This window comes from Sphaeramia orbicularis, chromosome 7, assembly GCF_902148855.1.
Source record: "Sphaeramia orbicularis chromosome 7, fSphaOr1.1, whole genome shotgun sequence".
NCBI classification, from domain to species: domain Eukaryota; kingdom Metazoa; phylum Chordata; class Actinopteri; order Kurtiformes; family Apogonidae; genus Sphaeramia; species Sphaeramia orbicularis.
In genome coordinates this window covers 15232894-15304982 of record NC_043963.1, presented here as the reverse complement: position 1 = coordinate 15304982, position 72089 = coordinate 15232894, and the positions used below count along the sequence as shown (strand labels likewise).

General features: G+C 36.3%; 2 protein-coding genes across 3 annotated transcripts in view; both read left to right on the top strand.

The window, feature by feature from the left end:
• tmem201 (transmembrane protein 201) overlaps positions 1-7281 on the top strand; it is a 15727-nt gene extending 8446 nt beyond the window's left edge. For both annotated transcript variants that reach the window (XM_030139382.1, XM_030139383.1), the window contains 5 exons: positions 846-1054; positions 3188-3250; positions 3443-3742; positions 4060-4188; positions 5757-7281. In XM_030139382.1, coding sequence (XP_029995242.1) covers positions 846-1054; positions 3188-3250; positions 3443-3742; positions 4060-4188; positions 5757-5893 — 838 coding nt within the window. In that variant the 3' untranslated portion in view covers positions 5894-7281. The remainder of the gene's footprint in view (positions 1-845; positions 1055-3187; positions 3251-3442; positions 3743-4059; positions 4189-5756) is intronic.
• A 15842-nt stretch (positions 7282-23123) lies between these two features.
• Positions 23124-63830, top strand: pik3cd (phosphatidylinositol-4,5-bisphosphate 3-kinase, catalytic subunit delta). The gene is made up of 23 exons (XM_030138917.1): positions 23124-23502; positions 24289-24463; positions 26246-26474; positions 28226-28458; positions 28781-28957; positions 34029-34184; positions 35629-35718; positions 36744-36965; positions 44077-44173; positions 46208-46338; positions 46425-46475; positions 47265-47432; positions 50491-50612; positions 50704-50847; positions 51439-51534; positions 51627-51800; positions 53225-53334; positions 53548-53626; positions 53706-53872; positions 55399-55523; positions 57607-57752; positions 58844-58976; positions 61135-63830. The coding sequence occupies exons 2-23, from the start codon at positions 24323-24325 to the stop codon at positions 61270-61272; spliced, it is 3129 nt and encodes a 1042-aa protein (XP_029994777.1). The 5' UTR covers positions 23124-23502; positions 24289-24322; the 3' UTR covers positions 61273-63830.
• Positions 63831-72089: the final 8259 nt, after the last annotated feature.

The window sequence follows — 72089 nt, the reverse complement described above, 5'->3', positions numbered from 1 at the left end:
CAAAAGTGAAAAATCCCTTGATCCGGCCGATGGGTTCTAATGGGTTCTTCTTTCTGTGTGTGCTACCCTTGGAAGTTCCTTCCAAGAAAATGAACCTAGTTTTTATTTCATTCTGCTGGCATTAATAGTGGCAGAGTTTTGCTAAAATCAGGTGTGATGCTTTGGATGTTTTAATACTTTTGTAGGAATGTTTGCTGTAAAATGAAATGTAATAAACAACTAGTGAAAGGATTTGCCTTCTCTGGTTATTTTATTTTTCCCATTCATGCACCATCACTTGTGTGTTTTTCCTACAGTATTTGTAAAACAGGGGGTTAAGTAGCCTGTTTTCTGCTGAACAGAAACTAGTGTAACCTCCTAACGTGTTTCAGTCAATGACTGCATGTTTTGGAAATGTCAGGGAGTTGAATGGTGTTTGCACTTGGGCAACATTTCTCTTGGATCTTTTTTTTTTTTTTTTGTCTGTTGGCAGTTACAGCTGCTGTGTGATGCCTGACAGCTGCAGCAGCATGTCAGCGGAAGATTTGTCCTGATATACACGGCAGCCGTCATTTATAAAGCTGACATTTAAAGGATGACAGAACTGCACTGCATGTTGCAAGACTGTCGGTGTTGATTTTGATTGGAGAGACTGTATTAGTTTTACTGGTTTTAGAAGTCAAAGTAAACACTTCTATTTCTTAACTGATGTTTTTTTTTAATGATGTTAGACTACTACAGATAAAATTGCTCTTTGTAAATATTACCTAATGCACAAATGTAATCCTCTGCACAAAAGTAGAACAAACATATGCTCATAATGGTATTTTCATGTCGTAGACCGTTACATTGCTCTTGTTTTGCAGATACCTTGCAGACAGCTTCAGCCCCCAGCCTCCTTTGCTCTCCCCTGACCAGACAGACTCCTTTGTCCTCACCCCACCCCCCAACATCTCCAAGCTCATTAACCACCACCAACAGAGCCCCCGCGAGAGCAAGGCCTCCCTGTCAACTCTGCCGGGTCGCCTCAACAGAGCCCTGAGCCTCGGTACCATCCCATCCCTGACTCGGACAGGTAACGCTCAGATCATCTGTCAGACGTTTAATAAAAAAAAAAACACTCCTTGCACAACAAAGTCTTCATTTCCCTTGTGGCGTTCTCCACCTAAAGGTCTAATTAGTTCTCTTGCTGTAGGTGACATCGTGTCACAGACATGCACATTCTTTTCCAAGTGTCTTGTCACCACTTTGATACTGAATGGTTTCAGGTGTGGATATTTGGCTGCCTTCTGCTCACGGATCTTGTTGCTCTGCTTCCCTGGAGCTGCTCAGACACGTTTGCATCTTGGCTAAGCACCATTTACACAGAGAAGATGGGTTACTGAGAAGCTTCTATTTAGTTCATTATCTGCTACTTTACATTTATTGGGGTCATAGCAGCAGCTCATATACAATTTATCCCTAGATCTGCACCCAGTGTAGGTGAGGACCCATCATAACTAACAAAATTGGATTTTTTTCTTTTTCTTTTTTTGAGTAGAATTCAGGAGTAATATTTTTGACTTGAGGCAATACTGGAGTTCACTGGAAACAGATTTTTACAGATATGTGATCAACATGACAACCAATAAGTGTTTTTGTGGTACCTTACCTATACTAGTTTTAGTTAGTGTTTCTATTGTATTGGAATCAGATGTCAAACATCTGATTTAGGAGTACCTTGATTTCATTCAGTACATTTAAAATCACTTTTTCACAAATATATAATAGTCTTTTTTTTAAACGGGCTGTAAATTGTGATGGTTGGAAAACAACAAAGACTTCGTGGAGAATGGATTTGCTTCAATCAGGCAATCTGTTTATTTGTGCACAAATGAGAAAACTGACAGACGAAGCTTCGCCCTCTCTGAAGAGTCAGTTCTACCTAATACAGAAAATTAGTCTGACTTATAGAGGCTGTGCTAAGCTTACATGGGATTGGTTAATATGACATATAATACTGTTGCTAAGTAAAGAAAGAATGTCAGATGGACACAGGACAGAATGTAAGACCTTGGAGTCATTCTGGGAAGTTTGGAAAGTAACTCTTTGTTGAATTCCAGAACTGAAAGAGCTCATGCTCTGCTATGGGCTAAAAGGTCAAACTGTACATTGTGCTATCTTTAGAGATAAAGTAGCTTACAATATGCAGAATTGAGAAGCTGACTGAGAGAAACATTCATGTTTTGAAGGACACAGGTGTCTTGCAAACTAACAGTTGTGAGGAGCCAAGAAAAGAAAACTTATGGTCAGCATTAAGCATTAAAATCAGTATTAACATTATATTTTAGGCTTCCAGTTCACAGTTCATTGGGTCAAAGTAGTAAATGTTGAGTTAGTGGTGCACATCGTTACAGTCAAAACTATGGAGCCTCTATGTAATATCTCTGAAAAGCTGAGGAACTTTACTTTTTTTAAAGCACGTGTGGATTAGTGGTTTAAAAAATTATTGAACATTTTTTGACAAATAGCCATTTAGGCCATAATTCATGGTCTTGGAGCGTATTAATCTGATGACAGAATGTACATTCCTTAAATGATTACTGTAGTAAAATGCAGCAAACAATGTAATTGTAGAGATGATGTGACTACACAATGACTGCTTTAACTCTTCATAATTTAAGTGCATTTTACTTAAGGATGCCGGCACTGTTAATTATGTGATTATATCCCCAAAATTGAGTTTAGGGGATATAATGGTTTTACTCTGAACGCCACTGAATCCACTGCTGGATATCCTTCATGTGAATGCGATAACTAGTACAGATTTGGTTGGATTTCTTATCCCTTGAACCCTATCGCTTTCAGCTTCTCTAAGTATGATAAATCAGTTTTTTGGACATAAATCAAGCAATAGTAGGCTGATTGGGATAAAACTTGGTTCATATTGATCGTCTTACAAATGTCCACTTTCTTGCTACCATCCAGAGTTCATAAGGTGTCATTTTCATTCACTAGGTGGAGTTTTGTGGGGAAAATTGGTTCTCTCACCATTATTCTGCCACTATCAGGTCCATGTAGCTCAAACTGAGTTCATATCAATTGTCTAACAATTTTCATGGATAGATTTATACATGACAGAGGATTGAGGGGGGGGTTTCAGGGATATACCCTTGCTGTCAGCCTGAGCATAAGCCTCGTTGTTAAACAGTGTTGATGTTGTTTGTAGATGCTGGTTCCCTGTTCAGTGGAAGCAGAGCACCGTCCCTCTACAAAGACTCTCCACCTTCAGGTATGGTGGTTATTAACTGTACCAAACTGTTTATCACTTGAAAAGCTTCTGGTGTTGTGGCTAAAATAATGAAGAAACCACGACTTCGGGCTGCTCTCAGGGAATCTCTCCCATTCTTTATTCGACAGGGGTTTTATACAGGGGGGATCGGACATCATTGTTACTGATATTTCTTGCCTCCTTTGTGCACAGACTACTTTTCCCTCATATCTGGAAGCCGCCCGTCCTCTCCAGGCCCCTCCCCGACCCCATCAGTGGCCGGATCCGTCACATCCAGCTCCGGTTCTGCCAGACACCGGCGTCCTCTCATCAGCCCTGCCCGCCTCAACATCAGTGGGCAAAAACTCCTGAAAACCAGGCTTTTCTCCACTGAGCCCGAGTCAACAGTCAGGACTCCGCCCATGTCCCCGTCACATTTCCACGTGGAGCTGACGTCTTCTGTGAGCAGGGGCTTCTTCGCTCCTGACTCATCACTCTTCCACAGCCAAAACGGTGAGTTTTATTTTAGGGTGAAGGTTAGTCAGTGAAAACCGCAATGGAGAAAAAAAAAAAATGACTACAGTTGTGAATGTCATGTCTCAAATCTACCACTAGATGGCAGCAAAGATCAAATCCTACACACTGGCTTTAGAAGCACTGAAATATATTAAAATCAAGAGTATGTCCTCTATGTAAACAAGCTTTTGAGATGATAACTTTTAGAACTGAAATACTGAATTTTTTTTTTTTGTGTTGGTAGAGACGTTTAAAGACAGAATGTGTTTCTTATGAGTGTTGGCTTGACGATTGTATCTGTTTCATTGTTTCAGATTTGACTTCTTTATTCAGAGACGGCAGTGTGATTGAGGAAGAAGAGAAACGAAGCAACTCCTCAGATTCCTCTGCTTGTCTGGTTGGTACAACGACACCGGTACCAGAGAGCCCGCCTCCCCGAAAAGGTGAACGGCGCAAATACGGTCTTCATGATCCATCAGAGTTTCTATCAGTCTGCTTCTAAAAATTTTATTTGCTGATGTAATATTCAGCATCTTATTGACTGTTTACATATGCACTGCTTCTACTCTGGTTTTGATTCAGAATGCGGTGCTTATATGGAGCAAAAAAAGAGGTCTAGGTGTTGTGGCCAGCAGTGATGGTGCTACCAATAGGAAAAATAGGATTTCAGATTGTGAATCGGCCTAATTTAGTCAAGATCAGATGTTTTTCTAACAGCGAATGGCCTTTTTTGGGGTTGCCCAGTGTAATTAAAATTTTAATATCCATAACTTCATAGATCAACTTCACTGTGACATGATAATCTCATCGTTACAGTCCTAAGTAAAAAAAAAAATGTTCATAAGATGTTTCTTAGTGGAAATAACTCATTGGAAGTATATTAAATTCCTTCATTGTTGTTAATACTGTATTATTTGAATCTGGACAAACATGGATATAAACAACAACTTGACTGATTGACAAGACCTACAATTGTGAGGTGGTAATACTAGTTATAACATCCATTACACATGACACTTAAACACACATGCACCACATAGACAGGTAAACACACAACTACATGCATATCAAAGCATTTTCTTCTTATCTAAAATGTTATTGTTACATTAATGCAGATGGGTCCGATCAAGTGGTAAGACATGGACACATTTGGTGTTCAACAGTATCTGTCATGTAAGCAGAGTAACTTATATGCATGTATTATACATATTTGAGTAGGTATTTATAAGCACAGTAACATGTATAACAAAATTTGGGGAGATAAAATTTTTAGGTGAAAAATGTCAAATTGCTGCTCAGTAACACATGGACTTGAAACGGACATCAATTTTTTAAGCTTTTCGCAAACATCCAAAACATGCAGTTTTCGACAGAAATTGATATCAAGTAGGACAAAACCTTTTAGATATTATCTTCAATCATGCTGAAAATAAATTTTGGAGTAAAATATTGAAAAGTCTCTGTTTTATTGACACAAGAATGTGGTAACAGGTGGACAGGTTGCCATAGTAACACGTGGATGACTCTTTACCATTGTATGCATCACTGAAAATCTTGATTTATTTTTAAAACAACAAGCCAGATATAACAATGCTTTATTTAATGTATTTAATGCTAACACAGTGTCATTTACAACTTGTGCTGGTCCATACTGATATAGGTAAATTACAAATAGAGTAATTTCTCTGTAACAGTTCACAGATAGTCTTTTTAAATGTGACAGAGTGAATAAATTTTCCAATTTTTTAACATCAAATTCAAGCTATGTTTTTTATGTCTGAGGCATGGCTATGGTGTAAAAAGTACAATTGATAAAATTGGTTGTAATTTTTTTCTACAAGTGGTATTATAAAAAGAATAACAGTTCCATAAAATAGATCTTTAGCTAAAAAATGAGCCCACTTGATAAATGATGTGTGCAAATTTACTTTTTCATGTTGATGTTCACTTTCGCTTGATCAGACCCACTTATGAGTTTTAATATTAATTTTCCTCTTTTCTCCTGGTCTAGGTTTTGGGAAGCGTCTCTTCTGGCCGGGCCTTTTATTACTGAGTATCACTGCCAACATCATCTTTGCCTCCCTTTATCTGTACCATAACTGCAGAAGACCTGCTGATGGGTCTGCCTTTCTGTTGTGCTCCGAGTAAGTCGACCTCTGACCCCTGTCGAACCAGTCTTATCCCTAGGCTCGGGTGTCATTTAGCAGCTGCTGGAAACATCAGCGCTCCAGGAGTTCCTTATGTTTTACTGAGGATCATTAAATACTGATGTCGGATTACAGATGTTTTTCCACTTGTTGTTTGGAGAGAACTGGACGGTGGAAATGTCTGGTATGACATTAGGATCGGTAGATGTTAACGGCTTAAAAACACATTGGTTTTGTGTTGTGGTCTGGTCGGTTTGTCACTGTTTCTCTTACATGAACAGTTGCACATGTATTTGATGTCAGAAGCTCACATTAAGGCTTGGAGCTACTTAAAAAAAAACATGCTGTGAAATAGGGATGGGTGATAGGGCCGTGGTAGGATGACAATAGAGTAAACGATCTGGTAAACGATGAGGGAATGCATTAAAACAACACCACTTTACTGTATATGTATGGAACTTCTATACCAATAAATACATGAGGCAACACCAGACCTGTAAACTGACATTATGGGTGCTTTAAAGGTAAAATATGTAACATTTTTACACCAAAAACACTCTGTAGAGATGTACAATATTCCCACTCAGTCATGACTCATGACCTTCACAGACTCTCCTCTTTTCTTCCCACCTCCGTCCCACCCACTGTTTTTTAGATGCAATTCGAGAACCAGACACGAGGAGTTTGGAGTCGAGGCAACAGACATTTATCAAAATGAGACGTCCTTGCCTCATTCTAAATAAGTGTCAGTAGAATATGGCTTGTGGAACAGATGTGAAATGTAATTTAGCAACAGTGTGCTTTCTGTATTTTCTCTGAAGTGAGTTTTCAGGTGAACATTTAAAGTTCACAACGTGGTAACAGTCCAGTGGGCTGTGTAGGGAGGTAATACTGGCTGATTAAACCTGTGGAAACCCAAGTTTAATCAACCATTAGAACACTTGAAGTGACTCACCCCATTTCTGAATAAGGAGAACATTACTTTAAAAGACCTGCTCTTGTTGTGGCTCTGGATCCTCACTGTCATCCTTGATCTTGTCTCCTTAATGTGCATTTTACGCAGTCGAGTTTTCAAGTTGCAAACAAAAGGCACAGCACAGGGAAATGCAGACAGATGGCTTCTCCTCTTCTTTGCTTATTGGTTGTCTTTGAGTCTCAGTGTATGAATGAGCGAATGGAAAATCTAAAATCATAGTGACTTCTAGAGATGGCAAAAATATGCCCCCCCCCCCCCCTCCATTGACGAAATAATTTGTTTACTAAAAGTGTATCCTCCTGAGACTCAGTAAAGTCAGAGTTTTGGTCTTCTAGCTTTAAAAAATTGTCTTCATTGGAAAAAGCATAATGCAGTTTTTTCAGATACATTTTATTAATCTTTTTTTTTTTTTAATGGAATATCCTTGGCAGTGGACAGCTTTTTTTTTTTTTTTTTTTTTTTTTTTTTAATAAATACAGCTGTAAAACTCTTGTCCCCTAAAGAGGACAAAATACATTGCTTGTTCTCTATAGGATATACTGTATATGATATTAAAAACAATCAAAATTAATATATATAATATGACAATTAGCAAAAAGGTTCTTGAGTGTAAAAAAATTGATTATTATTTCGCAGTAGACTTCTCTTAATTTGCTTTCCATGATTTTCAGAAGGAAAATGATCATCTGAATTACTCGTACATATAATTCCCAGCTCTAGTGTCTTCAGTCACTCCTCTCCTCTGTTCTCCTGGTTTTGTTGCTGCAGGTATGTGTGTCTGCAAGGCAACACTCTGGGATTAATTAACACGTATACAGAGGAAGTGAGTACTCTACGTTTCCCCTAAACCTTCCCTTGAAGGTGTTGGTCTGTTTATTTGTGCTTAAGGAAGTAAGCACTGTGAAACGGAAAATAACGTCTTCTCTGTTCCACGGCTTTGTTCTCATTGACACCGCTCCCTCACCTCATTCATTCTCTACCTCGCTCAACCACTGTCTAGAACAGAGTGAAGAAGTGACAATAGAGAAGTGTTCGCAAATAAGCTTGAAATGTTACATATTTTACTATTCATGTTGACAGTGAACAATAGCAATGTCAGAGTACAATGTGCTGATGTCTGGTGACCATGTGACTCCATTTTCAATACAAATGAGACGGTTATTGTTGAATTTTCCTGGTTTTTAATGCGCTTTAGTGCATGATGACAAAATCTTGATCATGCAACCTCTTACTGTAGTAACACAATTGCCAAATTTCTACCATGACACAGTATTTACGGTGTCGTATCATCCAACCCTACTGTAAATGTGCAATAAACTCGTACTGTTCAGTCGACACTGCTTCGACACAAGGATCACGTCTTACACACCGACTCTTGATTGTGTGCGTTACTTTCCCCATTTGACACATTTCGATAAAATTGGGGGGAAAAAATTACACAGTATGTTATGTCTGTGGGCTTTTTTTGTTTGTGCATATTTGTAATAGTTCAGGTTTTTACTTTGCAGTGTAAATATTCAGTGTTTGTCAGATTTTCACACCCAAAAAATAAAGTGTAGTTTTGAATATCTGTTGTCTTGTCACAAACCAAAGTGAGGATCTTACACTACTGAGATGGTTCAACTGTTTCACTTTCTGTTATGAGCTCAAAATGTATTATTCTGTTAGTCAAAGGCAACCACACTGCATAAGGTTATACATCCAGTACGTGTTCAGTTGAGTCATGTGTTATTTTGTCTGAACAGGGTTTTGGATGTTTGGATGTTTCAGTCTTAGCCGATGTTTGTTAGAGCTTGTATTCACCCGCATTGATTATATGAGTGATTTTGCACTTGTTACATGGTTGTATTTACTAAGGGTGGGAAAAATACTGATACAGACAGGTCCATAATTATTTAGACGGTGACATGAATGTTATAATTATGCCTCTGGACTTGGAGCTTTAATTAACAAATATAGGAATTAAAACCATTTAATCGTCATCTCCTCAGCTTCAGAATCTCAAATATAATTAGACAAGCAGCTTCACGTCCAGATATGTCTTGTTCTGTGGTTAATCTGTGAAAAATGAAGCAGATCAAAGGTCTGGAGTTGATTCCATATGTTGAGTTTTTGGTCGCTGTTCACTGAAAATGTCAGAAGGTCTAAACTGAGGTCAGTGCAAGTGAAGGAGGCGTCGTTCAACTGAAAAAAACTAAATATGAACAGACTATGATTAAAATGGTTGGAATTCCTAAATGGTTAACGCAGTATTTTTGTTAAACCCCACTTCGATCTCATCTTAACTGTTTCATTTCAAATCTACTGGTGGTGTTCAGAGGCAAAAGTTACAGTCCAAATATATGGACCTGACTTCATATTGTATCATAATATATTGTACAATATACTTTATTGTATGTATCGTACTGGTATTTATTACAGTGCTGGTGCTCAAAACGGTTTCCTCTGGGTTTAACTGGAGTCACTACTACTTGGAACAATGATATATATATAATATGGAAGTTGTTATTAATGTCTGCGTTAAAGGGTCACAAAGTTAAGACTGTTCACTTTTTTTTTTTTTTTTTTTTTTTAAACATCTGTCATCAAATTCTCAGAAACTAGCAACATGGTTCTGTGAATAAATCTATAATTCCTTTAAGGGTACATTTTCTTCCTCAGTTAATGTCGTTATACACCGCCCAACCAAAAAAAAAGTTGCACATGCAATATTTTACTGCACCACCTTTGGTTTGGATTACAGGAGAAGTTCACTTTGACATCTTTTTTGTCCCATAATGCTTACATAGTCATAAGGTTCATAATATTTTTTCCATCCATAGTCGCATTAATTTTTACCTCACCCCCAAAAGGGAGGCAAGGGGTATTGTTTTGGTTTGGTTTAACACTTTAGCAGCAAAACTATTTGATCAATTCATACTAAACTGGGTTTATACAGTCGCGGAAAAAAAATATTAGACCACCCTAGTTTTCTTCAGTTTCTTGTTCTTTTTAATGCCTGGTACAACTAAAGGTACATTTGTTTGGACAAATCTAATGATAACAACAAAAATAGCTCATAAGAGTTTAATTTCAGAGCTGATAAATATCCATTTTCCATGGTTTTCTTGATAATAACCAAAATCACTTCAGTTCTTACATCAATAGCTATGGCATTGTACTGACAAAAACAGTGCTTTTAGACATTCCATGTTTTCTTTTCTGTCTGTTTTAGTCACATGATACACACAGGAGTTGGTTCTTGATTGCATAATCGTTGTTTTTGAGGGTCTAATAATGTTTTCCACGACTGTAGATTGCCAGTGATCCAAAATAGATGTCATTATATTTTGGGAAAGGTAGGTCAAAGTTAAATTTTTTAATGACTTTTTTTTTATCCTCCCATTTACTTATAACCGGCAAAATACGTGCAAGGGCCGGGGTTTGTTGTATCCGACACCACTTGTTGATTGTTAATGTAGTATTGGACCACTGCATCAGGTCTTCATCACATCCCATATTAGAGTCTGGACTTTATGGAGTCTAATCCATGTGTGAAAATTCTCATTCTCCCTGAACCACTCTGTCAGTTGTGGCATTGTCCATATTTTTTGACATTAAAGGCATCAGTTAAATAACCTGTTCCAGCTGAAACATTAACCACTGCAGTACTCACCCATGGAAGGATGTCAACTTAGTACGTAGTTAAATCCAGTGAATATCTCCTGTAATCAAAACCAAAGGTGGTGCAGTGAAATTTAGCATGTGCGACTTGTTTTTTGGTTGTTTTTTTTTTTGGCTGGACAGTGGATACGATTGTACTGAGTTTCACAGAATCACCATCGTAGCCAATGTCATGTCACGACTTACTTCGATTCCCACCCCTAGTACTTACACTGTTCTGTTTTTCTACATTGAATGTGTATGTTGCGGATGTATTTTTAGAATTGAAGAGCACAGATGTGTGACGTGTTTGTATGTGTTGAATATCATTTCCTGAAAGCTGTTAAATGAACGTGTGCGTGTGTATAAACTGTACATAAAAAGCTACAGAAAACATGTATTGACGTGTAAACATTTTCATACTAAAACATGTATTTGTGCTTTGCGGTGAAGTTATTGTTGAAATGAAGTTGATTTGTGCTAATTTAACGTGCACTTGAAGTTTTGTTCTTTTGAGCCAAAAATAATGACTGATGTAAAGAGGTTAAAGGTTTTTGTCTGGACTCCACCTTTTTCAATAAAGTATTTTTATCCTAATCTTTAAGTGATGTTTGCAGAGCTGTTATTTTAAGCTTGGAAATTACAGGTATGTTGGTTTTTATCTGTAAGTCTGACCAAACCTGCCCCTTACTGGTCTTCAAAACTCTGATGTACGAGGGGGGGCTGAAAAGTTCATAGCCTGACTAAGGAGTTATTCCACAGCAATGAAACTTGGCATACATTAAATTCAACCTCTCCTGATACTAATTGCATGGTTTCCTTCCAGATAAACCCACACTGGATAAATAATTTAGGACTTTGAAAAGTAGTACCAGAGACATTTTGTGAACCATCCGTGGCACCGTGGTCTTATCAAATGTCTGCAGAAAAAGGGCTTTGCCCCCAAGGACATTCATGCTGACATGGTTGTTATAGGGCACAGGTGTCAAACATGTGGCCCGGGGGCCAAATCCGGCCTGCCAAAGGGTCCAGTCTGGCCCTTGGGATGAATTTGTGAAGTACAAAAATTACACAAAGATATTAACAATCCTTTTAGTTCAGGTTCCACATTCAGACCAATTCAATCTGAAGTGGGTAGGACCAGTAAAATACGATCATAATACCATAAATAATGAAAACTCCAAATGTTTCTCTTTGTAAATGTAAATATTTTCATGTATTTACAATACAAGTATAGTTTTGTAAAAAATGTGAATAACCTGAAATGTCTTAAGAGAAGTACAATTTTAACAATATTCTGCCTGGTATTAAATGTATTTATAGATCCACTGTTGATCTGTACATTATAATGTACATGTATAAATGATAAACTGAGGCATAATATTGTTATAATTACACTTATTTTTTCAGTTTGTTCATGATATTCACATCTTTTGAAAGGATAGTCTGTAGATGTAAACCTTGTCATGTAAATTCACTTTTTTCGCTCTAAAACATAGAGAAAAGTTTGGAGTTGACCTTACTTATATATTATTATGTTATTATTTTACTGGTTCGGCCCATTTCAGATCCAGTTTAGCTGAATGTGGCCCCTGAACTAAAATGAGTTTGACACCCCTGCTATAGGGGATGATGTTCCAGCTTTATCAACTGTGCAAAACTGGGAAGCTAAATTCAAGAGGGGTAGGGAGAACGAGGGAGGGGTGAAAAGCAAGCATTTTCATGAAATGTTTGTAGTACTACTTTTCAAAGTCCTAAATTATTTATCCAATGTGGGTTTATCTGGAAGGAAACCATGCATTTAGTATCAGGAAAGATTGAATTTAATGTACGAGGGCTGTTCAATAAGTTCATGGCCTCACCCAGAAATACTGGTTGTTATAATACAGGATGTTACATTCTTTCGTGATGGGATAGTGATGCTTGAACATCGATGGACCAAGTGCATTGCTGGAAATGGAGATTATGTTGAAAAATAAAATATAAATTATCAGTCTGTGTTGTTCTGTTCTGGGTGAGGCCATGAACTTACTGAACAGCCCTTGTATGCCAAGTTTCATTGCTGTGGAATAACTCCTTAGTCCTCCTGAGACCCTCATCATTACCCCGGATAGTGCAATCCCAGGGATCAAACATCACCTTGGAGACCTGAGTTCCTCAGTAAAGACCAAACTGAGGAATCTGGGCGTCATCTTTGACCAGGACATGTCTTTAGAATTCTACTCCAAACACCTAGTCAAAAACTGTTTCTTCCACCTACGCAACATCTCCAAACTCAGATCTATGGTGTCCATAAATGAGCTCGAGATGATCGTTCACGCTTTTGTGTCTTCTCGCTTAGACTACTGCAACAGCCTGTTCACATGCTTAAACAAGAAGGAGCTGGCCCGTCTACAGTTTGTCCAGAATTCTGCTGCCAGGCTTCTGACCCGCACAAACAGGAGAAGCCATATCACTCCCATCCTTAAATCCCTCCACTGGCTCCCTGTTCTATATCGTCTTCATTTCAAAATTCTTGTGCTAACTTTCCGGGCCCTACATGGCCAGGCCCCTGCATACATTGCTTCCCTGATCCAGCCCTACAGCTCGACTCGTAGCTTGAGGTCTTCAGGACAGCACCTGCTGATGGTTCCACACACCTGTTTTAGCACACGCGGTGACAGGTCTTTTAAAGCTGTGGCACCACGTCTATGGAATGACCTGCCTCTACACCTACGGTCCATGGACTCTGTAGAGAGCTTTAAGAAACACCTCAAAACCCTCCTGTTCAAAAAGGCTTTTTAGTCTCCCACCTGACCCAGGACCACCACAAACTGATTACACTCTATGTATTCATCATAACGTACTCCATGTGTCACCCCCCCCCCCCCCCCCCGTCTCTCTATATCTCTATCGCTCTCTCTTTTCTCCTCCTTTACTCTCTCTCTCTCTCTCTCTTTAACCCCAACTGGTCAAGGCAGACAGCCATCCTTCAGGAGTCTGGGTCTGCTCGAGGTTTCTGCCTGTTAAAGGGAAGTTTTTCCTCGCCATCGTCACCAATCACAAGTGTTTGCTCCTGAAGGATTCTGTTGGGTCTCTGTAAACTTAATTTGATTCTGATTTGAATTGATAAAGCACTTTGTGACTCTGTCTGTGAAAAGTGCTCTATAAATAAAATTTACTTACTTACTTAGTCAGGCTATGAACTTTTCAGCCCCCCCTCGTATTAACAAATAGAATGATATACGAAGCCTACACACATTTAGTCTTTAGATATTAAGAGTGAATACGTTTTCTGTCTTAATTTGGGGGGAAAATGCACATTTGTAACGTATAATTTATCTGCAGATTTAATAGAAAAAACATTGCTTCTCTCAGTATCATTCCTTGTTTGTTGATAGGTGTTAAAGAAATTCTGTTTAAAGTGTATTCGTCCATCCAGTGTTAGGTTTATGGCCTTTTCTGACTACTATTATTCAAGAGTTTTAGTTTTTTGCTTTACTGTACAGGGTCTGTACGACTAAGGATGTGTTCATACTGTAGGCAAAAGTAGCACAACTCTCCCTTTTTTTTTTTTTACCCATATCTGTTTATTTCACTAAATCAAATCAGAGTTTTTTTCTTTATCTCTAATTGGACCCAAGCTACTTTCACTTTCATCAAACATCATAGCTGATGTTTTGCAATGTGACTTAAATCTGAATGGCCATGTTGCATATCATGTGACTTTTTTGTCATTTAAATGCAACAGATGTCACATTTCTGTTCTGGAGGAGGAAGAAATCAAGACAAACTGTGTATTTTCTTTGTTAAATTTATCATTTATCTCAGTCCTAAATGTGTACAAAACCTGAAACGTGTTATTTTATTCAAAGTCACTGAGATCTGTGTTGACGACCAGTGACGAGCTGGATGAAGTAAAAGAGCCTGACCTGAATGTTGATCTAGAGCTGCCTTTCCCAAACCTACGGTCAGAACCCAGAATAGTTTTCAGGACACTTCTAATTGGGTCGCCAACTGGCAAGAACAAAATATAAGAAATTATGTGAAATTAATTTAACCATACAACATTTCTCAGCAGGAGGACCACCACTGAAGCCCAAATTTCACATATTTAAAACAACGGTATTTCCATTTGATGCTACTTTATACTTCAAGTCCATTACATCTCACAGAGTAATAGTTTTAATCCACTGTACTTATTCGCCACTAACTTTATGTAGAAAAAAAGCCATTTCCAGCATACACTTTGATGCATTGCCATATCTCTAATTCACCATCTAGTACAAAAAGTATCAAAAGTTAGCTCCATATACTACACTGTTAAAATAAAACATAGTTATTTTATGTTAATTTAACTTTTAAGAGTCATTCTGCATAAAACTGAATCTGAATACTTATATTTTCACTTGCAGTTCATGATATTTTGTACATTTGGGATTCTTTTTTTCATTTTGGGATTTCCAAACCCCTGATTTTGAGAGAAATGAAATTGCCATGAACACAGGTATGACTGCTCAGGCTGTGGTTAAAAGTACAAACAAATCAGACTTTTATCTGAGTTAGAATCACATATGGAAGTGGCTTGTGTCAAACCTGAGAAGATCATGTGATTTGTGTTTGGTTCACAAATGTCATTGCATGAAAAAAAAAAAAAAAAAATCGCATGAGTGAAAACATTAGATGTGTCCTTTCAGTGCTGCAGTTGCAACAGGACACTTGTGAAATTAATCTTTATTTTTTATTACTACAAAATGAAACAGGTTCAAAATATTACCATTACTTGCACACACATTTTTATTGCATGATGATTACATATGATGGGTTTTAAAATTTTTTTCCCCATTATAAATAATGCTGGTTCTGCAAATTTTCACCCTTTCTATGTAAATTATTTTACTTTAAAATTATCCATCTGTACTTTGTGCTTCCCCTTCGCCTATTTTAATTCCATTCTTCCTGTATTTCTTACCGTTATAGAGGCCGATTCCTGTCTTTACTATGTCTCTAAAAAAAAAAAGCTACAACTTTGAATCAATATCCAAGGTCCAATTTCTGCAAAGGAGGGTTATTACTCTATTTAATACATTATTAATAATAATTTGTACATATTTCAGTGTAGATGTAGGTGAAATGAGTTAAATTAAATTAGTGTTTGTGGTTTTTCTGGTCTCATTTGTGCTGCACCCATTTTATTCTCATTTATTCATTAATCTTAATTTAACCCTTAAAGAAGGCCACAAACAGACCAATTTGATCTCAAGTGGGTCAGACCAGTAAAATACTGTCAGACAAGAAAATGCAATTTTAACAATATTCTGTCTGTTACTGAATGTTTGTATCTTTGTAGCTCCACTGTGATCTGTTAGTTTTAATGCATATGTGTAAATAATAAACTGAGATATAATATTGTCAAAATTGCGCTTATTTTACGTAAGAAATTTCAGGTTATTCCCCTTTTTAAATGATAGTTTGTAGATACAGTCACAGAAGAAAATATTAGACCATCAAAAGTCATCAAAAACAATGGTTTTGCAATCAAGTACTAACTCCTGTGTGTTTCATGTGACTAAAACAGACAGAAAAGAAAACATGGAATGCCTAAAAGCAAGCAAGCAAGCAAGAAAGCAAGAAAACCATGGAAAATGTCTAGATATCAGCTCTGAAATTAAACTTTTAGGAGCTATTTTTGTTGTTATTATCATTATAATTATCCAAAAATATGTACCTTTAGTTGTACCAGGCATTAAAATGAACAGGAAACTGTAGAAAACAAGGGGTGGTTTAATCATTTTTTCTACGACTCTATGTGTAAATGATAAACTGAGATATAATATTGTCAAATTTGCACTTAGTTTTACTTAAGAACTTTCAGGTTATTAACATTTTTAAAGGATAGCTTGTAGGTGTAAACATTTTCATAATGTAATTTTACTTTTTCTCTGTTATTATTTTACCGGTCTGACCCACTTGAGTTCATATTGGGTTGTTAATGACCCCTGAACTTATGTGACTTTTAGAGACACCCCTGATCTAAACCAACTAAATGAAACTAATATTCTGCTGCCTTTCTCAAGCTTGACAAAAAAAAGCTTCCTTTTCTGATGCAAGATTTTCATAATCATCCAACCAACGGAAACCCCAAACACCAGAGTCCTAGTCACGCACAGGACACAGGAATTAGAGATGCCCATATATATACACATGGAAACACACATTACTGCATCATCCTAACTTCCATCGGTACATACCACAGTGTCGAACCTCCTGACTGAGCTAAAACACTGGCAAACTTCTTCAAATGTCAAATTGGGGACATAGTATGAGCTGCTACAACCTAACACAGAGGGAAGTAACACAGAATCCACATCTCTTTTTTTAAGAATTGACGCTAAAATTACAGTACAATAATGTTGCGCAAGACAACACTCAGCCTCAGCTAAATTTGTCTGTGCGAGAGCTGTAACAATGTTGATCCAGGAAGTGAAGACCCCTCAACGTTGCCAAAACAAATATAATCAGTAAATAGAAAACACAAGCATCATCATATAACATCATATAAGCCTGTTATTGTGTTCATTAGATTTCCTGTTGGATTAAAGATGAGTGTTTTAATGCAGTGAACGGTTGTGGTGAAGGAAGGCCCTGTTGTGCTGTGTTTGTGTGGGTTTCCAGTGTTTGTTCAGACAGAACCACTGACAGAGCTGCAGCTTTATCTCATTTCTGTGTTTTTATTATTTTTCATGTTGGAAAGCCAAACCTTGCTTTCTTTTCTTATATTCATCATTTAATAGGTCTTATGTATTTTATTGTATTTTTTTTTGTAGTTTTTGTTTGTTTAGTTTTTTTTTCTCTCTCTCTTCTGCCCACTTTACTCAGTTGTGGTTGTAGTTACTGTTACCATTATAATTATCACCATGGTTGCTACTGTTTGTATTGTTGGTACTCTCTTGTGAGGGTCTTTACCACCTTCTTCTCTATGTAAACATGTATTTAAAACCCATCATCAGAAAGTGATAAACTGCGTGAAACTATGAAATAAAAATGTTTTTCATGCAGCTAATCTGATGTTTTCTCACATTTTAACATACTCTAATACTAGTTATTACTAACTTCATGCAGACAATATGCAAAAAAAAACTTTTTGATTAAGAAAACTGTTGATTACAGTTTAATAACAATTAGCAATTGATTTAACTCATGATTTATCAACCTGATCTGCGAAGTTACAGTAATGATATGAATTACAATGTATTATGGGATGATGCATAAGCTTCCACTGTGTCAGCTGATATGGAACTAAAACAACAAAACCCATGAATATATAAGAGAAGAGCAGGAGAATAACTGTCCACTGTAGTGACCACTATGCATGAAAGGGTTAAATATAGCAAAAAAAAAAAAGTCTGACACAAATGTCACACTGGGTCCTTATGGGTTAAACTACTGTGTAATTGTATTGTGCTAGACTGTAGTTTATGAATGTACATGAACTCTACTGCAGTTTCTTTTACCCATACATCATCAGCCTGATTGGAATAAATTATCCTGAACTTTGGGTGAGATGGAAAGGCAAAGCACACAGATTACCAGGAACTTTTTTTTAACCAGGTAATAAAAGTTCCTGGTATTTTGATGGAAAAGGGCCTTTTCCCAGACCAAAACATCCATAAACTTTCTACACCAGGTCAAGCTCCAGCAGTCAAAGCAGCCTGTTATCACAAATAGCCGCCAAAAAGTTCAACTCTGCACATTGTTTTCTCACCGGGGGTTTTCCTAGCTCATACTCGGTCATAAAAAAAAGTGAAAATAGCTCTTGGGTGAAGGGGTGGGATGCAGGTTCATACTGTTAGTCTGCAGCTGAGACCAAAAGTTTCTCTTCTGCACAATCACTTCCTGTTTTCAACAGCTGGTCTGAAGCGCACACACAAACACATGTTTTGTTTTTCGATACATACACGAGCTGAGCTTTTGAGATTTGTTTGTCTTCATGACTGGAACCTTTTGTATCTAAACTCAACAGGAAACCAGAGTTTTTAGAGGCGCTCGACCACGAACACTCGCTGAACATCTGTAGGATTAACATAACAAACCATAACACTGAAGCATTGCATTATTCTGTCATTGCACTGTGTCTTCATGAGGAAAAATCTGCAGATGCCATAAAGCAACACAAACTACTGCGCTAATATCCAAGAATAAAACATGGATTGTCATAACGCTGGTGATGCAGCCCCTACATTTCCCCTTTCTGCCGTAGTACTACTGTGGTTTATGTTCCACTTCCATGAGAAAGGTGTCATTGTTTACCACATGCAACACGACCCAAAACTAAAATGTACCTATTCTCCTATTCTGTGAGCTTTACTCTCAGCTTCACGGTGGGTTGCATATCCTCAAATGCAGATCAACAAGTGGACCAAATGCAGAAGTCAGCTTCCTTTTCAAATGTAAGAACACAGCGGCGGTACTCTCCTGAGCGACACCAGTACCTGGAAATAGACTTGACCTCCGGGTGAATTACAAGAACAGAGATATTTGACATCTATTTTGGGTCGACTTGTGAAACTTGAAAAGACAGTAGCAAAATAAAAAAAAGCTGAAATGCACAGACAAGGCCAAACAATGAGTCTTATTCCATGAAAAACCACAAAGTAACACCAGTGTTTCTGTCCACTGGTTCTGCTGGTTGGGTTAACTGATTTCTACCAAAGCTTTTAGCTGTAATTCATCAGTTGGTTTCATTATTAATATTATTGTTATTGTTTTATTTTACCATTTTAACCCATAAAGACCCAAACATCCATCACTGACCAAAACCATCTACTGAGCTAAACTGTTTAGTACCTGTTGATCCACTAATCCTATCAATACAAGTAAATAATTGGTGTAAAATACAGTTTGTCATCTTTTCATGGTCATCAGATATGACTCATTTGGATGTTCAGAGGCTCCATAGTGAATGTGGAAACACTGTCATCTTCTACAACATTGATTCACCAGTAAAACCCATGGAGTTGGATCAATGACAATGGATGGAGACACTGGATTTATGTTCAATTAGTGATAGATTTGCTGAAAACGCCACTTTTTCTTCAGTTTTCACTGTTTCTGATATAATAACCCTCAACTTTACTCTTAGCTTTTATGAACACTGATATAATTAGTAAATTAAATGTGGAAAATACCAGATTATCACTGACAAAACATGTATGATCAATGACAGTGGATGGAAATGTTTGGTTTATGTTCAGTTTATGATCAGTTACTAGTATATTTTATTGAAAAAGTGACTTTTTCTGTAGTTTTCTCTGTTTTTGATATAATAACCCTCAATTTTAATCTGAGCTTTAATGAACATCTGCATGATCAGTAAATTAACTACAGAAAAATACCTGATTTATACTGATAAAATGCAAAATACATAAGATAATATTATAATAAATGGTGGTAAATCACTTGAGAAATGTTAAATATGGAAAAAGTTTCATTTGGGAACTGACACAAAAGTAGAGCTGGGTCTCTATGGGTGAAGTTCTAAATTTGCATGGGGCGCTCTGACATTAAAGTGAAAAACACCAGGGGGTGGAGGTGGGTTAAAAAAAAAAAAAAGAAAAAAAAAAGAAAAGAAAAGGGAACAGCACCTCCAGCCTCGACCCATTTTAATGATTTGCATCAAAATTTACTGCATTTATCCTTGACCTTAGAACTATTAACCAACAAGTTTCATGAAATTGGACAATTAGCTTTGATATAATCCTATCCTACAGATTGGCAAACAGAAATGTTCACAAAACAGGAGTTTGTAATTGGTTCCTACTTTAAAACATGTAGGTTCTGTCAACTCCATAGAGGTTTCTTAACTTAACATTCATGTATAGTCATCTGTGGAACAGAAATGAAAAATGCACCCTTTGGAAAATTAGAAAACCTTCATATTTGTTCTTTTTTTTCTGAACAAGAACCATATATTTAATCAGATGTGTCCATTAACATCTTTACATCATAACCCCTTCATGAAGTTCTTTCAGTGACTAGAATTGTACAGGGACGGAGTCTGAAGGCTTGATATATATGGATATAAAAGATAAGATATACTAAAGCTCATACAACAGATATGCAATAATAGGATAAATAGTATCTAAAAACACAAAGAGAACACAAAACAAATAAAAGTCACACACTTTATTAACCCTTTAAAACCTGACGTGTCATCGCTGACACAGCCTGTGCATATGCAGTTTGGATGGTTGTAACTCTTTCACTGTTAGCATAATTGAAAAAATTCTAACAGTTTCTGAAACCTGAGACGTTGCACTGTATAGGTTTTATTGGGTTGTTGTAGTAATTTCAGTCACACCTGTAGTAGAAGCTGGAGAAGAAGCTGTTTTAGCAGAATGATAGCACGCAGTAAATAGTAAAGGACAGCTAGATTTTGAAAGTTGTAAGAGCTCTGAAAATTGGGCAAAAGGACTTAGTCACAGTATATTTTCCAACCTTTTTATAGTCAAACTAAGAAAAAATAAAAGTCCAGATGGACCATTTTAGGCTCAGGGTTTAAAGGGTTAAAAGCCAGTGCAAACAGATGCGTCTTTAACCCTTTCATGCATGAATTATGAGAACCTTAGTCAAGATTTTTTTTCTGTAGTATTTTTTTTCCTCTTTACGCATGAAAAAAACAAAGCAATTAAAATTTTTTATGAACCTATTTTTCCTGGAATTACAAAAAGGTCCACTCAGCTGGACACCAAGCATTTAACCCTTTCATGCATAGTGGTCATTACAGTGGACATATTCTACAGCTTACATTTTGTATATTCGTGGGTTTTGTTGTTTTAGTTTGATATCACCAAACACAGTGGACACTTATGCATCATCCCATACACTGCAATTCATACCATTACTGTAACTTTGCTGTTCTGGATAAACTTTATCTGCAGTAATATGTTTTAAATCAATTGATAACTTTTATTAAGTTTTTTTTTTTTTTTCCATATTATCTCCATGAAGTTAGTAATAACTAGTATTAGTATGTGTTAAAATGTGAGAAAACATCAGATTAGCTGAATGAATATTTCTTATTTCATAGTTTTCACATAGTGTATCACTTTCTGACGATCTTTGCGTCAAAAATTAACCCTTTCATGCATAGTGGTCTCTACAGTGGACAGTTCTTCTACATCTGTTCTCTTGTATATTCATGGGTTTTGTTGTTTTAGTTCCATATCAGCCAAAACAATGGACACTAATGCATCATCCCAAACACTGACATTTATACCATTACTGTAAGTTCACTGTTCTAGATAAACCTGATCTGCAGTAACATGTTTGAGTGTAAATTAATTGCTTGTTATTGTTATCAAACTGCAATTAACCCTTTCATGCACGAAGTATGAGAGTGTTAATCAAGATTTTTTTCTTTATTCCTTTTTAGGCATTTAAAAACCAATGAGATTATTATTTTTTTTTAATGAAGCTATTTTTCATGGAGTTGCAAAAATGTGTGTTTAATTTTTAAAGCAACGAAATGTGTATTTACTGATATACTGTGTGAAAACTATGAAATAAAGACATTAAATGCTGCTAATTTGGTGTTTCTCACATTCTAATATACACTACAAACAAAAAGTTATGGGTATTTAAAATTTTGGGGGCTATTTTTTTCAGTTGGAATTTTTGCACAACGCTTTTCACTTTTTTGAGTGTGAATTGAATTGAAACACATTTTTTTATGACCAGACATAGTTTTATTTACAAATGGCAAAAATGACAAAAAAAGACAAAAAAAAAAAAAAAAAAAAAGAAAGAAATATCCTTAACTTTTTGTTTGCTGTGAACTCTAATACTAGTCACTTCATGGAGATAATATGCCAAAAAAAAAAAAAAAAAAAAAAAAAAAAAAAAAAAAAACTTTTGTTGTTAATTACAGTCTAATAACAATAACAAGGAACTGATTTACACTCAAACATGTTGATTTGGTTTATCAAGAACAGCAAAGTTACAGTAATATTATCAATTGCAGTGTATTGTGTCAGCTGATATTAAAATAAAACCACAAAATCCATGAATATACAAGAGAACAGCTGTAGAATAACTGTCCACTGTAGTGACCACTATGCATGAAAGGGTTAAAAGTTTTTTTTTTTGTTTTTTGTTTTTTTTTATTTATTCTTTTATTTATTTATTATTTTTGCATATTATCTCCATGAAGTGAGTATTGACTAGTATTAGAGTATGTTAAAATGTGAGAAAACAGCAGATTGGCAGCATTAAAAATGTTTTTATTTCATAGTTTTCACACAATATATCAATAAATACATGTTTCTTTGCTTCAAAAATTAAATGCATGGTGTTTGTCAAGCTGAGAGGACATTTTTGGAAAAAAAAAGGGTCATAAAAAAAAAATAAAGAAAAAATTCAATTGCATTCTTTTTTTCGTGTCTAAAGAAGAATAAAAACACTCAGGAAAAAAAAAAATCTTGATTAAATTTCTCATAATTCATGCATGAAAGGGTTAATGTGTTAATTGTGGTCATGCATATCCTATATTTTCTTGTTAATAGGTTACTTAAAATGGTTTGAGGCTGCCGACACGCAGAGTTCCGAGGGGAAGGCGGAAGTGTGAGTTTCCTTGCAGGCAGGGTGCAGGGCTGTGCACTTGGTGGACGGTCCCTTGACGCGCCTGGAGCCGGAGGCGCAGAGCGCAGCCGCTTCCCCGGGTCACTCAGTGCAACATCACCACCGCATGAATGACAGCGCACTCGGTCGACGGAGGGAAACACTTCGCACCACACACCTCGGATAAACTGCGCGTCCGTTAGAGCCGGATTATCACCTTCATCCACCACCACCACCTTCATCACCACCACCACCACCACTACCACCTCGTCTCGCTTTACGCATCGATCCTCAGCCCTGACAAGCACCGGAGCAGAAATGTCACCGTGATGTTCCAGCCTCCATCTTTCCCGCAATAAAACCGAGAAGAGATGACCGGCTGGTAGAGCTGACAGGCAAGTCTGTGCGTTAACAGGTTGGCAGCACATTCGACATGATCCAAGGATCCAAGGACTGCACACATGTGATCTGATCCTGAACATGATGCGTGTCCTGCTGCTGTTTTTATTCTCTTTAGGTGGTCCATTTTTATAACCCCTAACCAGATCCATACAGTCTCTTGTTTTGACAGTATTTCTGTAATTGAATCCATCTTCCTGTTTTATATAAAGTTACATCTGATCACAAACTACAGACAGTGCAGCATTCACAACCGAGTGTCCTCTTTCCTCAATCAATAGTGTATGTAGCTTTACTTTAATGCAAACTACTGAAAATAACACTTATTTTCTGTCTGTGCTGCCAACTGAGTACATTTACAGGAAGCCGGATTCCTCACCTCAACATTTTTTTTTTAAATCTTTGCAATTTATTTTCACCTGATATGACCACTAAGAACATTTAGATGCATTTATAGTACTTACATGTGTTACAGCACTCCAACAAATACAACTACATATTATTACCTAAACACACATGCATGTTACTAATAACTGTAGATGAATGGTTCTATTTAAGGGGACGGTGCACCAGTCTGTCGATTTATGACATAAATATCCTGTTTGTGCTATGTGATTTCTGCCAAAACAGATATCGTTGTAGGTTTAAGCAGCAGAAACCCTAACAGCGTGTTACTCTGTGCAGCACACTGCACATGTACAGTAACCCGTGTTAATGTTGGACATATTAACCTCAGCTGTGTTTCCTCTCTGTGCACGCCGGGCTCTTGTTCCGGTGAGCAGCAGTGGAGCTGACGGTAAATGAGAGGCCGTCACCATGCCCCCAGGGAAGTATGGGATGCAGGAGGAATGGGAGAAGGAGGGGGACCAGGGGATCATGATGGACTTCCTGCTGCCTACTGGGATCTTCCTCAAATTCCTTGTGTCTCGAAATGACACCATCAAAAGCATCAAGAAGGTATGCCCCCTCCTATCTTCTTATCAGAACTCCTCATATAGATTACATGACAGCAAATAACTAAAGCCTATAATCAACATTTAAGCGTCTGAATCAGTCTGATTAACTTAACTCTCTCACCTCAGATTGAAGAAATAAGTCAAATTAAGTATGTGTTTGTCAGCAATAAAAACTAAAAGCGTGTGTGTTTCATGGACACGTCCACAATCATTTATACATGTACATAAATGTGTGCGTGTAAGTAAATGTAAATATGTTAGTTAATAATCTTTATTTCTATTCATGTTATTGTTCTGCAAAAGTATAATGGCCATGAAAGCATTGATTTTTCACAAATTACCACAAAGACTCACAAATTATCTTTTTTTTTCTTTCTTTTTTCTGTCAGCAATATTGACACCCTTGTTTTCTTTCTTGAAAAAAAAAGAGAACATCGTACGTTGTATCAAGGATGTCCTGTGTAATATGTTGTGAGACTGTTTTGAATAAAAAAAAAACTAGAAAAGCATTCAGAGACTGCATACGTCCACCGAAGCAGATCAGTCCCCCCTCCCGCCCCGATCACCACCAAAATGTAATCATTTGTTCCTTTTGCTAGTATAAACATTTCCTGAAAATTTCATCCAAATCCATCCATAACTTTTTGTGTTATCTTGCTAACAGACAAACAAACAGACAAACCCTGATGAATATATAACCTCCGCTGTTCCTTGGCGGAGATAAAAAAAAAAAAAAAAACAAGTTAAAAAATCATTAAATATCTCAGTTGTTTGATCATATAAAAACAAGATAAAGTTGGTGGTTTCATGTAATTTGGATCTAAACTGTGCATGCTCCTAGGCTTTTACTGTTTGTTCATTAGCAGGATTAGGCAACAACTACTGCACCAGTTTTCATGAAACGTGGTAGAACGGTAGGGCACGGACCCAGGACGAAACCCCTTAATTGTGAAGCAGATCTGAAAATAGAGTCTGATGCTGGAACTGTTTTCCCTCTTTATTTTTAATGCAAGGTTAAATTAGAACTCAGAATGGAAACAGCTAAATAAAGATGTTCAGTACTCCTCATGCTTTCATAGAACACTCTTTACTGACATGTGATATACTGTGTAGTGTCATCAAATAGTGCATGTCTATTTGTTATAAGATAGCTAGCCATCTAACAAATTGTAATTGATTAACTGCAGCGCAGCACTGCAGCTCCGTTAACCACAGCGGCAAAACGCTGTCATTATTTACAATGTTATCTAATACGCTTTTAAACAGAGAGGCTGAATTGATGTTGCATTCAGGCATTAAACTAATTAAAAATCTAGCTATCCAAAACAATGTTTGTGGCTTGGATCCTTCTTGAAGTTTTGTTAGAGGAGCAGGTCCAGCTTTCCTTCTTGGTAAACACAGCCAGCTCCCTGCTCGAGCAGATCTGCTGTTAAATGTGAATGTGCCATTGAATGTGCCCGTTTCTATGCCAACAGTTCTGCCACTTCAGGCTGTTTGATTTAGCTCTGTTAAGTAATGATACTTGGAAGCTGTTAAGATGATTAAACGATTTAATGTCTCCAGTCTGGGTATTTCACATGAATGGAAAAAAAAATGTTCAAAATGTTGAAAAAACAGCCTTGGTCAGTCTCTTACACAGGAGGTTATTCTTTTATCTATTGCAGAAATTGCAGACATGTGCTTTTACTTTACACTCAAACACTGACAGGGAACACACTGTACATTTTTAGCTTATCAACATCGCACCGTCCATCTCCTGTACCGCTGTGGTCTCTTGTTTCAGATGGTTTGGAAAAATGCCAGAAGCGAGGCTCTGTTCGCTGCACTCGGCGATCCCGATGCATACGTCTTCACCTGCATCAACCAAACAGCAGAAAGGGAAGAGCTGGAGGAGGAATCCAGGCGTATAAGTGACGTTCGGCCCTTCATGTGTGTTCTGAGGCTGGTGGCGAGGGAGGGCGACCGTGTGGAGAAGCTCACCAACACACAAATCAGTCTATTAATTGGAAAAGGTCAGTGACACTGTCATCCAGAACTACTACTGAAGCTGCAACATGAGTACTTTTGATTACAAAGTTTATAAAGTTCACGATAAGATAAATAATCCTCTGTCATCACCCACTGTCATCTTCTGATTCCAGACCTCTGAACATCTGTGCAGTGCAAATATTCACATCATGTATTCATAAATTGAATATGACAGTGAAACGTAACAAACTGGAGCTCTGTCAAATTATTAGTCAGTCAAAGTGAATTACTGTTTTTTCCCATTCATTACTCTGTGAGTCACTGTTTAACTGTTTGCAGTTTTCGTGAGTACTGGGTGTTTCTGTTAGGACAGGATGTTACATTGAATTAACCAGCTGTTATATGAATAACACACCTGTACCGGACCTCATTCACTTGAAGTTTTCAGAGATAAGGTGCTTTTTTTCAGTTTATTTGACCAGAAAAGCGCTCATTGAGATGAAGGATTACAGTCTAACATATATGGAAACATCATATAAATGACATCAAAGTAAATAACAGAATAGTAGTACAGCCAATAATCAATAAATCAATTTACAGTTGCAGAAATAATTGTTAGACCACCCTTGTTTTCTTCAATTTCTTGTTCATTTTAATGCGTGGTGCAACTAAAAGTATATTTGTTTGGACAAATATAATGATAACAACAAAAATAGCTCATTTCCTTGTTTTCTTGATAATAACCAAAATCACTTAAGTTCTTACATCACTAGCTATGGCATTGTACTGACAAAAACAGTGCTTTAAGGCATTCCATGTTTTCTTTTCTGTCTGTTTTGGTCACATGATACACACAGGATTTAGTACCATTGTTTCTGATGACTTTTTTCCGTCACTGTATCTACAAACTATCCTTTAAAAATGGAAATAACCTGAAAAACCTGAAATTTCTTGAGTAAAATAAGTGCAATTTCAACAATATTATATCTCCGTTTATCCTTTACACATATGTGTGAAAACTTACAGATCACAGTGGATCTACAGAGACCTTTGATGGTCTGATAATTTTTTCTGTGACTGTACGTCTGAATCAGGAAGTATCTGTCCCCAATTAACTTAAAGTTCACTCCTGTAATTCAAGAAATGAGTCAAATTACGAATGTGTTTATCTGCAATAAAAACTAAAAACACTGATAAACACAAATGATAAACAATTAAAACAAATCATTAAGTGTCTCAGTTGTTCGATCATGTAAAATGGCATGAAGTTGGTGGTTTCATGTCATTTAGATGTAATATTTGTACGCTGTCTTTTCCTTTTACTGTTTGTTCACTAGTAGGATTATGCAAAAACTACTGCACTGATTTTCATGAAACTTGTTAGAAAGGTAGGGCACGGATGAACCCCTTTAATTATGAAGATCTGGGGAAAAGAGGCTGATCCAGGAACTGTTTTCCCACCTTTTTTTTCATGTGATAGAGCCACAGAGTTAATTAGAGTTCAGAAACGTAACAGTTAAATAAAGGTGATAATCAACTAACAAGTGGCAAGAACTGCTAAAGGCCCCTGTTACCATGGTAACAGCCAGTTGCATAAACTGGTGGCACTGAATGAAAGAAGATAAAGACATAATTTATTGTTTATTTTTGGTTTAATAACGTAGAACAAAAAGACGGGAGGATTGTTGACCTCGCTGGAAGTCTGTGCACTTTTAGTTTACATGTTGTGGATGGAATCAGTGAACTGAAATGAAAACAATCATCACTGCATCAAACATCTGTGTGTCCATTTCAGGTCTGCATGAGTTTGAGGCTCAGAAGAACCATGAGGTGAACGAGTTCCGGACAAAAATGCGAATGTTTTGCGAAGAAAAGGCTCTGGACCGGCAGCGGTTGCCATGGCAGCAGTGGATGGAGTACAGCTTCCCGTGTGACCTGGAGCCGTGCTGCTCTCCGCCAGAGTGTGGGAACGCCAAGTCAAAAAACACCAAGAAGCTCTTCATCAATGTCAAGTTTGAGGCTTCTGATGTGAGTCGCCACAAAACTGAAGCATTTCTGAGTCTTGTTAATTATAGGTTAATGAGGCAGAAGTAGGGAACCCCACAAAAAGCACGACTGCTTTGACAGGAAAAAACTGTGGTTCCACCTTGTGTAGACAAATACTGGGGGATGATCTTAAGTAAATGTGAAGATCTTTGGAAATCCCCCTCCTACACCACAAACACTACTTACAAATCTTCAAAACATCACTCAGGAACTAGTTCCATAAACATGAAAGTTACACATTGTGAGATTTGTTCTTGTAAAGATGGTACTTTTACTTGAACTCAGTTGTTTGTGTGTCTTACAGGAAAGTTTCATGCTGCAGCAGGACCCTCAGGACCTGCCGGTGGCTCTGATTAGGAGCGCTCTGAAGAAGAAGGCCACGGTGTTCCGCTCAGTGCGGCAGGAGCCAGAGGACTACACCCTCCAGGTGAACGGGAGGTGGGACTTCATCTATGGGAGTCACCCCCTGTGCCAGTACAAAGTGAGTGACCTTTTGCAGTTTTGCTCTTTTTCATATTTTGTGCTTCAGGCATCACTTCCTTTCATTTATTATTGACTTAACTAGCTTTTAAACCAACAAACTAAGAAGGTAAGAGCAATTTGTAGCTGCATTTCTACACATTTTCTGTGTTATTTATGGAAATGTGTAGAAATGTAGCTACAAATTGGACTTAACCCTTTATCGGGCAAGTGACTATTGTGGGTAATTTCGAAATGCATTAAAGACAGTGACAGCAGCAGTTACAGTGAGGCAACAATCTCAGGTCCAATGTGGTCTACAGGGTCTGTAAGGTCCACCTCTGCATGAACAGTGAGTGGACCTGCTGTGTTAGGTACCATGAAGTAATGGGACTAATGTAAGGAACGATGTTCACAGTAGTCGCTTTTCCATTGACCCTCAAATTGCGCGACTATAACTTGTGCATAAAAATTAGCCTAATGGAAAAACGATAATTTTGCCAAAACTCTTGTTTTTCAATTAAAAGTTTTTGTGCTGGAAAGAGGTGGTTTTTCGGCTGTAGTGAAATTAATATATCATGCAAAACTGCAATGGAAAGACCTTTTTCCACAACTAGAGTCATGTGAATGACAAAAAAATGGATGTTGACGGATGTTACAACAAGCGAAGAAGAAGAGTTTTAAAAGAAACATGGTGCCGTATGTGTGGACACACCAGGAAACCAAATCATTTTTTAATTTAGTATGGGATAGAGGGGTAATATTTAATAATAATGAATATATCTGTAAATCAACACGATATTTAGGTTTGTCACCATGTTTATGGAATGACTTCTCATGTCATCTCGTGATAATAAATAAACAAATCATCGAATTTGTGATTTAATGGAAAAACCGACATTACGCACTTTTATCGACACGTTTTTTTGACATTTCGTAAATATCGGTAAGGTTTTGAGCATATGTCCAATGGAAAAGAAACTACTGATAATGTGGATGTTGACAGGTGTCTGGATCAGCACTTATGTTGTAATGCTCTAAAAGTGATGTTCTAATGTTTGAAAATACATGTTTCTTTCACCTTACATATGTTTTTCTTGTATTTTTTATATATACTTCTTGGATTTTTTATTTATTTATTTTTTTTTGCGACTTGCGGATAAGGAACCAAATATGGCAACTTCACTTACCTTGATTTTCTACATAACACTATAAAATTTTGACATTTTTAGCTACAGTAATACAGTCTTGTTAGGTCCTCCAATTATACACTAAGGTTGAAATCTTGAATTTCAGAGTATTTCTAAGAGTGTCCTATAAAGGGTTAACTTCTTCATTTGTTGGTTTAAAAGCCAGTTAAGTCCATATAGAATAAATAACAAATAACATCACAGACTTACTGGCTCTTTCAGGTGACAGTATAATTAAATCTCTCTCAGTGTCGACAATATTAGCAGCAGCAGATTTTGCAGTGTAGTGTGGGACAGTTGGAGTTGTTATTCTGTTTTTTACCACAACTGATAATGCAAATGATGTTTACAGATGACATAATGAGTAAGGTTTTGCTCATATTACATTTAGTTACATATAGTCACATTATGTCATGTCGTTCTGATGAAATAACCACAAGAAGTGTGATATTTGTTTTCTTTTTTGGTTGATTTATTTCCATATTTTGGATCTGGAATTTCTTTTGCCTACTTTTGCCTGAAGCGAAGTCTATTTATATGCGTAATACGGCTACGAAATGGATGGAGGTTATTTTGATATGTGTAATATTTTTTGCAGGATTGTTTAGAATTTATTTAGACGTGTAAGGTTTGTTAAGGTACTTCGAGGAACTGACATAGGAGTTTGTGATCAGTAGAAAAAGATGGGGTAAATTGGGCGGGAGTATATAAGTTATACTTCATCCTGCTGTTTTTTTTAATGTTTTTTTTTAACTACAAAAAAAAAAATTCCTTGTTGTTTTGTTTTTTTTGATATTCGAAATAAAAATAAATAAAAGGGATATGATGACCAAATACGATGGGTTGTTACAATGAATGACAGTACAGATTCCTATTTATTTTAACATTATTGAAAATATTGGATGTATAAGTACACAGAGTGAAAAAAAAAAATCTAACATACACCGTGTTTTTTATGCAGAAAATTTACATAAGCAATGTTTTGTGTTGCGAAGCCTGGTCCATATGAATAATCCATCCAAAGTATTACAATAGAATATAATTTTCTTCCCAGTGTTTTTTGCGTTCGCTCCATTCTCAGCCTTTGTATTGGACGTTCAGCTGCACAGTTGCACAAGGCTTCCTGATGGTAATGATGTGTTCCCATTTTCTTCGAGTCTTCCAGGGAACACAAGTGTATTTTTCTGAACAATCCCTTTTCTTTTCATCAGTCACCTTTAAACACGCACCTGTTGAAGCACGTGAGCTTCTGGAAACTGAAGCTTCATTGCTGTTAAATGTTCATCTTCACAGCCTCCTTTCACCACTCATGTTCTGATCCCAGTTTGTTCATGATTCACCGTGTTGTATTTATTATTATGAGTATTCAGTACCTGTAAACTTTCTCTTTTACCTTTCATTTGATGCTTTATTTGACATAAAATCACTCTACATTTTAGTTGTGTCACAGTAACGGCTAAATACTTATGCAATCCATTATGCAATCAACACTGCTGGGAATGTTTTTGCAAGTTTTTCTCTATATGTTACAGATTGCATTCCCCCTTTTTTTATTTTATTGTTTCATTTTTGAGATTTTACAACATAAATATTTAGAACATAGTGTCAGTTGTCATCCTGTGCATTGTCCACTTTATCCATTGATCTTCACATGTTGCTTGTTGTAGTTTTATGATATAAGTCTCTTCATGTTGTGAATTTCTTCCACAATATCTCTCAAATTATTTAGGGTAGGGGGGGTCCTCTTTACACTACTTTTGTGTATGGCTTTTTTAAACGCTACCAAGAGGATTTTAATCAAATATTTATCTTTTCTCGGTATGTCTTTTCCTGTTAAATGACCCAAATATAGCACAGAACACGTCCTTGGTAGTTCATATTCTAATATTTTTCCAAATTCTTCAGATGACATGCTCTTAAATGTGTCATTTGTAACAGATTTTGTCTTCACGCTAATATATATTAACACTATATTTAGAAATTCCAGCTTTAAGCAGGATTCAGAGCTAGTTTATTTTCCACAGTGATACACAAGTTTGGAAAGAAGTCTGTTAGTCTGTCATTTGTGCTGTGATGGTTGTGTTGGAGATGAATTCCATGTTTTATTTGAATGTACTAATGTACAGGTTGTTGAATTTAGGCAAAAGTATTTACCAAAATATGACTCACAGCATCTATCAGTGTATAAATTTGTAATGCTTCTTCAGTCTGAACGACCAAAAACAATCCATAAATAAATTAGGCACCCTTTTGAACAGGGTTTTACTTCTTTTTCAATTAATTTTGTTATTATTGAATGCACATTATTTTTTCTGTTATGACATACTGTTTGTGCTCCATACCATGTATTTGGTGATGAGCAAAATAAAAATAAAAAATTTAAAAAGTGAATTTTCAGTTCTGTAGTGGAGCATTTTCTTTTCATTTAGTTTCAGACATGCATTTTGTTGCAATAAACATCTTAAAAAATGGCTCCAGTATAGCTTTTACCTTCGTTTTTTTTTTTTTTTTTTTTTTAACTTCATTGCCATTATCAACAAAAGACAGGTTATAAACAGTACAGAACAAGATTGCCTTGAGAGTAGCTTTCACCTTACATAAATGTATGTATGAGATTTCATCATACAATAGAAGAAAAACAAAACAAAAAAAACAAAAACAAAACGCAGCCTTTCATGTAGATGTCAAGGCCCAAAACGGAACCTGGCCCGATTCAGAATCGGGCCGGCCCAGAATGGAATTCTATTCTAGGCCGGCCTAGAATGGAATCCTGCTGCTATAATGTTATTCTTATACCATGTTTAATGCAAATTATCTAAATTATTACAAAAATCGATACATGGAATTTGCAAATATGTGAAAAAAAAATGAAACAAACAACATTTTAATTGTAAACTATAATACACTTTATTTACAAATAGAACCTAGTGGTACTCCCCACCAATATATGGTACAGTGAAATCGACTGAAATTGACAATAGTTACTCAAGGTATGTAAGACTGAAAATGTAAAATTATGACAAATTATGGAATTATGGATCATTTGCATTAAACATGGTATAAAAATAACATTAAAGCAGCAGGATTCCATTCTAGGCCGGCCTAGAATAGAATTCCATTCTGGGCCGGCCCGATTCTGAATCGGGCCAGATTCCGTTTTGGGCCTCGACATATACATCTTCCATTCGTATAAATCAGGATTACAGTGTAAAGATAAATGTATAAATGTACATTCCCATCATATATACTTCTACATTACCTTCTCTTTTACCTTGAATAATGTGCAGTAGTTGTCTTAATTAAAATATATAACCATATTACTGCAACACCAACAATCATTTATGCCTCAAACTTGTACTGTCAAATAATTAACTTAATTTTTGTCATTTTGTAGACCCCTTTCCTCACTTTGACATAAATAACTCTGTTTGTTTGTTGTTTAAAGTAAAAAACCCTAAAAAACTCCAGCTGGGTGAAATCTTTTTAGCGATTACAACCTTTATTTTCTCTGTGGATGCAGGTGATTTTCCGTGCTGTGTTGTTTGTCTTTATTGTCCCGTGTGCAGGTGGTCCACAGTAGCAGAAATTATTGTCAGATCAGGAGTGGGGTGACTTAAGGTCTTGGTGGCAGGAGTCTCCACTGTTGATTTTGAAACTCAAGCTACCTGCTGGGGTGACTCATATCTGTCTAGCAGCCCTGCAGAAAGGAACTGCATCCATCCACACATAATGAGATTTCAGCTGCATTAACCTACTGCAAATGAACAGCCTCCAGGAGTTAACCAGCACTATCAGAACACTGGGAAATATCTGTGGGTGAACTGACTGATGGCTGTACCAGTAAACAAAAAAAAAATCCCTTCCTCTGTCCCCTTCCCGTTGTCTGTTTTTTTTTTTTCGCAGTACATTTTCTTCTGTTTAAGAAACGGCCAAAACCCTCATCTGACCATGGTGCACCACTCCACCATCAGCAAATACCAAGAGGAGCAGGGCCAAATGTGCAACCAGGTCTTCAAGAGCCGCTCGCTGTCCAGACCTCCTCCGCTGCCGCTCAAGAAGGTAAAGGGTCAGCCGTCGTCGGTCATTAACAGAGCAGCGCCGTTCCACGTCTCTTTCTGCTTTTTTCTTTATCTCTATGTTCACATCAGTCGTTCTTAAACCAAAGCGCGGCACACGGAAACAAAGTTTGAACAAAATATAGATAATTTGTGCCTCATGTTATGGGGGTTAGAGTTCGTTTTTCATAATCAGAGCTTTTCTCTGAAATTAGTCATCGTTAAAATGTCAAATCTGAGCCGTCAAAAACATGAGCTTATTAATCACACGTCTGATTAAATCTCTTCTAAGTCTGTTTTAATGCTGTTGTTTCCCCTAAACTTACCATCAGATGCCTTTATTTGTTGTTTTATTAGGTTGTTTTTTGCTGGTATGTTACTTATTATCAAATGCTTTATATAAAAAAAAGATGGTTATAACAGTTATTTTCTTTTCATTATTAGTTAATCAATGAAATGTTTGGCCTATAATATGTCAAAAATAGTGAATATTTTCCCCAAAAATGACATCCTCAAATGCCTCGTTTGGTTCGCAACTCAAATATACAGTATGGTGCAAGTTTTGTTGCTGTTATAGGGTTGAAATGAACATACATATTAATTTCTCATTTACTTTTCTTCAGATACAACACGAAAATACAGGGAACATCTGCACAGACTCAAAAGACAAACAAAAAACTGAACTAACTGGGTTCTAAAGGTTAAAGTCACTATTTGGTGTGACCTCTGACCCCATGACAAGAAACAGCACAAACAATGAGAAACATCTGGCATGTGTTGAATGAAACCTGGTATAAAACATCCGAAAATTAATGACATAAATCTCATATTGTCTGAACAAAAGGGTTAAAGACATGTTAAGTACAAAGGGAGGTCACACTAAATAGAACCACTTTAGTTTAGAGAAGTTGTTTTACCCTGAATTTAGTTTTTCCTGCTGCACATATATCAGTTTGGGTCTAAATACAGAGACGAATGCATATGTGTGGACATTAGAACTTTACGAAACCAGCAAAGCTAATGTTGGAGTAGGACTGTATTTATTTTACTGTCATAGAGTGGGAAAAAAAAACAGAAAATGTCCAAATAAAGAAGCTGGAATCAGAATATTAAGTGTTTTCTTTTTGATAAAATTATTCTAACCAATTATTGTCAAAAAAAAGTTGCAGATTAATTCCATTGTTACAAGCGAATTAATTAATCGTAGCTCTTCATACTGGATCATACTGGAAGGTTTTGTCAGTTTTGTTTGCGTTTGTTTCTTTTAGTTGTGAGTTTTCATTGATGCAATTCCACTTTTTTTTTTGTTTTTTTTTTAATCTAACTCCAAACCCGGAAACCATTACAGCAGTTTCATCATTTAAGCCAGTAAGGTTAAGATTGCAATCGGTGTAGTTGATGTAATATTGTTGTAGTAAAATGTCCCATTTTGTGCCTCCTTTCTGCAGCAGAATACCTCTTCTCTGTGGTCCATCAATGAGCCGTTCTACATTCAGCTGCTGCAGGGCAACCGAGTCAATGCAGACGAAGGAATGAAGGTTGGTGTGGTTTTGCGTGGGTTTCTCTCACTTTGTTGCTCAATGAAATGTGGCATTCAGTTGTTTACCAATATCTCAATTTCAGTTGTAGGAGCAGCAGGGTTTGACATGTAAATGACAAGGGGTCACATGGTGCAGACCACACATTTCCCATAATTCATCAAGTCGGTTGGCTCAAACTTCAAAACAGGAAGTGGGGAGGGCCTATCTGGTTTTTACGTCTCATTCTGAGGCCTAGGTTCTAAGAAAAAAGACAGACTTCATGCTCTCTCTCCCTCGTTCACACTCAACACACTTCTTTTTTTAAAGACGGCGCATACATTTTGTTACTATTGGTGTGGGTTCAGGCCTATCTTCAAATCTGCGTTGCGTTGTTGTGTTTGCTCAAAGTGTGAGGTCTCCCTGTGAATCAACCAGAAGCATGACTAAATATCCAGAGATGCTGCAAATTCACTTTTTTCATATCTTGTTTTGCAGTTTTTTTTAGGTGATTTGACAGAACAGGAAAGAGAGTGAGAGCACAAGGAGGGAATTCTGTTAATGTGTGTCTATGAAATTCACTTTCATAACTAACTATGTTACTGTTTAGATGGGTTATGCAGTGCTGGTGCACTTCCGGCTGCTGCCTCAGAGGACATCATGACTCATGACAAATTTGTCCTGTGACACAATTGACAACTGGCAAGCAAAGGTTGAAAACACACCCCAGCAAAGCCATGCATGTGTGTGTGTAAAGTAACTTCAGAACATCTTCATTTGACAAGGGAGCTTCATGTTTTTACAGTATTACCTTTGGGTTTCCTGGCTGTTTTGAAGATGTCATGACCTGCTAACATTCTGAATCTTCAGACCCTTGTGACTCATAACTTGAGTGACACAGGAAACTCTGAATCATCTTGTAAAATCTGTAACTCATCCCCGACAAGCTTCCTCACGCTTCTACTCAACTCTACTCAACTCTTCCAACCCACATGTGATGCCTCCATCTTTTCTAAACAGTGTCATGTACATCTGTTCCCTTGCAGCTGGTGGTTCAGGCCGGTCTGTTCCACGGCAGCGAACTGCTCTGCAAAGTGGTGACGAGCTCGGAGGTGACAGTTTGCTCTGAGCCGCTGTGGGACCAAAAACTGGAGTTTGACATCAACGTGGCCGACCTGCCTCGTATGAGCCGCCTGTGCTTCGCTCTCTACGCTGTCATTGAGAAAGCCAAGAAGCCCCGCGGCACCAAGAAGAAAAATAAAAAAGCTGTGAGTACGTCATGTCAGGTCTTCAGTGCACAATTTGTGACTGAGCAGGCGGGTGTTATAGTGTTGGTGAATTTGTTAGCATGCACAAACAGACCTGTTTCCTCTCCAGTGTGTAGTGTGTGGTGTGTGTGTGTGTGTGTGTGTGTGTGTGTGTGTGTACTGTGTGGGTGTGTTTTGCTGCTGTGTCTGGTTGTGCAAGTGTGTTCAGTGGCAAGGCTGCGGTTAACATTTCATCCGCTTCTGTTCTTTTATCTGTGCATCAGTCCACGTTAGGAAGGAATCGGCAAACATTTTCAAGGAATTCTAAATTCATCTCCACGGTTAGCTGCAGCACGCCCGCCCACTGAGCATTTTACTTTTTGTTTTACTTCCCTTTAACGCTTTTTCTTAGGAAATTTCGGAGTGAAAGAAATGCAGAAGCATGGGTTCATTGTAGTTTGCTGTTACCTAGACCTCTACTCAGACTTATTTCACAGCAAAAAACAGAAAACTGGGATTAAAAATCAATAGAGACAAATTTCATTCAAGGCATCCCCTTCCACCAGACTAATTCATTCCTTCTCGTTTTTCCTCTCTGTCTTCATTTTTGTGGTGACCCTTGGTATCATATAACTGTTTATAAAAAGACAGACTAATAATGCAACAAATATGCATCAGACTGTTATTTTAGTTTACTTTTTTTTTCATTTAATTCACTGATTATGTACTTTAATCATCATTGCAATGATTAAAGTTGAAGGTTATTATCCCAAAAAGAGACAACTCGAGAAAAAGTGACTTTTTTAGTCAAATCTATCACTAACTGAACATAAACCCAATGTCTCCATCTACTGTCATTTATCAAACTCCATGGGTTTTACTGGTGAATCAATGTTGTAGAAGATGACAGTGTTTCCATGGCAACTACGAAGCCTCTGAACGTCCAAATGAGTCATATCTGATGAACATGAAAAGATGACAAACTGCATTTTACACCAATTATTTACATGTATTGATAGGATAGGATTTTATTTTACTTTTTTCCTGATAAAAGACAGTCTGTGTGCCCCCTTTTCTCCCTTTCTTGCTGTTGTAGATGCTTATTTGAAAATTTGAAGATAAACCCCCCCCCCCCCCCCCCAAAATCAGTAGAAACACAAGAACTTTATTTTCTTTCATTCCTCAGAGTGAATATTAACAGATATCTGCATTTAGATACCTTCGGATGTATCTGTATAAAAGAAACACAATAAAATGAACAAGTAATAAAATTAAATTTAGCAAGAAAGCTTGAAGAAACAAACTAAATAATCTGTTAAAACACAAAGCTAATAAATAAACTCTGGTGGCTTTAAGCAGATAAAATGCTTTTAAGATAAGAATGAAGAGGCGTTTAAATCTTACTGCAGGGGTGATGGCAATTGCAGAAAGTTGTTGCGAGATATTTATTAAAAAAAAGCACTGTTGAAAAAGTTACAGATACAAAACAGACCAGAACACACATGTATGGTCTATCTGTGTATCTGTCCAACTCTGTTATCAGATTCATGACTAATACAAGTACGGTACGCCAGACTTGTGGTGTTTTATATAGATACAAATCCATGTCCAACTATGAAAACATAGTATTATAGGCATCATTGTTATAGTTGAATGCAATTAAAAAACCTTTAATTAGTTATGTTTTCTAATTTTTTTTGTCTGATTAACAAAGACATGTTTTAAAATGTTTATCTGTACTTTTGTGATGCTCAGAAGTGATGTTATTACAGGGTTCCACAGGGTCTTAAAGGGGTCATATTCTGCTAAACCCACTTTATTAGTCTTTGGTTCATTTATTTGTTTATTTGGACCCTAATAGTTCATAAAGTTTAAATTTGAACCCTCCAGGTGCTGCAAAGCTATCTTTATATTCATTCCGACAAAAATTGAGGAGATTTCTACAACCAGTTTTAATTCCTGCTTAATTTGTTACGTTTTATAACTAGTTACATCATGACATGTTACTCATTTGGACGTTCAGAGACTCTGTAGTGAACGTGGAAACACCAACATGCTCTGGAATACTGATTTACCGGTAAAAGCCATGGAGTTGAATCAATGATAGTAGATGGACACACTTGTTTTTCTGTTTCTGATATAATAACCTTTGAATTTACTCTGAGTTTTAATGAACATCAACATGATCAGCTGATTAAATTCAGGGAAATACCTCATTTACACTGAAAAATTATAATACAGACGACAATATTATAATAAATAGTGATAAATACAGTGGTTGTAGATGCCTGTTTTCATTTTCAGATAATAACATATTTTGCAGAAAAGTCACTTTTATTCTGCTTTTATGAACATGTACAGGATCAGTAAATCAAATATCAGAAAACACGCAATTTTTGCTGAAAAAACGGAAAATGTAGACTATAATATTACAATGAATGGTGATAAATCATTTAGGAAAGGTTAAATGTAGAGAAAAATTCACATGTAAATCACCACAGAAGTAGTTCTCATTCTCTAAAGGTTAAATTTCATGCTTTTATGAATATGTAAGGTGAGATTTACTTCTGCAATAATTTAATATGTGCAAACTTTAAGTAATGGAGTATTGTTGGTTTTATTAGTCATTATTATGTTCTTATATTTTATGTGTTTAAATTGTGGAGCTGCATTGGTAGTAACTGTTTTCTGGGTGGAGGAATGCGCCTTAAAAGAGGAAGGATGTTCTGTGGTTAGAAAAAAAAAGAATAATACTAATAACAATAATAAGGCGGGTTGAATATGAAGTTGGTTTTCCATGTGATGTGTCATTGCCTGTGACAAGTAACATTAGAAAACAAAAAAAAAAAAATTTGCAGTGTGATTAATTGTGCATCCTCACAAAGCTGAAAAACAGGCCTTTTCTGACTTTTTTTTTTTAGAAATCAGTGGTTCTCAATGGACATCAGCGCCACAAAAACAGGGCAATCTTACATTAGAATATGACGCATTGCAGTAGATTAAAGTGAAAACAGGATGTAAAGTGCTTCAAATGAGCTCAGCCTTAAACAAAGACAGCAGTAAAATGCAACATACACATCAATGCAGCAGGAAAATGAATTTATAATAGTAAAAAACACTGACAAGGACATGGATTTTACTGGTAATACTCGAATAATTCACTCTCTTAATGCAGACTCTGCTGGTTTTATATGCAGTACAGCAACAACAATAGCAGTATTGCGCAATCTGACAGTGAGTAAGTACTACACTGAGGTGTTAAAAAGCGCCGCCACACACCCTGTCACCACACTGTACAATGAAAAACAACAAATTCCCCTTTTCTGCGGCTGTGGTTCAGTGCCTGTTTGTGTTGAGGCATTGTCGACTTTGTGGGCACCATGTGTAATAATCCGACCCCCCAGGTGTGTTTATGGGCATCCAGACCACTTCTGCTTTCTGAGCCACTTCTCTGTTCTTCTGCCTGGAAGAGAAGTCCAGACGACAGAAACACAGACACAAGTTTAGCTATTTTGGTCATTCTCGTTTATGGGCTCTTTTTTAGCAGAGTAAATTCAACCTACATGTGTTTGTTCTAGTTTAACACGAAGGTGTCAAAGCCGTTGTAGTTCAGGGGCCGCATACACCCAGTCAGACCAGTAAAAGAATAAAATATTAACCTAGAAATAATGTCAACTTTTCTCTATGTCAGTGGTTCACAAACTTTATTGGCTTGTGACCCCATTTGAACCCTTTCATGCATAGCGGTCACTACAGTGGACAGTTATTCTACAGCTGTTCTTATATACAGGGTGACACAAAAAAACGGGAACTTTTAACAATCCAATAAAACCAAGAGTGATGGAAGAAAAATATTTTATACATACTAATTGAAACCTTAAACCATGCCATTTAAGAAACAATGACAGAATTTTCATTTTTTAAAAATTACTTCCTGTAGATGGCGTCCTCCTGTACGAATGCATTCTTGAAATCTGCTGTTGAGATTCCTCATTGACCGCTGCACATCTCAGCTGGGATACTGTGAATTTCATCCTGAATTCTCTGTTTTAACTCATCCAGAGTTCTTGGTCGAGTCGTGTACGCTTTACTCTTGAGATAGCCCCACAAGAAAAAAATCACAAACGACAATCTGGCGATCTAGGGGGCCAGGGAACGTTACCGAATCTTGAGATCACACGGTTACCGACAATTCTCTTACTAACTGGGGGTGTGTTTACTTGCTCAAGGTCACTGTCTTGCAGTGCTGCCACTTGCTCATGTCTGCTAATACGCACTTCAAAAATTCCCGTTTTTTTGGGTCACCCTGTATTTATGGATTTTGTTGTTTTAGTTCCATATCAGCCAACACAGTGGTTGCTTATGCACCATACCATACACTGAAATTCATACCATTAATGTAAGTTTGCTGTTCAAGATAAACCTGATCTGCACTAACATGTTTGAGTGTAAATCAATTGCTTGTTATTATTATTAAACTGCAGTTAAAAGGTTTTTATTGTTATTATTATTATCATGTTGCACATTATCTCCATGAAGTGAGTAATAACTAGTATAATAGTATGTTAAAATGTGACAAAACAGCAGATTAGCAGCATTAAAAATGTTTTTATGTCATAGTTTTCACACAATATATCAGTAAATACATATTTCTTTGCTTCAAAAATTAAATGCATGGTGTCAAGATGGGTGGACATTTTAGGAACTCCATGAAAAATAGGTTCAGAAAAAAAATTTCAACCGCATTGTTTTTTTTTTTTTTCATGTCTAAAGAAGATAAAAACACTCAGGAAAAAAAAATCTTGATTAAGGTTGTAATAATTCATGCATGAAAGGGTTAATATCCCAAATGTCTAACTGGTTGAAAATACCAATAAAAATGAAAGTACTAAAAAATGTGTCTAACATGAACCAGCTGTGAGCAACCTGAAATTTCTAAAGAAAAATAAGTGCAGTTTTAATATATATATGCCTCCGTTATCATTACATGTGCATTACAATGTACACATCACAGTAGAAGTCCGCAAATAAACAAAAACATGTAATATAGGCAGAATATTGTTAAAACTGCACTTAAGAGAAGAGAATTTACTTCTCATAAGACATTTCAGGTTTAGATTTGTTCATGTATTCACATTTTTCGTCAAAGGATAGTTTGTAATTGTAACATTCTATGTAATTTTCTTTTTAGTTGTCATTAGTTTATAGGTTATTAAGATCAAATTGGTCCTGACTGTAGCCCCTGAGCTAAAATTATTTTGACACCATTGGTTGTTAATATACATACAGTATATATAATTTCTGCATTTCACAAATTCATCCCATGAGCTGGATTGGACCCTATGGCAGACCCGTTTTGGCCATGGGCCGTATGTTTGACACCCCTATTGGTAACATGTAAGATCACAGAGTGTTTTTTTTCCTAGCCTTTGCTAAGTAATTTGCTGCTTTACACACCAGCTTAAGCATTAAAATCATTCTAATTTATTATTTTTTTTTTTTTACCAGAATCTGTTAAGTAGACTATATTATCAAGGTAATATATTTTGAAGTGAAAGCTTCCAAAGCTCTCAAAACTTCACGAATTAAACATACTTATCTGTGAAATCCTCCTCCACTCAAGAGCTTTAGTGGACTTGAATATTTGAGCTTCATTCAACACTTCACAGAATGATGTCAGAAAAGTTTCACCTTCTTTCCCTCATAAAGCTTCTGCTTACGGACAGGATTTAGATGTCCTTATATTTTGGAGGATTTATTTGGCAGCTTTTACTCTGTAGTACCCTTATCCCCCAGTTCAGCTTTGACATGACAGTGTTTTTATATTCAGATGTTTTCTCACAAAGATTATTTCTCTTATTGAGTGAATGGAGTGGATCTGTAACAGGTCTAAATAGTTCTGTTGAATTTTATAGTTACATAATTCTGAATATATTTTTGGATATTGCAAATCTGTATCACCTACTATAAAGTAGAATAATATGTGTTATTTTTGAAACTGAACATCAGTAATAATCAAAAGTCAAGTCAAAGTCAGCTTTATTGTCAGTTTTTCATATGTACATCACAGACAGGAAACTGAAATTACAATAAAATTAATAGTGCCGTAACAGAAGTACAATTAATGTACTTTTTGTTTGTAGATTATTGGTAGATAGGAGGTACATGAGTAAGTTTCTCATTAAAATATTTTTTTTTCCATATTATTTTATTATTTTCACATAATGTTATTGTTTTGTGAATGCTTTTCATTGTTTTATAGATGCTAAATCATTACTTTTGGACAGTATCTCATTATTTTGAGACACTTAGTCATATTTTAGACATTTTAGATTATTATTTTATAGATACTAAGTAACTTCAGACATGTTTTGTTACTTTGAAACCAAGTCATATTATGGACAATTTCAAAAAGTTATTTCAAAATAATTAATCATTATTTTGAAATACTTAATTATATTTTGACATAGATAGTCAATACTCTTAACAATATCTCATTATTTTGTAGATATTAAGTCATTCCAAGAGAATTTCACATGATTTCAAGATGCTAAATCATATTTTTGACGTAGAAAGTCAATAGTTTGAACAATATCTCATTATTTTGAGATACTACAGTCGTAAAAAAAAAAAAAAAAAAATAGACCTTCAAAAGTCATCAAAAACAATGGTTATGCAATCAAGTATTAACTCCTGTGTGTATCATGTGACTAAAACAGACAGAAAAGAAAACATGGAATACCTAAAAGCACTGTTTTTGGCAGTACAATGCCATAGCTATTGATGGAAGAACTGAAGTGATTTTGGTTATTATCAAGAAAACATGGAAAATGTCTAGATATCAGCTCTGAAATTAAACTCTTATGAGCAATTTTTGTTGTTATCATTATATTTGTCCAAACAAATGTATCTTTAGTCATACCGGGCATTAAAATGAATAAGAAATTGAAGAAAACAAGGGTGGTCTAATCATTTTTTCCACGACTGTAAGTGATAATTTGAGATAGTATGTCATATTTTGAACATTTTCTCCTTATTTGTGAGGGTTTCATTGACTTTGATGGTGTAAATGTGTTTCCCTGTTGAGAAGGTCCAACCCCTGACCTGTATTTGTTTCTAATAATCCTGACAGGACTGCCCTATCGCCTGGGTAAACACCATGGTGTTCGACTACAAGGACCAGCTGAAGACCGGGGAGTTCCTTCTGTCCACATGGCCGTCTGTTCCTGGTACGCTCAGTTTTTTTCTCCTCTTCACAAACATCTATTCTCGGTCACAGCCTCCTCTTTAACACATGGCGTCACACAGTGAAAGCTGAAATACCCAACGTGACAAGTGGTGCCATCAGAGCCTCACAAATCTGCGCATTATGTTCCGTCTGCTCATGCACAAGTCGTTTAATTAATGCAGGGAAACGACAGTTGTTCGTTGGTGTGTTTTCGAGGGTTGTTTAAAATCTTTTCGCCTCAGAATTAGAGAATCAAGTAGTGGCATCGAATCCATTTTAAAACAATAACACGCTTAAAAACTGTAGAGATATGAACTATTTATAAAGCGCTGCAGAAAATGGCGGGACTATGAACAAAGCAATGCATAATTACTGCTGTGTGTCATTTAAATATTTTGTGTTCAACCAGTGACCCCTAGTTTCTGTGTTGTATTGTCTGTTGATAAAACAAATAAAAAGAATGTATATATATTAAAAAGATATGAACTATTCTTTAAAAAAACAATACAACAAAAAGTAATTAACCTCTTAAAATTTGTTTGATTAGAGAAGATTATTTGATACACAAACTGAGGGCTTTATATAAATACAGTTAGAGACATTAAGATAATTAAAATAAATGTAGAATGAGGAAAACACCCAAACATTGTCTTTACTGTTGAAAGTACATGTATATCTGACAGTTGTAAATGAGACAATGTGCATCAGTTTTGCTCATTGTTTTTAAGTTTAGTCTTTATCCAACGCATCTCTCACTATTTTATGTGGAATGAGACTCTTTTTAAAGGGGTTATGTAGTACTAATATAATAAACTCTCACCAGCAGGGGGCAGACTGGTACCAACCAGAGCATATTCAGGACTAAAACCATCAACAAATCAACCCTATGTATCCACAGATACTGTATATGTACTCACTGAATAAATTATAAATCTCATTGTTCACACATCTGTATTGTGGTAACATTGAGTTTTCTTCGTCAAATAAAAACTCATAGCTGCTTATTTTGACAGTCGGTCAAATAACACTGTGTCTTATTATCTTCACGAGCTGCTGATAGTTTACATTATAGCTCTGTTAGCTTAGCTGTGTTTTTAGACTGAAAACAGCCACAGTAAAACCACAAACCCCCTCTGTTTTCTGTTCGGTTTGGGTTGTCAGTAACTGAACAAAAGATCTGTTTAGAATCGAACAAACAAGGTCAGAACTGTCACAGTTTAGTCTGAACCATGGATCAACAAACAGCAACTTAACAAAGATAATAACATTACATAATAACTTTATATCTTCATAAGCCTCATAATCAAACTCACCCGTTTAGAAGAAATGCTGACATTCATCAAACTCCATTCTTTTCATGTCCAGTGGAGAAAACAACAACAACAGTGATTCTAGTTTCTTTTTTTTTCTCATCTTTATCATTTGACTCTAAACTTCAATAAAACATTGAACATCAAAAATTTGCAAAAATCATCATTTCAATTATTTGCATTTCCATTAAGTGGAAGCAGTCGGTTACAATGCTACATTACATGTGGCGCTAATAAAGAGTAGAAGAAGCAGAGCATTCTGTTTTCCAACTAGAAGGGGTGAGAATATCAGAACATTTTTTTTTATCTGTTTATTAGCATTTTTAGTTGAACACATTCAAATCACAAATTCAGTACATGTACACAGTAGACCCCCTCATTCCCCTCTTGCCTCTCCCCCCACCCCATGATCCTAGATCCTCTAAAGGAAAAGAGAACACAAAATACAAAAGAGAGAATGTTGTGATAAAGAAGGAATAATAGAACAAAGTACAATATCCAAGTAGAATGATAGTAATAACAATAAATAAATAAATAGATAAATAAATAAAGAATATCAGAATAATTTTGTTTCTAAAATAAAATTTTACATTTTATTTGGGACAAATAATGATGGATGATATGAGTGAGTTCAGGTTCTGTGTTTTGTGTTATGTGTAATATCTCTCCAAATTGGGGATAAAATTGTATAAAAATCTATCATTGCAAACATTTTGTTACCACAGATGATAAAAGCGACCTGTTGAACCCGATGGGGACGGTGGAGAAGAATCCAAACGTAGACAGCGCTGCCGGGCTTCTCATCCGCTTCCCCAACATCCGACAACATCCCCTCTATTACCCTCCACTCGAAAAGGTACTGGATCCCAAACATTTCTGTACAGGCATCACTTCTGTCATTTGTCAAGTCAAGAATTTAGTTGTAATTGTATTTCTTTTCAGATAAGTGATATGGAGAAGAACGGTGATGCATCTTTCTACAGTAAAGATGAAGTAAGTATTCTATATTCTAGTATTCTAAATTTCAACCTTTGTGTGTTTTTGGAGGACATAACAAGACTTTACAATTTTTTTATTGTTATGTAGAAAATTAGGTTAATGAAATTACCGTATTTGGTTCCTTACCCATAAGTGGTAAAAAAAAATGATCCAAAAAGTATATACAGTCACGGAAAAATGATAAGACCATCCTAGTTTTCTTTAATTTCTTGTTCATTTTAATGCCTGGTGTAACTAAAGGTACATTTGTTTGGACAAATATAATGATAACAACAAAAATAGCTCATAAGAGTTTAATTTCAGAGGTGGTATCTAGACATTTTCCATGTTTTTCTTGATAATAACCAAAATCACTTCAGTTCTTACATCAATATCTATGGCATTGCACTGACAAAAACAGTGCTTTTAGGTATTCCATTTTTCTTTTCTGTCTGTTTTAGTCACATGATACACACAGGATTTAATACTTGATTGCATAAGCATTGTTTTTCATGACTTTTTTCCGCTGTTGTATCTCCAAACTATCCTTTAAAAATGGGAATAACCTGAAAAACCTGAAATTTCTTATGTAAAACAAGTGCAATTTCAACTATATTGTATCTCAGTTTATCATTTACACATATGCATGAAAGCTTACAGATGGTTTTTTTTTTTTTTTATGACTTTTGGTGGTCTAATAATTTTTTCCGCATCTGTATACTCACAAGCTTTTAAAAAATACAATCCAATCTGATATGTTCACTTATGTATAATTTCATTCTCTGTTGACTGTGTCCTCTGTAGTACATGAAGCTGAAAGAAATCATGGACAACAAAAACTACACTGAGTTTTTCGAGGATGAGAAGGAGCTCCTGTGGAAGCTCCGCTCCGTCGTCCGAGACCATTACCCTGAAAGTCTGTCCAAGCTGCTTCTTATCACCAAATGGAACAAACGTGAGGATGTAGTGCAGGTATGAACAGATGAAACAGGACTTCAGAAGCACAAAGAGATGAATGAATGAATCTACATGTGTAAAACGGTCTTCATTTTTTACAGCCTTGAAGCATTTAATATATGCAAAATAACAACAGAGAGGTTCCCAAATCATAAAAATCATTCATCTGTGACCTAAAAGGCTTTTTATTAGTCATTTGACTTGATGTGATGTGGTTGAGATGAGTTGGTGCACAAGATGTAGTGTCGTCATCAGTTGAAGTATCAGCTAAGATGTTAAAATGGAACAACCACAGATTTTTAAAGCACCAAGAGCAGGTTTTAACTTTTTATATTACTGTTAATAAATCTCAGAATCAAAATCAGAATACTTGATGAGTCCCAGAAAGAAAATTATAATGTTGCAGTTGCAGATATTCCAAGAACAATAGAAACTGAAGTATACATATATACATGGGTGCTTCTATGAAACTGATCCCTAAAACCAGGGCATGGGGGCTAAAAATTCAAACCAAGCTAATGTTATGAAGCAAGTTTGGAAGCATTTTAGGTCTATTTTAAAAATAAATATTTACTGAGACAAGAGAGAAACTATTTTTTCAGATAAAACACATTTTTATATAATTTTATACAAAAATCCGCATGTAACACAGTAAAAAGGACAAAAATTACATGCTACTATTTTTTTTCGAATATCTTTTTATTCTGTCACATTTTGGGAATTGAATTAATTATGCAAGGCAGAGTGTTTCACAGAAATGGCCGCTGTTGCAAAATCACTCGCTATTTATATGTGTTGTTCTGCATGTAATGCTAGTGGACACGATGGGTTACACAAGAAACCTGGAATGAGACTGAGATTTCACGAAAAACCTGCATGTCTGGATTAGAAAAACCACTAGGATCATCACATTTAACACAGTCTTTATGTATTGTATTATGTAAGACCATTTCAAGCCATGTTTTCCAGATCAAATGCATTGACACCTACGTAGCTTTTCATGTCCCAATTTTGGTCCTATTTTTGGCCCCAATATTTTATTAATAATTCATTTAATTTTGGGATGACTCAGAGCAAGAGTATAATTTCTTTGCATTCATCTGAGGTCATCGTTAGGTACATCCTGGGGGGAAATATGTCTAATTGTGCCGGGTACCAAAAGGAACCCAGTTTCATAGAAGCATCTACATATATTGTGTCTCTCTGATACAGACACCTTTCAATTTTTCCACAAGTATTTCATGATTATATTTGAGATTGTATGAAATTTTATGGGTGTCCAAAAACTTTTTTCAACTTCTGTACGTATACAAGGACAAATATAGGTATAAAAGATGTAAAATAGAAACATAAATAAGAAAATATTCAGAAATAGAAGTATATGCATCACTAAAAAATATGCAGCTTTAAAAATACATAGTTTAGTGTTAAATTTAGATTCCTCTGTATTATTATGCACTGAGATAAGGTAATAAGATGTAGTCCAGGTCCATCAAAATATCTGACATTCTGAGTTAGAGATTATACAGTCCAGTGATCACAGACAGGAGTGGTTTCCTGTGATGCTTCATGGTGCATCTTAGCAGAAGTCTGTTACTAAAAGCATCACCACAGTGGAGGTGGTGGCAGATATTATCCAATATAGACCAGATATAGGACAGCATCCTCCTCTCCAGTAAATCTAAACTTTTTTAAAGAACTAATTTTATCCATTAATACCAATCCCTTCTGATTTTGTAATTTTCAATCCTAAAATTCTTGTCTTTCTGCCATTTCCTAGTATTTGTCATAGTTTTTTATTATGTTTTCTTTTCTCTTACACATTTAGACTGTGTGGAAAGAGGGAAAGGCAGTGCCACACAGTGGTAAATGAAGTTAAAATGATGATAAACATACAAATGAGCTGTATACTAAGTTATGGCTTTAACTTTAGAATATATTGATTTTGGACTCAAAGCTCTGGGGCATTTGTTTCCAATGGGAATCATTTCAATGTAACACAAAACCATTGATTAGCTAATAGCAGAAGCTTCATGCTTTGAAACCAAGTTATGATCAGAAAACAGCAAACATATATTATTTATATTAGATATATTTTGCTGGGAAAAAGTCACTTTTTCTTCAGTTTTCTCTGTTTTTGATATAAAAACCTTTGAATTTACTCTGAGCCTTTATGAACATCTGCATGATCAGTAAATTAAATGTAGAAAAATATCTGATTTTCACTGAAGAAATGCAAAATAAAGAGGATAATATTACAATAAATGGTGATAAGTCACTTAAGAAAGGTTAAATATAGTGAAAAATTAATTTGCGAAGTGCCACAGAAGTAGCACTGGGTCTTTTATTTATTTATTTATTTCGAACATGCAAAGAAACAAAATAAAACAAAACAAAGCAAATGAAGACAAAAAACAAAATAACATTTAAATGAACAGAATCTATCTTCGACTTTGTGCAAGTCTGAATTTGCATGGTCGAAAAGGAGTAGGAGGAAGTATAAAATTATTTAATCCTACCCCTCAAGTGCTTTTACACCTTTATCACTAACTTAACACAACAATCAAACAATACATTTTCCCTTATTTTAACATTCAACCACAACAAATGCATAATGCAGTAATTGAATTATACACAACAAAGTGATCATGGCAGTACAGTCATACAGAGTCAACGATTCAACGATTTTCTTCAATAATTACAGCATATTTATCAATACAACAGTATCCACAAACAAACAGCCCTCGTTGTCGTTATTAAATTCTGTATCTCTCAAGAATCAATTCTCAAGAAACAATTCCTTCCACAATTTTACTCCACAGATGGTAATACAGGAACTTTTTAACGTAGTGTGCTCTTTATGGGTTAATGTACATATTTTCCCCCTTATTTCTTCCACTCACATGCCTTTGGTTTTTCTTTACGACAAAAACCTGGACTGAATATATTTGAACAATGATTTTTTATTTGTTTTTCCAAGTGAATTGACAGTAATCTTTTCACCAAATTATAAAAAAAACGATCCTATTTATGAATTCTTACTGATCCATATACGAACTCTGGACTTCTTCAGATGGTGGGTTTACTGAGGAACTGGCCAGAACTTCCTGCCATCCACGCCTTAGAGCTCCTAGACTACAGTTTTCCAGACCCAGCTGTGCGATCGTTCACTATCAGATGCCTCAGGAAACTCAGGTATGTAGATACCTTCTGTGTGGTCATGTAGTATCAGATATTTGGTGTTCGTAGTGTTGGTGATCATTTCATTTTCTTCCTCTGCACACAGTGATGGTGAACTGTTGCAGTACCTGATCCAGCTGGTCCAGGTCCTGAAGTATGAGTCTTATCTGGACTGTGACCTCACCACTTTCCTGCTGGAGAGGGCTTTATCCAACAGGAGGATCGGTCACTTCCTCTTTTGGCATCTCAGGTCAGACACCAGATAGTTGGAAAAATAAGATGCATATGAAGCCCAGTGGAGGAAACAGATTCAGATCCTTTAATTAAGAAGTAATCACAGCAGGATGTAACTGGAAAGTAGAGAGTAAATTACTGACTATTACATTGTATGATATTATATTATTAATAATGAATTATGAAAAGAAATTAATAATGACATGAAGGATCAGAACATGATTAATGGGAGACAAAAGAAGGATACAAAGAAAATATGTCCAAACTTTGAGCCGATTACCTAGAATGTTCAGTTGTTGGTTGAACAGGACAGAGCAGAGCAGTCAACACCTGGGAGGGGTGGGACGTGAAGTGGCTCATTTGCATTTAAAGGGCCAGCGCTCAAAATGACCTTTCTGGTGTCATTACTCAGAAATAGTGTTGAAGATGGACCTGTGGAGTTGAATTAATGAACAATTCAGACCCAAACATAGCATTTACAGTTTATGTAGACCACAAGGAAATGTTTGAAAATGCATAATTCCATTTAAAAAAGCAAAATATCACTCCTTTAAGTAAATCTACCACAGATGAAACCTTTGATTTGACTGCTTTGTGTTTATTTTAGGTCAGAGATTCACGTTGCGTCTGTCAGTTGCGTTTTTGGCCTGATTCTGGAGGCCTACTGCAGGGGAAACATCCACCACATCAAGCTCTTAACCAACAGGTACCTACGCACTAATGCTCAACTCCCACAACCGGTGAAACCTCTGCGTTTGTTTTTGTTTGTACTGACCTTCACCTCACCTCCTTCACACAGAATGAGGCCTTGGGCAAAATGAAGGCCTTGAGCGACTTTGTCCAAATCTGGCTCGCAGAAGATGACGGCGGAGGATCTGAAGCTGTGCATCAGACAGGAGTCGTACGTGGAGGCTCTGTCCGACCTGCTGTCCGCCTCTTAACCCCAGCATCATCCCTCGCCGAGATCTGGTTAGTGCCAGACGCTCAACAGAACAGATAATCTTTTTTGTCAAATTGCATCTTTGACTCCTTAAATAGTTTTCCTCCTATGATTGTAAACTTTAAATTACATAACATAGTGGAAAATTGTTGTTTTTTTTTTTAATTTCAGTTATCAACATTTTAAAACCAAATACAACAACAAAAAGATATATATATATATATATATATATATATATATATATATATATATATATATATATATATATAAAAAACAAAGAACATATTCAAAAATGAGCAGGATGAAGTTCACCCCATTTTTTTTTACTGACCATGAATTCCAATGTCACCTCCCCAAAGTAACTTAACAAATCTTATAGATATCATGACAAATTCTGATCAAACCTGCACAAAACACAAAAATGTTATATACATCAAAAATGAACTCTATCAATTAACCTTAAACAACCAGCTATTATTAAAGATTGCTATATATAATCCATTTTACCCTTATTTCTTAGTGTTAGAAACCTGAAAATGAAAATGTGACCTTAAAACTATTTTCTGTGTCTATAATAATCCACTGGATCAATATTATTTATATTCATTCATTCAATCATTCAACCTTTTTTTATCATGTAATAAGCTGAAACAAAAGGTCTCATTGAGAATGTATCTGAAAACAACAAAAACATTGACGATAAAAACAATGAAAAGGGATAAACGTGAGTAGAATAGAAAGAATTCAATGATATCGATATTATGTTATTGACAATTATGAGAATAATTAAAGATGGCAGCAGCATAGTGTATAAAAAAGTGACATTTGTACAGCTTAAAATAATAAAATAGGCTTGATAAATGAAAACTAATCAGACAGAGCATATCTGCCAGATTTACATCAAGCACCAGGGAAATTAAATAATCAACAATAAATAATTAAAATATAAAGGAAACAAATGAGCGAAGAGAACAGCTATATGTAAAATATGGTGAAATCAATAAATCTAATAAAACTAAGTTCACTCAGATGTGTAAAAACGAACAAAAACCTTTAACATAACTTAAACAAACTATGTGTTTGAAATAACATGAAACAAACAGCAAACATTTGCCAACTGAGGTGCATGATTTGTAATAATCAATACTTTGCACTTTTACATATATTTTCTGTACTAATTATTATTACTGCTTTTTCCTCTGGAGTAACTTTTTGACATCTCTGTTTTACAATTTTTTTTACTTTTAATATTTCTCACTTTATACTTGGACAAATGGATGGATGGACAAAAATGTTATTTGTAAGAAATATAAAACTAATTGTCAAAATAGCAGCAGTGGATGTAAAGCTGCACAAATTGCTGTTTCCTTTCTAGAAATTTGGTTAAAATTTGTGAATGCATATTGAATTAAACAGGTATCATGTGTTTACAATGTGTGTTGTGCTGTTGCAGTGCAGATAAATGCAGGTTTATGGACTCCAAGATGAAGCCACTCTGGATGATGTACAGGAATCCGTTTGTTCAAGGAGACATGGTGGGGATCATCTTCAAGAACGGAGATGGTGAGATCCAGAACACACCTCTATGTCAATACATCAGCAGACCTGAAAACATAACTGCATGAATGGGCTGTTTCTGTGTTTCGGCAACATTTATGGATCACAATATAGCCTCTGGAAAAATGAGGTAAAATGATGGGTTAAAATTAAAGTTGTGTTTGAAATGTACCAGAAAGATTGTTTATTTTGATGTGTCTGATTTATTTTCATCTTTAGATCTTCGACAAGACATGCTGACCCTACAGATGATCCAGCTCATGGAGAATTTATGGAAAAAAGAAGGTCTGGATCTCAGGTAAATGCTGCTTTTTGCACCAGGTGTTAACACAGACGTGAATTGCAAGTTTGATGGTTTATTTCTGTCTGTGTTACAGGATGATCCCATATGGCTGTTTGTCCACGGGGAACAAAATGGGGCTCATTGAAGTTGTAAAGAACTCGGACACCATCGCTAATATCCAGCGTAACAGCAGTAACAGTGCGGCCACCGCTGCCTTCAACAAGGACGCTCTGCTCAACTGGCTGAAATCCAAGAATCCTGAGTGAGTATGACGGACAGGGTGGATTAATTCGAAAAGAAAAACATGTCAACTCTGTCTGTGTGGATATTGTATTAATCTGTATGGAAGCACATGGAAATACAGACTACATTTGAGCTTTACAGCATGATATTCCATGTTGAATTGACAACTGTGTTTTATTTTACGTAAAATATGCAAACATTGATGCGTAACATTCAAGTAAAGCCGACAGTTTTGACTTAGAAAACTAAAAAATTAATAATTTGCAATAATGATGTTAGTAACTTTTAAACATTGCAGGTACCAAGGTTATAATCGTTAACGAAAACTAACCAAATGACGAAAACTAGAATTGAAAAAACATTTTCGTTAACTGAAATAAATAAAAACTATAATTAAAAGAAAAAAAACAATAACTAACTGAAACTTTGTGTTCTTACAAAACTAACTAAAATTAATAAAACTTATGGATAAATTTGATTCGTTTTTGTCTTCGTCAATGTTGGATTAATATGAAATCCATTTATTTTGCTTGAGCAATTTTAGCTAGCAGCACCATACAACACTTCATGGTCCGTCACTTCTCGTCACTTGTCGTGTAGAGTCGTCTTCTCGTTCCCACTCTACCTGGAAACATGGACACTAAAGTTGGGAGAAAGCAGCAGTCCTGTACAGTATTTATTTCAATATGACAGTGAAGATATGAAAGAAATAAAACTAAGCTAAAACTAACTAAAGCATTTAGAGGAAAACGAAAACAAATAAAAACTAGAAAACCTGCACTAAAAATGAATTAAAACTAACTGAATTAGAGAAACAAAGTTAAAACTAAATAAAACTAAACTATGATGAAAAATCCAAAACTATTATAACCTTGGCAGATACTGGTTTTTAATTCTAATGTAGAATATTATTTTCACAGTAGTCCATTTGTTTGGATTTAAGTACTTTACTTAAGTGATGTGACATTTTGTTTATAGAATTTATAGATTTTTCGTGGCAATATGGAAAACTTTGCATCCTGGATGTCTGCTTATTTATTATGTGCCTTGAGGGCTGTGACAAAGTGAGACAAATGCGTCGACAACTCCAGCCTTACATTAAATGAGAGGAGATTTTTACTCGGTGCCAGACAGTCTGAAGGTCTTGTTCATCCTAAAAGCTCCTTGAAGAGCGTAAACCATTTGATGTAATGAATAAGGCTTTTGTGCGTACGTCACTTTGGCAAGACAGGCCGAGCTGACTGTACAACAGAACAGGAAGGTAATTAGCTTGAAATGCTGGAGCACCCAAAATGAAGCGTAGAGAATCTGTGAAAGCTTATTGCAGCGAACACCATCCTCGTCTAGACTGTGAAAGGACATTCTGGTAATCATTATGCAGCCACAGTAACTCCTCTGTGCATATTTCTTATAACAGAGAGCAAATCCTGCTTCAGGGCTCTGTGTGTGTGTCTGTTTTTGGGTTAGAGATACGGACTTAAAGGGAAAACGATAAAGATGCACCCACTTACACTGTGCTTTCTTGTTTCTTTTTTTTTGTGCCCAGGAGAAGCTGGAAAAAGCAATAGAGGAGTTCACTCTGTCGTGTGCTGGCTACTGTGTAGCTACTTACATCCTGGGCATCGGAGATCGTCACAATGACAATATCATGATCAGGGAAACTGGACAGGTGGGATTTACAACTGTGTTATTCATCATGGTCACTTGAAAACCCACGACATATAAATTTACCACGAGGGGGCAATTACACCACAAAAAACTGTATTTCATAAAGATCCAGACGTCCACTCCTGGCCAGAACCATCTACTGTTGAACCACTAACATATAAAATAATTTAGGTAAAATGCAGTTTGGATTAATTTTCAATTGTTGCCTAAAGTATCCCACGCACTGACAGGTCCCATTAGAATGAGATATCAACATTAATGCCACTTGCTTGTCAGTGTCACCATGTTATGATCAGTGTTTAACCCATAAAGACCCAAACAGCCACTGGTGACCAAAATATCTAATGATGTTAAATGTTTAATACACTGTTGATCTACTAATCCTATCATACATACAATACAATAATTGCTGTAAATAGTTTTGTCATCTTTTCATGGTCATCAGATATGACCCATTTGGGACGTTCAGAGGCTCTGTAGTGAATGTGGAAACACCATCATCTTCTACAACATTGATTCACCAGTAAAACCCATGGAGTTTGACAAATGACAGTGGATGAACATACTTGTTTTATGTTAAGTTAATGGTATATTTTGTTCAAAAACTCACTGTATACTCATTGTTTCCTTTGATCTAATTAGTTTGAATTTACTCTGAGCTTTTATGGCCATCTACATGTAAAAGAAATTAAATGTGGGAAAATACCAAATTTTCAGTGAAAAAATGCAAAATCCAGAGGTTAATATTACAATAAATGGTAATAAATCACTTGGAAAATACAAACAAAATAGTTTGGAAGTTGTGACAAAAATATTTGTGGGTCTTTAAGGGTTGATCTAGTGTGACATAAAATCATAAACTTGTAGTTACTGAGACCTATAGGAGAGTAGATTATAGTGTATTCAGTCACTTTGTTTAAGAAAGTAAATAAATTAACATTCTAACAAGTGGTGCCAGGCACAACAATCCCTGCCCCTCACACGTATTGTAGCTTATTTTGGCTTCAATCCAGCTGATGTCATCATCTCTATGCATGTGCTGATGTCAGCATATCAATTGCCTCTATATATGTGCCAACTTTGAAGTAAATTGAAACAAAATTGGTGTTTTTATAGACTTGTAAAATTTCGCCCATTAAAAGTAAATGGAAGAAAGAAAAGATTTGAAAAATTAATAAAAAATTTTTAACTTTGACCTACTTTTCCCAAAATGTAATCACATCTATTCTGGGTCACTGGCAATCTTTAAACCCAATTTGGTATGAATTCAGCCAGTAGTTTTGCTGCTAGAGTGTTAACAACCAAAGAAACAAACAAACCGAACTAAAAACAATATCCTTCGGGGGGGCGGGGCAATAAATACTTCCGATTGACATCTACTTTCCTAATGTTGTTAGTCTTCCAAAAACAATAAAAACACTGTCCGGGCCAAAAATTAGTCATTCACTGTATTTCATTGGAATGTCTTTAGCCTGGATAACAAGATAGATTTGTCTTGGCTTCAGTTATGTCAGCCAATATTTATGCAGCGTCACAATAAATGCTACAACTTTTATTTCCTTCCAGAGATGCATTAATTTTTGGCCAAGATCTTGTTTTGATGATGCAAAGTCGGAAATGCTGTGTAAAGTCTTCGCCATCACATCCCATATATTCTCATTGTGGTTCAGGTTCTGGACTCTGTGGTGTCCAATCCATATGTGAAAGTAATGTCTCATGCTCCTGAACCACTTTCACAATCTGATCCTGATGAATCCTGTCGCTGTCAAAGAAGAAAAACTCCACTGTTTCTGGTTTTTCAGTAGATTCAGGTTCAGCTGACCTCATTTTATGGACATCTAATATCACTGATCCTAGACCTGATCAACTGAATCAACCCCAGATCATAACACTGCCCCCACAGGCTTGTACTGTAGACACTAGGCATCATGGGTAGTCACTTCATCTGCCTCTCTTCTCACCCTGATGCATCCATTAATGTGGAACAGGGTGTCGACTCATCAGACCGCATGTCTATTATGTTCACATTTTTGTTTCCTTAAAAAGAGTAATTTGTACAACTCATTTCCACCTGTGCTCCTCAGCTGTTCCACATTGACTTTGGGCATTTCCTGGGCAACTTCAAGCGGAAACTAGGGATCAACAGGGAGCGTGTGCCTTTTATTCTGACATATGACTTTGTCCATGTGATCCAGCAAGGAAGGACGAACAACAGTGAGAAGTTTGAGAGGTACACTATGGATTCATGAATCAGTCTGTGCATGGATAAATGATTTCATTCATAGCTTTTTTCTTCCAATTGGAGTGTGTGAAAGGTTCCATGGCCTCTGGGGTAGCTCACCTTTTCACTTTTTAGGGTCATAAATGACAAACACAATCTATATGAAGCTCTCTAATTAGCTTTTATTTATATCATTTTAGAATATGAATTAGAGGAGTAAGAAAACAGATGGAAAATGTCTGGTGTTTCCTGCTGTACATCTGTCAGCAACACAGATTCCTGGAAAAAGACACAGTTTATTACAGTAACAGTAGTCACTGCAGCTGACTGAAAATATGCTTCATTAAGTTGGTTATCTTTGCTTGCAAAGCTGAGGAGGAAACTCAAGTTCTATACAGTTGCGGAAAGAAATATTAGACCATCAAAAGTCATCGAAAACGATCAAGTACTAACTCCTGTGTGTATCATGTGACTAAAACAGACAGAAAAAAAAACACGGAATGCCTAAAAGCACTGTTTTTGTCAGTACAGTGCCATAGCTATTGATGTAAGAACTGAAGTGATTTTGTTTATTATCAAGAAAAACATGGAAAATGGATAGATATCAGCTCTGAAATTAAACTACTGCAAGCTATTTTTGTTGTTATCATTATATTTGCCCAAACAAATGTACCTTTAGTTGTACCAGGGATTAAAATGACCAAGAAATTGAAGAAAACAAGGGTGGCCTAAAAAAATTTTTCGCGACTGTGGAAATGTTGTCTGTCATTTTTGACTCAGAAAAAAAAAGCAACACCAACGAAAGAGTAAAACCAAATCAATCTTCTGTTTTATTACATGAATTAGAAAGAAAATTGTACAGAAACAACACTTATTGTTATATTTCACCTAGTAAAGGAAAAATGTCACAGTATTCATCAGTTATTCAACACTGTGAAGACAAAAAAGAAATTCATGTCAAAAAATGACATTGTCAGTATTTTATAGATAAATCATGTTTTCGTTCAAGCTCAGGTTTGTACGGAACCAAACGTCCCCTGGCTCCACTGTAGTGTTATTTCATTGTTTATTATTTAAATTTTTATTTTCTATGTTGTCAGGTTCAGGGAGTACTGTGAGCGAGCCTATAAGATCCTGTGTCGGAACGGGACGCTGTTTGTCAACCTGTTCGCTATGATGAAGGCAGCGGGACTGCCTGAGCTCACCTCCTTCAAAGACATCCAGTATCTGAAGGTACGCAACCACAGCCCTGAATCTCATGAAATGTCAAATAAATCTGAAGGAAGCCTTTGAAAAGTTGCAAAATAATGAAATGGGAGTTCTATGTGTTTCTATGAACAGTTTCAGTTGCATGATAGACTGTGTTACACATGGCTGTTAAAAAAAGAGTAGAAGTAGCATTCTGATGCTGTTTTCCTCTAAAATAGTTTTATTATATTTTTTATTTATTTATTTTTACAGTTGAGACAAAGGAATAATTCATTCTTCTCATCTATCTACACTACACTGTTGTACTACCAGCCAAATTTTCATATTTTATCTGAGTATTTGGAAAGAATCTGCAACAGCTGATCAATCACATGGGTCAAATCTTCCCTGTGTCAAAGTGTATTCATGTTGTGGAAATTCCTGATGAGATATAAACTAAAATGCATTTCATCTGATGTGCACTTATTGAACAAAATATTTGGATACATTGCATTCAGGTGTTTCATTGCTAACTGGAGGCTGGGCTTCAAAACAATGACAACTAAGGTCATTATATAGTTTAAATTTGATTTATTTCATTTTCATGGTTAATTTTGTTTACATTTTCATCTTTGCCAACAAAATGCTTCAGAATTTTTTTATGCTTAATTTTACTCAACATGCAGCTATTTTTATCATGATATTTGTTGCTTAATTGTTTTGTTTGTCACATTCTGACCATAAATAATCATTTTACACCACAGATAACCATCTGGTTTCTTCAGTGCTCACTGTAGAAGAAAAATCAGCCTTTAAACATAAAAGAAAAAAAATATTTGACATTTATCGTAATAATTATTGACAACTGACATGAGCATTTTTATCGTAATAATAATTCAAATCAATGTGAAGCTGTAGGTGTGATATGTCCCAATATTTTTCTCCATAAAGGCTAATATAATAATTCAGTGGAATGAATATTTAGGAGAATGAGGACAAGTATTTCAGCTGAACCAGGACAAGGCTTAGTCCTTCAGGATGAGTGAGTTCAACACAGAGAAATGAAACAATCAGGTTTTATACTCTGTCCATTCACTCCCTTCAGTTCACTGACCTTCACGGCTTCTATCTTATCCTTAGCGTACTGAGCAATTCCAGTAAGTTTGGCTTGAAGAAAGAGCACATCTGTTTTTCTTTGTATGAGCTTGTCAGGTCATATTAGGTCAAGAGGAAGTACAGAATAGACAGTAGCTGACCTAAGATATGGTGCTAAAAAGGTTTCAGCTGTGTTCAGTGGGTTTCTTGGTTTAGTAATGACATTCATTCTCACTACATGACAAACCTGCCTGTGATGCAACACCCTTTTATATTGAGTTTTTTGTATAGTATTGATGGTTTTGCTTTGATATGAGCTGCTCTTAACACAAAATAGACTGCACTGTGTTTGTAGTGTTTTTAGTTGTTTTATGTGTTTTACTTATTTTTAATCCATTATATTGTGCTTTTGAGTGTGTTGGGGCATTTTTAATGCCCAAGTGTGTTTTTTAAATTTTTGTCTTACAGCCGTGACAAAAACATGAATTTTTGTTTTTACTTGGAACAGACAATAAAGTTATCTATCTATCTATCTATCTATCTATCTATCTATCTATCTATCTATCTATCTATCTATCTATCTATCTATCTATCTATCTATCTATCTATCTATCTATCTATCTATCTATCTATCTAAACTGGTGGATTAATTCAGGTAAAAACAGAAAAAATTGAAGAAAAGCTGAATTTTTCAGCAAAGATATCAATAACTGAACTTAAACCCAGTGTGTTCATCCACTGTCATTGATCCAACTCCATGAGTTTTACTGGTGAATCAATGTTGTAGAAGATGACGGTGTTTCCACGTTCACTACAGAGCCTCTGAACGTCCAAATGGGTCATATCTGATGGCCATGAAAAGATGACAAACTGTATTTTACACCATTTATTTCAATGCATTGATAGGATTAGTGGATCAACAGGTATTAAACATTTTAGATCAGTAGATGGTTTTGGTCATCAGTGGCCGTTATGGGTCTTTATGAGTTAAAAAAAAAAAAGTAAAAATACACATTGAATGTGTTCATGGAAGTGCACCTGATGCTGCAAACATGGATACTGAAATAATTCTAATGTTAATAATATTTTCATTTCTTCTTTCCAAAAGGACTCTTTAGCTTTGGGCAAATCAGAAGATGAGGCACTGAAGAATTTCAAAGTGAAGTTTAATGAAGCTCTGCGGGAAAGCTGGAAGACCAAGGTGAACTGGATGATGCACTCCTTGGCCAAAGATAATAGACCGTGAAGAACACTGAACCAAGGGAACCTAAGGACCAACCAAAAATGATGGATTTTAACTTATAGAGATTAAAGGGAAGCAACGCAATCACATATTTTACTAATCTGAAGGCATTCCGAGAAACTCAAATGTTTACATTCGAACCGGCCAGTTTGTAGGACAGAACAACTAAGTGAAGGATAATCCATCACACTCATCTTTCATCCATTAAACAACAGGATATGGTTTTTTTTTTGCCTTTTGGACTTAACAGCAAAGTGAGAAACTTTCTGGTGTGTTGAAACCGCTACACAAAAACATCCTGCTGATGCTCGAGTATCATGAATCACAGAAGCCAAGGCAGAACGCTCGTATCACTCAGCAAAGAAAACTGCAAACAAACATGACACGTTCATCGACAAAGCTGAGTGACGGAGCAGCAGTTTGACTTAAAAGACTTTTCTATGGTTTACGCCCCTTAGTGGCTGTGGTATCGCCTCTCATTTCACCTGCCTCTTTGCAGTTGTGTCTTTTTTTTTTTTATTGTGTTTTATTTAATTTGATAACTTTAAAACAATTGTACAAACACACGGTAGAATATTTTTTAAAGGACTCTCTGTTATCATGCTATTTAATATTGCCTTGAAGTAAAGATTGTTGCCTTTGCAGTGCCAGTAAAAGGGAAGCAAGTACGGTGGGGAAGGGATTTTTATTAAAAAAATAATATGAAAAAAATTCAAAACACCCACCAAAACCAGGAGATACACTTAAATAATGCAACATCTCCGGATAAAAATGATCTCAGGTGACAAAATGATATAGATGCTGTTCTATAAATCATGTTAAACTGGGGCCCAATAATCAGACACTTTAAATACATGCAGATCTAATAGACAATCTATGAACACAAGCCATAGAAGTATGGTTGTGCCTCTCAAAATGTATTATTGTACACGTGGCCCTTTTAAAAATGTAAATCCTGGACTATGTGTACTGTTTCAGATGATGCAGTAAGTGTGTTTGTGTGCTGATGTGTGTGCCAGTGTTGTATTCAGATATTTAAGTTACGCACTGATTTTCATTGCTTTGTTTTAACCGATGATGTGCCAGTTGCCATGAGAGAGATTTCACGCTTTCAGTGTTAAACACCTCAATACTTTGACATTATCTACTCCTGTGTAGATAAATGAGCCAGTGATTTAGTTTAATGGTGTGGTGAGATAGGGCTGGGCGATACGGCCTTAAATGTTGTCATCAGTGAATATTGATGAGTATCATAGTAAATGCCAAGTTTCTTCTTAGTGTAAAGGCTGATTTTTTTTTTTTTTTACATGAAGGCAGGTTGAAGAAACCAGAGGGTTATTAGTGGTTTTAGACAAATGATGTAATGTAGTGAAAATAATGTTAAAGGTGTAACAAGACAAACCAAGACATGACAAGGTTTTTAAAAAAATTAGGTTTTAAAGTACTTTTTGTGGTTAGAAGGTGCTAAATACATAGCAAAACTTTTATCATATTATAATGAAAATGTTCATATCTGGCAATATTGATAATTACCACAATGAATGTAAAATTGTGTGTAAATGCCAAAGATAAAGGGATGACTTTTTATCCTGAGTGAAAGATGAAAAAACTAGATGAATTAGAGGGTTTTCTAAAAGATGTAACAGTATGAAAACGATACAAAAGACACAAGTCGTAACTAGATGAACATACATGTAGTCTTGGATTTAACAAAATGAGTGGCATCTTATTGAAGAAGGCAAAACGAGGTACTCTATGGTCAGAAAATACAAGACAAATACTCGCTGAGCAGCAAAACCTTTCAGTTATCTAAAAGTAGAACACTCTAAACAAATATAATGATTAATAGATTTTACTTGTGTATTATAATTCTGAGAAAACAGCGTTAAAATTAAACAAAACAACAAAACTTTGAAACATTTCGAATTGTTTTTGCATATAATGTAAGGGAAAATAAATCCTAAAGAATAATAATCACTTCAAAATGCAATATAAAAATACTTTGCAATAATTACTGTTTTATCGCCCAGCCCTATGAACAGATTACATGTGTTATATCCTGTCAGTCCTGCGAGGACCACTTGAATAGAAGCTGATGTAAGAATGCTTTTCACGATGGAGACTTTTCAATGGGACCTGTGTGACGTTAACTTCTACAGCAAGAAGATTTATATACCTTAAGCTATTGAAACATACAGTAGAATAGAATATAACTATGGGTAATAGATGCTCATCAGTTCAGGCTCAGATTAACCCATTGCTGCTTTAAGTCAGGAGGTCAGAGTCTGTGCGTTTATAGCTACTTGTGTAAATTGTAAAGTTACTGCTGTTGCCTTTTAAATGGATTGTATTTCATGAATTCTGTCACAAGGTACAAAGGTTTTGAGTCTCAGGCCTGACTTACATCTGTGCAGCTACAACAGTGAAACTGCTGTGTCATTATGGGTCTGACGTGGACCAGTTGTTCATCTGCATCCTGTTTTTACATTTGCTTCACTCGCTGTTGGAGGGAAACACGTTCAATAAACAGTTTGCCCAGTGAGGCATACTGGGAGCTCTAAGTTTGACTCATTTGGTACTTATTTCTTGACACATTTTTAAAAAAAATCAGATCATGGATGAAAGCCACAGATACTTCAGTTTCACTTTTGTTTAATATCCAAACAACATTTACAGCTCTATGTAAATGATTTCCTCTGCCATTCTGAAGGAGTTTATGGCTCAAAACAAATACTTCAGACTTCAGTAAACATATTATTCTTAACCTGATTGCACTTTTGATGACAATGTAAAAAAATATGAGTTGTCATATAACTATGCATAAAATTGACTAGATTAATAAACTAACCACACCATCACTCATTTCACACAGAATTTACAGTAGTGTGTTATATATAAAACCACTGTCCAAAGTTTGAAATAGGTAATATTCTGCTTGAAAAATTGGTCCAAAAAGTTTGATGACAACTTACAGAGTATTTTTTTTTTTGTGCCATCCTGGTGAGAAACACTAGTGGTCACACAACAAAGTAGGAAGTAGCAAAAACACTGTAAGACAGTAAGGAACTAGAGAAGAATAGATGAAAAACATTTTAATTCTATAACATACTGTTTGAAAAATGCAAAATCAAAATTATATTTTCTAAAAAAAAAAAAAAAGAAAGACAAGAAAAAAATCAATATCAACTTCCTATCAGTAATGTGATGTTTACCTCTTCTAAAATGAAAATAACCTGCTTTACTCTAAATCTTTTGAGAAATAGAGTCAAAACAAATTGGCTACAGTAGATGCTGGTCATGGGCTGAATATCCTTAGGCAAGACACTTTGCTCACCTTGCCAAAGCTGCTGAAAGGCCACACAGCCATGTTTCCACTAATGTGCCCAGGGCAGTTCTGGCTACAGATGTAGCTTAGAATCACCAGTTTGTGAATAATGGATTCAGTGTAAGCACTTTGAGTGCCTAGAAAAGAAAAGCACTGTATAAATCCAATCCATTATTAAAGTCAAATACTTTCCAAAGGTAATGTAATCACCTTTGTGATATTGCATTTGGTCTATTGCTATTTATGGATAATTGGTGCACACGTGTGCATATTAGTGAAGTTTACGTACTAGTGTATTGCTGCATTTTGTGCATTGGTTTATTAGTGTATTTGGTGTTTGGGTGTAATTGTTCTCTTTGTGTATTGTTGTATTTGGTGTATTGGTTTATTAGTGTATTTGGTCTATTTGTGAATTGCTTTAAATGGTTTCTTGGTATGTTGTTGTATTTGGTGTACTACTGTATTTGGTGATTTAGTGTATGGGTGTATTTGGTCTCTTTGTGTACTGTTGTATTTGGTGCATTGGTGTATTGTATTGGTTATTAGTGTATTTGGTGTATCGTTGTATTTGGTGTACTACTGTATCTTGTGTATTAGTGTATTAGTGTATTTGGTCTCTTTGTGTACTGTTGTATTTGGTGTATTGGTGTATTGTATTGGTTATTGGTGTATTTGGTGTATTGGTTCATTAGTGTATTTGGTGTATGGGTGTATTTGGTCTCTTTCTGTACTGTTGTATTTGGCACATTAGTGTATTATATTGGTTATTAGTGTATTTGGTGTACTACTGTATTTGGTATATCAGTGTACTGTTCTATTTGGTGTGCTGTTGTATTTAGTCTTTTGGTGTACTGTTGCATTCAGTGTCTTGGTGTGTTCATATATTTGCTCTCTCGGTGTACAGTTGTATTTGGTGTGCGGTGATATCTTGTGCACTTGTAGTTCCATGCACAGTGCGGGGCGCCCCCAGCGGCCGCCGGCGGTACTGCTGGGCAGAAGGCGGCTCTCTGCGTTGAGTCAGTCCGCCGTAGCTCTGCCGACTGGAGGGATGTGACCCCGGAACAGGACGCCCTCCTACAACAACACACCATTCAAACACAGCACACAAGAAAGAAAAGCTGGACCAGGAGGGGTAAGCCTGTGTGTTTGGTTTTCTTACCGGGACGCTCATTGTCAGAGGTTTTCAAAAGGCTCCGTGTGTTTCTCTCCCGGCGGTTCCACTTCTGGCAGCGGAGCGGCACCTGGATGGTGTTTCACCCATTGGAACTTCATTCAGGCTTTTGTCTCGGGCTTTGCTAGCGAGCTAGCTTGGCTGGTTAGCAGCAACGGCTCTTTTCCCAACAGGGGCATGGCTTTATGGAGACAAAATGAAACACTATTGAATGTCTAAGGGGAGACGGCTTGGACGTAAATGTGAGCACATTCTGTTCGTTTTTCCGCGGCAGAGTTCGCTTCAGACCCGGGTTTCGGTAGCCGTTGGAGGCTTAGTGCTACTAGCAGCAGCAGCGGTGCTACAGTCCCGCAACATGAACACAAATCAACCGAACACTGTCATGTGGACTGATCTCCACACAAACCGGCTGTTTAATGCCTCATTTGGCTTTGTTTCATATGCAGACATGCAGTTTGTGCTCTTACTTTTCTACTGCATATTGTCGTGGAGGAAACTGATGAATTTATGAATAACTTGCAGGTCTGAACTATCAGCCTTAGCTTATATTTATCATGCAATTGTACTTCGTCTCACTTTTAAGCACAATAATGGAAACTATATTGAATAGTTTCTTAATATAGTACATGCACATATTATCTGTAGACTGATAAATTATCAGTATTATCAGAGACCTCCCAAACAGTCAGAGCAGTGTTCAGAGAAAATACTGTCAAATTCTGCCAAAACTTTATTTAGCTCTCTGGAGGTGAAGAAACACATGCATTTATGAAGAACTTGCAGGTATGAAATATCAACGTTTGGTAATATAAAGTAGACAGTTGTAGTTTTTCCTTACTTTTCAGTATAATAATGGAAACTATATTGAACTAGGGGATCTTAGATATTGTCAGTCTGCAAACAATATGTGCATGTACCAAACACCCAGAGCAGTATTCACAGAAAACATGGTAAATTTACTTTATTTTCCATTCATCGAGGTGCATGTGATTGCTGTTTTCTGGCTTTTTGGTTTACATAACCTCTGAAAATGTCCTATATTTAAGAAAACTAGTAAATCTATACATAACTTGCCAGTATGAGCTATCAGCCCTAGTTAATATTTATCAGCTCACTGTAGTTTGTTTCACTTTTAAGCATAATAATGGGAACTTATTGGAACCAGTGGATCTTCCTTATTTGCTTTTGGTACATGCACTTATGGTATAATATCAGTCTGCAGACAATAAGTGCATGTACCAAAAGCAAATTAGAGACTTCCCTCACAACCAGAGCAGTGTTCTTAGAAAACACTGGGAAATTCTGCCAAAACTTTATTTACCACACATTGTACTGCATGTGATTGCTGTTTTTTTGGCTGCTTGGTCTACATTAGCCACCCAAAATGAGCTATCCATGCTGAATGTTGGCTTTTCACATAAGTCATTCTTTGGATTTCTATTTTTGGATCTTGCCACCCCTGGGTGCATTGTGCCACCCTGCCTTCCAGTGTCTGCTTTCCCCACATGTCAGATAGCTGACAACCCTGTGAGTGGTGAAGCTGGCACCCTGCCGGCCATCGGGGCATTGATGAGTGCTGCTGCCAGTGGGTGTCAGGGCTTGGCTACAGGCAAGAGCTCTGAATCCTCCTGGCAACGGGCAGACTTGGTCATGGACCACAGTATGTCAGGCCCGCCTCAGTTTGCACATTCCCTTAGCTGGCTGGATTTTGGAGTGAGATTAGGACGCTTGGCCTTGCCTCCCTCCCATCCTCGCCTCTTCACAACCCGGGCAGGTGGTCTTCAGTGGCTGCTTGCTCCACTGAGCCCCGAGGGGACCTCATCAGCTGCCTTTGAGCTGAGTCTGGAAAGGGAGGGATGGCTCCTCTCACAACCTCTTGCTTGGTATTTGGCACAAGCACTTCTCATTCTGTCAGCTTTAACCAGGCCACATAGGAGCTGTTGCGACCTGACATGATGTTTGCATCAGTTTGGGGCTGATCTGAGTACCAGGCTTCAAGAACACAAACCAAGTATATAAAATGTCCTCGAAATGAAAGCTAGAAAAAAGCCTTCACCGAATCATATTTTAATTTTCTGAATACATTTTACATCAGCTGTAGAGATCCTTGCAGTTCTTTGTCTTTAGTAGTACCTCATGCATTTGAATCGCATTGTGTTGTTCCAAGCACATAGATCACATAAGTCTTCACAATCAGAATTTTATGCTCTGCCTTGACGTTGGCGTCTTTGAAATCTAGCAGCCACACCCCCGAGGGACCAGCTTAAGGCAGCAGCAGCTTCTGTTTTAATTCCTCTGAGAGACCCCTGAGGAGGGACCAAGATGTTCTGAGATCATAGACATAGATTTAATTGCGTTATATAGGATCATCTGCGAAAAACCAGTCGTGTGAAATTAGATATCATTGAAATATTTGCAAAATTGTGGTGTTAATCATACTGCAGTAGTTCTAAAACTGTTATTTTAGTTTAAGGCAATTTAATAGAACATGTAAACTAAGACCTACACATTTTCTCAGTAGTAGCAGGTTTATAAAATATCTAATTTTGCCCTCATTACGTCCTAACTTAACTCTCAAAATACACATAAACACACCCAGAAACCCAGAAGTTGGGTAGGATTGTTAGAGTTCATGCCTCACGTGGTGACAACAAGACATGACCTACTTATCAATCATGTTTTCACAATCCAGTTCATCACCATTGTCCCCAAATACTGTAGCCATTGTTGGAGGAACTGTACATGTGATTAAGTGTCTTCACACAAAGACAGCATGCAGACCATTCAGTAAGTCCAAACCAGAGTCCCTCTGCTCCACAGTGTCTGCTCGTCTGGCTCCTGCTGTTTCAGGACCCCAGGCTGCCCTGACCCACAGAGAGACGGTCTGTTGCCTGTACAGCTGGGTACATGTATCTGTCACTGCTCTGCAGGGTTTACATGTAGAAACGCTGTTGATGAAAATGTAAATGAAAGCTACTTGTGTTGTTCTCTTTTTCTCAAGTTTCTTTGTCTGTGTGCTGAAAAGATTACTTGATAAACTCTCAAAAGGATAAACACTTTATAGGCATCCAAATTAATACAATTATTCGATAGAATAGTACCAAGTCTTTCCATATTTATTAGTAATAGAGCTGCACGAATAATTGAGTGTCAGTCTGTTATATAAGGCCACAATTGCAAGTAAAAGATCCAGTGTGTGCCGTCATACTGTGAGCAGAGATGTACTATGTTAAATATGAAAAATAAAAGACACTTTTTGTATTTTTTATAGTAGTTAAAATATATATCTCAAAATGACCATTCATCTGTACCATTTTGTTGATAACAAAACTAATATACCCAAATTACTATTGTAACATTAATCACAATATGACTTTTTCACCAGATCATGCAGGCCAAAATATAATTTTTACAGATCACAACATTTTTCAGTGAGTTTATTTCAATCAGTATGTCCTGCCTAAGCACTAAGTAAAACAGTATTTAATCCAGGCTTTAAAGAGATACAGAGCAGTAGATTCTATAAATAGAACAAATATAGATATAATCGTGTCAATACTAAGTATTAGACGTAATTTAGTCAACTGCTTGTGCTTTGTTTTTATGCTATATTCTCAGTAAAATATACAGGTTTGCTTTAGTTGTCTTTGACTTTGCACTTGGAGATGAACTTGATGCTAAAATATCCATAGCCCAAACAGGATTAATGTCATGTCATAGAACGTCATCCTATTTTCAGTTTTTCCTCTAGTCATTTTCATAGTTCTCTAGCAGGATTAACCATCATTGGAGGCGAGGTTGTGCATGAGTTTTATACCTGCTCTGACACAGCTGCTCTGAGAACCGGGCCAGGTTGGCCGCTCAGCTGGCAGCCACACCAGGGTAGCAGCCTACTTATGTTTCTCACACATTTGCTTGGGATGTTGGATCAGCTCATAATTCAACATGAGTATTTTTTCCCTCTCAGTATTTCCTGATTGTGGAAGCTGTGCAACTTTAAGGCTCCTGTGGAGTTTAGACTTTTAGCAGAGTCAAACTCCCCTCAGCGACAGTTTTTACTACACCCAGAGGCCTTTCCTCTGTTTTTCTACTTGCTGGAGGAATTTGATTTGTGAAACAATCACACGTTGTGCATCGTGTGAGCAGCTGATTCCAGAGCTGCAGTGAGTGGACCGGGCCATGTGGAACTGTGCCCCTCTTGACCCTCGGCAAATGTGAGGGCCTATCGCATTGCATACTGTAATCTCTGGCAGCAGACCCTCATTGCTCCCTGTGGCCTGGTCATGCTTTTGGAATGGTCTTGAGAAATTTTCCTAGTGTATTTGTTTCTCTAAGATGCTAATGGACAAAAATAAACACAGTTGGAAATCCAGAGATCTTGCTTTTAAAATGCCTTTCTCTGTTTTTAAAGTGTTGGATTCAATCTTTTTACTTTTAACAATATCATTGTCATTTCTGTCTCTTTATCAAGTCCTTCACTGATCCCTGATCAGGTTTCTTGATGGAAAAAATGTAGTCATACACAAGTTTTAAGCTGCAACTGTTTTGTGTTTTGTTTTATTACTTTTCCTCATGTTGTTTCCAACATCATAGATGCGTTTGATGTCATTGTTTGTCAATGTTCAACTGTCAGAATAATAAAATATCAGTAAACTAGGGTTGATGCATTCAGATTCAGTTGCAACAGATGAGACCATTCACCCGGTTCTCAGCTGGAACCTGTCTCTATTCCCATCCCTGGGTTATCATAGAACAAATGTTTCCATTTGATGTGAGCAATCTAAGATGCAGTGTACTGTTATGATTTGTTGTACCTTTACTAAATGCTGAGATCACAACAGCCTCTCAAAATCCAGATGATAATAAGGCTTAATTAATAATCATTCATTGAACTAAGGAACAGTAAACCATAATGAAAAAGGTATAGCTATTCTGATCAAGAAATGTCAAATTATACCCAAGTAAACTGTGTGAAAAGCTAAATTAGCCATACATTTGGTACTTTTCTGTATGCATTGGATGACGATGACCAAGAATTTAATGATAATTCTGAAACTCTTAATTTTTTTCAGTCATCTTTTCTGCAATTTGTAGACAAACAGCACACAGCAACATAAAGTTATGCTGTTGTGAAATGTCAGAAATCCATTAATTGGCCCAAGACAAGGAAATGTGTTTTAAAGGTGCATCTATAAATCTGCTCTGTCAGTGTATCCTGTCTATTTCCATCTTTATTTTTCGCTGTTCAGTATCTTCTCTGCTGAAGTGTTTGCAGATCTGTGTAGATGGGTTCGCGAGGCTCCTGCTTGATGCCCAACATCACAACACCGACAAGAGCTGAATACGGACAGAGGGGGGGAGGATTAGGTCTAGATCAGCATTAAAGAAAGCCTTTGATTACGTCTGGAATATTAGCTGCATGTGTCTGCGACTGGCTGAGCATCCCTTGGGGGATTAGTGTTGAGCCAGCCCACCTCTAGAACCGAACAGACACACACAAAGGAGACTGACAGGATCAGTATGTGGCCGATACAATGATTGAAGACTCACACAGAAGACCATGTTTATCTGAATAACACTAAAAATAGCCAGATATTTCCAAAACATTTTGCTTCTGAAAACAGTCTGTAGACACTATTTTTCTCTGTCACATATAGTTTTCCTACTGCTGCTACACCCTGACAAATTGTGTACATCTGCAGTCACTTTATTATTAGAAGAGTGTCTATTTCTGTGTAGCTTGCGAATAAAAACAGACCAAAATCTTATCGTTTCCTGATCTGTCAAGATCATACAAATAAACAGAATGTAGCGCAGGTCTTAACTGTCAAGGAGTGGCCTAGATGGACTTTGTTTGGCAAGAACAAATTCAGAAGTTGGTCTCTATAAATAAACAGGTTTGTAGTTTGTGTCTTCCCAGTAGAGTTTAATCAGAACACAGCTTGAAGCAGACATGTCACAGAAAAAATGAGTTGTTTGCAATGCAATTTGTGTGATAGAAAGTAAGAGAGGAGAGTAAGAAAATAATGTTTTGTAATACTGTGTTAATAGAATAGAAACTTTGTCATCATTAGCACAAGGCATCAACATGACAAAATTCAAGGTGCTCTTCAGATCAATGCAATCAAGCTTGACATAAAAGAGAACATATAGCCAAGATAGAGGTAGCTAAAAACTATTAAAAGCAGCTAAAACTAAGCCAAAAACAAGTAAAGGCAGCTAAGACAAAATAAAAGTGGCTAGACAATAAAAACACACACCTAACAACACTTAATAATATTAAGGCAGACGTAGCCACGGCATAATAAGAGCTTAATGGTGGTA

Coding starts and splice junctions, on each gene's coding strand:
- pik3cd (XM_030138917.1), top strand. CDS start 24,323: ATGCCCCCAGGGAAGTATGGGATGCAGGAGGAATGGGAGAAGGAGGGG. Junction 36,966..44,076: donor AGAAGAAAAATAAAAAAGCT/GTGAGTACGTCA, acceptor TAATCCTGACAG/GACTGCCCTATCGCCTGGGT. Junction 46,339..46,424: donor ATTACCCTCCACTCGAAAAG/GTACTGGATCCC, acceptor ATTTCTTTTCAG/ATAAGTGATATGGAGAAGAA.